General features: G+C 43.8%; 2 protein-coding genes and 1 long non-coding RNA gene across 24 annotated transcripts; 1 reads left to right on the forward strand and 2 right to left on the reverse strand.

The window, feature by feature from the left end:
- The first annotated feature begins 1,128 nt into the window (after positions 1 to 1,128).
- On the forward strand, positions 1,129 to 47,353 carry SIMC1 (SUMO interacting motifs containing 1). 4 transcript variants are annotated; one of them, XM_074313912.1, is made up of 11 exons: positions 1,248 to 1,384; positions 4,430 to 8,576; positions 16,764 to 18,287; positions 21,041 to 21,273; positions 22,048 to 22,117; positions 29,195 to 29,349; positions 32,338 to 32,490; positions 34,196 to 34,324; positions 39,009 to 39,165; positions 39,298 to 39,382; positions 46,509 to 47,353. In XM_074313912.1, the coding sequence occupies exons 2-11, from the start codon at positions 8,499 to 8,501 to the stop codon at positions 46,808 to 46,810; spliced, it is 2,886 nt and encodes a 961-aa protein (XP_074170013.1). In that variant the 5' UTR covers positions 1,248 to 1,384; positions 4,430 to 8,498; the 3' UTR covers positions 46,811 to 47,353. The 4 variants fall into 4 exon arrangements, with proteins under 4 accessions (XP_019572034.2, XP_074170014.1, XP_074170015.1 ...); XM_019716475.2 differs by lacking the exon at positions 4,430 to 8,576 and having other exon boundaries at positions 1,129 to 1,384; XM_074313913.1 differs by lacking the exons at positions 4,430 to 8,576; positions 46,509 to 47,353 and adding an exon at positions 40,434 to 40,926 and having other exon boundaries at positions 1,129 to 1,384.
- Positions 1,391 to 34,199, reverse strand: LOC141567314 (uncharacterized). Of its 2 annotated transcripts, XR_012489891.1 has the most exons (4): positions 33,658 to 34,199; positions 19,777 to 19,965; positions 18,555 to 18,740; positions 1,391 to 4,141 (listed from the first exon to the last, which is right to left on the reverse strand). It is a non-coding gene; the product is annotated as an uncharacterized LOC141567314 (long non-coding RNA). The 2 variants fall into 2 exon arrangements; XR_012489890.1 differs by having other exon boundaries at positions 18,555 to 19,965.
- Positions 47,354 to 47,440: 87 nt separating the features above from the next.
- Positions 47,441 to 60,296, reverse strand: KIAA1191 (KIAA1191 ortholog). Of its 18 annotated transcripts, none has more exons than XM_074313916.1 (9): positions 60,085 to 60,296; positions 58,878 to 58,987; positions 58,530 to 58,616; positions 56,075 to 56,253; positions 53,246 to 53,372; positions 51,185 to 51,309; positions 49,226 to 49,332; positions 48,893 to 48,984; positions 47,441 to 48,785 (listed from the first exon to the last, which is right to left on the reverse strand). In XM_074313916.1, exons 3-9 carry the CDS (start codon positions 58,555 to 58,557, stop codon positions 48,577 to 48,579), a joined length of 867 nt encoding a protein of 288 aa, XP_074170017.1. In that variant the 5' UTR covers positions 58,558 to 58,616; positions 58,878 to 58,987; positions 60,085 to 60,296; the 3' UTR covers positions 47,441 to 48,576. The 18 variants fall into 18 exon arrangements, with proteins under 18 accessions (XP_074170017.1, XP_074170021.1, XP_019572036.1 ...); XM_074313920.1 differs by having other exon boundaries at positions 58,511 to 58,616; positions 58,873 to 58,987; XM_019716477.2 differs by having other exon boundaries at positions 48,893 to 49,035; positions 60,085 to 60,294.
- Between the last annotated feature and the right edge of the window lie 548 nt (positions 60,297 to 60,844).

A 60,844-nucleotide genomic window follows, 5' to 3' on the forward strand; every position in this document is an offset into this window, starting at 1 on the left:
TGTTTATGGAGTGGTAAACACGTTCACCAAACCACTTCTGGTTATCACATAAAAAGTAAACAAGTCCAAGGAAAAGAGGATAAAGGCAGAACTCCAGAGCAATGCTGTGAGCAGTCTGACTGGGCACTCTGGCTCAGACCCTCTGGGAGGTGGAAGCCACGATATCGGGACTCTCCGAAGCTCTTCCTTGCAAGACCAGCTCGCCTCAGACCCGTCATGGGCCCAGTCGCCTCTCCCAGACCAGTAACCTTCTCCACCTCAATTGACTCTGGGACTTGGTTTGTCATTCAATTCTATTTTATCTTGTATAACCTTCCGTGCTGACCAGAGCACTGGCCTCCGGAGGGGCACTGGTCTCCAAGTAAAGCTGTGTTACTCACTCTATCTGAACCTGTGTGTCAGGACTTTGTTCCCCACTCGCGTCACGAGTACCACACAGCGACGTAGGACTCTGCCAAGGGGTTAATGTCCCCTTGACTTTCAGTAAGAGACTGAAATGTGGCAACTGCACTTCCAGGCGCTTGTAACACCGAGTGACATGGATTGTTGCTGAAACTGCAAGTTGGTACAATTTAGGAGAGTAATTTGGCATAATTTATCGAAACAACAGAAACATCTCATTTCACCCAGTAATTCCACTTGGAGGAATTTATCCTAGAGATGTACTTTCACACGTGCACAAAGAGAAGTGGGGCCTCTCTCCCCAGGCGCAGGCCGAAGCTCGCCCCCCCCCCCTCAGCCCCAGGCCAGGGCTCCACCCGCCAGCCCCTCCGGATCAGTCAGCGAAGCCCTCTCCGTGTGGCTTGTTCACACCGCTTCACATTTGAGTCAATCGAAAGCAGGTGGGGAAGCCCTCGCAGCTGCAGCGTCTCGCACGCCTGCCCCTAACAGCGGCCCAAACCAGCTGCAACTTGGTTTTCTCCTTTTTTCGTTTCTTCAGAAAGGGAGGACGAGTGCCACCGCCAAGCTCAGTGACCACGGCCTTGAACTGCCGTGCGCAGCCCGCGGCCCGCGGCCTTGGGGGCGGGACTCGGGGTGGGGACGGGGCGGGGCTGGGGCGGGAGGGCGGGGCTGGGGCGGGAGGGGCGGGGCTGGGGCGGGAGGGGCGGGGCGGGGGCGGGAGGGGCGGGGCCTGCGGGGTGATGGCCAGGTTTGTCGCCACCGCCGCCGCCTCGGCAACAGGAACCGAGTCGCCGCTGCCACCGCCGCCTGGGTCGCCGGCCACCCGCGCGCTGGCTGCGCGGGGTCCGCAGCCATGGATGATTTCATCGTGATCTCGGACGACAGCGGCTCCGAGAGCTCCGAGGGGACCCGCTCGGGCCGGGCGCGGCGGCTCCGCCGGGCCCTGTCCCGGACCTCCGGCGCGCTGTCCCGCCGGACCGTGGTGAGTGAGCGAGCGGCTGCAGCCGCAGCGCCGCCTCCGCTCGGGCCGCGCAGCTTTGCGACCCTCGGCCCGGGCCGCTGTCCCCGGCGCCCCCTCCGCCTGCCCGGGGGCGCCTCACAGCAGCAGCCGCTTCCCGCCTTGCCGCCTTTCGGGCCACTCGGGCGGGGAAGAGCGCGGCGGGCCCCGGCGGGGGCGGCCAGGCCTCTGGCTGCGCGCTCAAGCCCGAGTGGGCCGAGGCTGGAGAGCCGCGGCGGAGCACATGGGCGAAGTCCGGGCGCGCCGGGGGTGGGGACCTCTAGAGCCCACAGCAGGCGGCGGGATCAGGCCGGGCCGCGGGCTTCCCCGGGCCTAGGGGTGCAGGGGCACGGAGGGGCTTGGGGGGAGCCCCCGACCTCGAGGCCGGGACGCGGGAGCGTGTAATTGTTTGGCTTGTGGTGGGTACAGATGTGTGCAGGGAGGTAACAGGAGCCTGGGCTGGGAGGAAGGGAGGGAATTGCGGGCCTGGGCCAGATGGTGGCCCTGCTCCAGGGCCTGGCGGCCGAGCGAGGGGCCCGATTTTGGAGTTCAGGAGGGTGAATTAGATCGCTTAGCAAACATTTACCAAGCTCTAAAGGAAGGGAAACATCTTGCACTAGTTCTTTTTCCCTTGGGCTCCAGGTCTTTGTCCTTGCTAAGATGGTAAATAAAACATCTATGGTCTCTGCCTTTCTAGAATCCTCCACAGATATTTATTGGGCCACTACACTGGGCCAGATGTTTCAGAGGCTGGGGGTACAGTGGAGAACACAACATGCGTGGTCCCGCTCATAGAAGGTGATACAGTCAACAAGTGGCTATTGAGTTCTCAAGGGGTGGGAGATGTACAGGCTTTCTATCAGAAGACTCTCCATCTCAGACTTCCGGTAGCCTTCCCAGCTTCCCAAAGCCATACCCCAGAAACAGAAGAATGGTCGTGCTTCCTTTATAGATCTGTAACATACCGTTAAAGGAAAACGCCTTTCTTCATATGCAAATATTCCTTCAAGACAAATCTAACTTCTGCTCCTCCAATCCCCTTCCCAGACAGTTTGGTCCCTAAGCCCCCACAGTGAGCCCCTTCTGTGCCCCAGGTATAGATCTAGTGGCCACTACAGAATGAATGGCGTGCAAAAGCAACTAACATATAGTGCTTTGTTGCCATGGCTCAAGCTAGAGAGGTTGTCAATAAACCTCAGTAAAGAATTTAGATGAGAGAAAAGATTTTCAAGGTAGAAGTGATTCAGCTTGGTAAGTGAATGGATGTACCTAGTGCTGTGACAGTGTTGTAAGACATAGTAGGTCCACAACAAATATTTGTTGGGCAAAAGAATGATTGTAGGAATGAATGGGGGAGAGTTCCGGTGGATGTTTGATGAGTGAAAGCGGGCACAAGAGTAGTCACAGACTTGGAGTGAAGGAGACGCTGAATTCAGTCTGGACCTACTGGATTTAAAGTGCTGATGGGAAATGTACATACGTGGGTGTGGCCAGTCCAGAGACATTGATCTCCAGAGAAAAGTCAGGACTGGGAGAGATTTGCTAATCACCGAAGTACAAAGCATCAAAGTCCTAATAGTGACAGTTCATCAAAGAGTACAGAGAGGGAAAAGGTGGAAGGAAAAAAGACTGCAGAAGAACTCACAGCTGCCTTTGCTCCTGGTTCCTCCTGTTTCCTACTGCCCCTTCTTTCAGTGCCCCTTGAACGTGGTCCTCCCTGCCTGCTTCCTTTGGTGCCAGCTGTTGTCCCTTTCCCCATATCCTACCTAGTCCAGCTTCCTTCTTCAAGAGCACAGATGTCATCCTTACCCCAGTCTGTGTGTCTGTGGTGGCCCTTCACCGTAAGTGGGTGCACTCTCAAACTGCTCCCCTCCTCATGACCACCCAACCAAAGCATTTTGATCTTGAGCCTTCTGAGTTGAAGAGAAATGAAGGCAAGTTGCAGAGAGTAGTACCCAATTTAAATCTTGCTTCCCCAGATATTTTTACTCTTTTCTAAGAAAAATCCAAGCTTTTCTCCTTTTATCTTTCTTACAAATTAGATAGGGTGATAGGATAACCATGTAAAAGTTCAGGGGCATTGAGAGACGTGGCTATATTGAGATATAATTTCATACCGTACATAAAATTCACCCATAAAATTCTGAGTTGTACAGCCATCACCACTATCTAATTTTAGAACATTTTCTTCACTCCAGAAAGAAACCCTGTATCCTCCAATAGGCTCTCTGGGTGTTTTTTTAGGTATACAATCATATCATTTGAAAAATAAAAATACTCCATTTTAAATTATAAAAAATATTTTTAAATTATAAACAGAGGAAATAGGGGCCGGCCCAGTGGCTCAGGCAGTTGGAGCTCCGTGCTCCTAACGCCGAAGGCTGCCGGTTCGATTCCCATATGGGCCAGTGGGCTCTCAACCACAGGTTGCCGGTTCGATTCCTCGACTCCTGCAAGGGATGGTGGGCTGCGCCCCCTGCAACTAACAATGGCAACTGGACCTGGAGCTGAGCTGCGCCCTCCACAACTAAGATTGAAAGGACAATTTGACTTGGAAAAAAGTCCTGGAAGTACACACTCTTCCCCAATAAAGTCCTGTTCCCCTTCCCCAATAAAATCTTGAATAAATAAATAAATAAACAAACAAACAAAGGAAATAATTCAGGCAATCAGTAAGAACTCACCCATGTCCATTCCCACTCTCCAGCGATACCTGTTTTTGTGTATTGTTCCAGAAGTTTTCTGTGTGTATACACAAAAATACATTAATGTCTAATTTTTTTCCCAGTTGAGTCTTACTTTTTTAACCACTTCATATATTTTCAACATTTAAAAAACTATTAGTATCCCATTCAAACTATTGTCCATTTGACTCACAATCATATTTCCAGCACATAACATGGTTCCTGGCACATGGTGAGTATTCCATAAATAAATGTTTTATCAGCTGCATCTTATCCAATATTTTTTAAAAATCACAATTTATTTAACAAGTCTCTTACTGAATTTAATTTTTCTTTTGTATTTCAGACTATGATGTGATGAACTCTCTTTCATGGTCATAAAAATATGTTTGTATGACAAGTTTCTTACGGTGGAATTTTGGAGTTAAAGAATAATATCTGTTTATAATTTTAATATCTACCGCTGTTGAGGATATAATGTCATTCTTTATGGGATCAATTGGAATTTTGTTTGGAATTTGTTCGATTTATAGATTAATTAGGGAAGAACCAATATTTTTTAAATTTTAAATGTTTTGTTATAAAAGTTCTATGAATAGACAATCTGAATAGATCTATATCTATTAAATAAATTTAATCAATAATTAATAACCTTCAAAATCAGAAAGCACAGGCCCAGATGGGTTCATTGGTGTGTTCTACTAAACATTTAAGGAAGAAATTATACCAATTCTCTACAGAAGATAGAAGCAGACTGAATACTTCCTAACTCATTCTGTGAAGCCATCGTTACCCCAATACCCTAAAATGAACCAAAGACATTACAAGATAACTACAGACCAATAACTCTCATTGAACATAGACGCAAAAATCCTCAACAGAATATTAGCAAATTGAATCCAACAATACATAAAAAGGATTATACACCACAACCAAGAGGAATTTATCCCAGGTATGCAAGGCTGGTTCAACATTTGAAAATCAATTAATGTGATCCATGACATCAACAGACTAAAAAAGAAAAATTACATGATCATATCAATGCAGAAAAAGCATTTGATAAAATCCAATCTCCATTCGTGGTTCAAACAATGAAAACAGCTCTCAGCAAACTAGGAATAGAGGGGGAACTTACTCAACTTGATAAAGATCAGCTAAGAAACTTGAAACTTTCCCACTAAGGTCAGGAATAAGTCAAGGATGTCCCATATCACCGTTTTTTCAACATTGTACTGGAAATCCTAGCTAATGAATGCTATGTAGAAAAAAAAAATCCAAAAGAATTGATAAAATAAACTCATGGAACTAATAAATGATAATAGCAAGATTGTAGGATGCAAGGAAAATTTATAAAAAGCAGTTACTTTCCTATATACCAGCAGTGAACAACTGGAATTTGAAATTAAAAACAGATTACCATTTATATTAGAACCTTAAAAAAATGAAATACTTAGGTGTAAAGTCTTACAAAATAGGTACAAGATCTGTATGAGGAAAACTACAAATCATGAGATCAAATAAGTAAATTAATGGAGAGATATTCCATGTTCATGGATAGGAAGACTCGATGTTGTCAAGGTGTCAGTTCTTATTAACTTGATCTATAGATTTAATGCAATGTCAATCAAAATCCTAGCATGTTATTTTGCAGATAGCAATAAACTGATTAAAGTTTATATGGAGAGGCAAAAGACCGAGAAATAGCCAACTCAATACTAAAGAAAAAGAACAAAGTTAGAGGACCGCCACTACCTGACTTCAATACTTACTACAGATTACAGTAATCGACTGTGGTATTGGTGAAAGAATAGACAAATAAATCAGTGCAACAAAATAGAAAGCCCAGAAATAGACCCGCATTAATATAGTCAACTGATCTTTGACAAAGAAGCAAAAGTAATACAAAAGAGCAAAGATAGTCTTTTCAACAAATGGTGCTGGAACAACAGAACATTCACATGCAAAGAAATGAATCTAGACACAGACCTTACACCCTTAACAAAAATTAACTCAAAAAGGATCATAGATTTAAATGTAGAATGTGAAACTATAAAACCCCAAGGAGATAACATAGGAGAATACCTAGATGACCTTAGCTATGGTGATGACTTTTTAGATACAAGACCAAAGACATGATCTATGAAAGAAAGAACTGATAAACTGGATTCCATTAAAATTAAAAACTTTTGCTCTGCCAAAGACAAAGTCAAGAGAATGAGAAGACAAGCCACAGACTGGGAGAAAATATTTGCAAAAGATACATCTGATAAAGGACAATTATTAAAAATATGCAAAGAACTCTTAAAACTCAACAATAAGAAAATGAACAACCCAATTAAAAAATGGACAAAAGACCTAAACAGACACCTCACCAAACAGGGTACACAGATGGCAAGTAATCATATGAAAAGATGTTCAACATCATATGTCATTATATAATTGCAAATTTAAACAATAATGAGATACTACTACTTTTGGATTTTAGAATAGCCAAAATCCAAAATACTGACAACACCAAATGCTGGGGAGGATGTGGAGCAACGGGAACTCTTAGTCATTGCTGGTGGGAATACAAAATGGTGCAGCCGCTCTGGAAGACAGTTTGGCACTTTCTTACAAAACTAAACATATTCTTACCATACAATCCAGCAATCATGCTCCTTAGTATTGACTCAGATGAACTGGAGCACCTGCACACAGATGTTTATGGCAGCTCTATCCATAATCGCCCAAACTTGGAAGCAACTAAGACATCCTTCAATAGGTGATGGACAAGGAAACTGTGGGACATGCAGACAGTGGAATATTCAGAGCTCAAAGGAAATGAACTATCGAGCCATAAAGACATGGAGGAAAGTTAAATGAATATTACAAAGTGAAATAAGCCAATCTGAAAAGGCTACACACGGTACAATTCCAACTATATGACATTCTGGAAAAGTAAAATCTATGGAGACAGTAAAAATGTCACTGGTTGCCAGAGCTTAGCGTGGAGGGAGAGCATAAAAGATGAAGCACAGGGGATGTTCCAGGCAGTGAAACTCTCTGTATGATGCTATAATGGGAGGTACAAGTCATCATACCTTTGTCCAAACCATAGACTGTCCACCACTGCAAACTTTGGACTTCGGGTAATGATGTGTCAGTCTAGGGCCATCCCATCAATGATAACAAATACACCACAGTGGTGTTGGGTGCTGATCTGAGGGACAGGGAGTATATGAAAACACTCTGTGGTTTCTGTTCAGTTTTACTGCGAACCTAAAACTGCTCTAAATGAAGTTTATTAATTAAAAAAAATTACATGTACCAGTCTGAAAAATTCAAATATTAGAGATTGGCATACAATGAAAATTAGGATAGCATTACTCCCCATCTCATTATTTTCCAGTTTTTCTGGTTTTTGTCACATTTTTTAAGTTAGTTATTTTTAATTTCAGCTTTATTGAGGTATAATTGACAAAATTATAAGATATCTAAACTGTACATGTACATTGTGGTGATTTGATATATATACATTGATATATATACATTGTGAAAAGATTCCTTCTATCTAGCTCACTAACAAAGTTTTTAGTTTTTAATCAAAGTTTCAAACAAACGAACTTTAGTGTCATTTTGTCACATTTTCTAAAAATCATCAACATTCTAAATGAAGAGATTAACGTAGGAAGAGTTGACCATGCTACAATACCGCTTTTAAAATTTTCTTCATGTAGGTCATGAAATTTTCCAGTAAGTTTGTTCCAGAGACTTTTTCTTTTATTAAAAGATATTTATTGAGAGCTATGACACATATGTGCGTGCGCATACACACACAGAGGAAAATGTATAAAGCATACATATAGTAGAGTGAATTAAGTTAAAGCCCATGTAACTGATGAGACAAGTAAAGTTGACCAGAGTGGGCTTGTGAGCTGGCAGGATGGGACCGGCAAGGAGTTAACAGGAGTGAGCTTGTGGGCTAACTGGAACGAGCTAAACCTTAACCGCTTGGCTCTGACTCCCCGGGCCAGCACTGCACCTGCAGGCTGCAAGTACCTTACATCATAGGCAGGAATAGAACAGTTCCCAATCCCAGCAGCAAACACCTGCAAGCTGACATCCATCATAGATGGGAACAGGACAGTTCCCAGGAGAAGACAATTATAATGGCAGCCCCTTTGCAAGCTGACAAGCACCCTACATCCTGGATGGAAAAATATAAAATCCCAACACTCCTCATCAGGGCAGCTGTCTCCATCAGACTCTGCTGTGGCAAAAGGAGTTTTGCCTATTCCAAACAGAACTCTCTCTTTTTGACTTTCAATAAATCTTTTCTTACTCTTGTAGAGTCTCGTGAATGCTTTCACGTTCTGCAAACGACCAGAAGTTAATTCTATGCCAATACAGTAACCATATTGCCAGTCTTCAATATGTTTCTTGGTTCAATATATATTCTACTGGCATACCCTGCTACCCTCCCATCTTCCAACTGCTTCCTGATTTCCACGGTAATCACTTGCTTCTCTCTGTAGTTTTACTGTGTGTGTGTGTGTGTGTGTGTGTGTGTGTGTGTGTGTGTGTCTAAATAACATAGTTTACTTTTGCCTACTTTGGAACTGTATATGAATGGAAGTTAAAAGAAAACACTGTTTCTCTACTCACACTCCTGACACCACCAAATGTGTAGGGAATTTTACCCACACCAACTAATTCTCCAACTCTCTGGACACCAACTGGGTGTACGACAATTTAATTCCATTCTGACACTACCTGGAGTTAGCACAGAACCCACAGGTAAAGGGCTCAATTCTACAAGATGCACGCCCCCACTTCAGATGCCAATCTCAAGTCATGGGTCCCCAAGTTACCCACACTTCTGTCCAACTTGGCTACAAATCAGGGGTTCCCACAACCCCCTTCCTGCAGTTCAATAATTTGCTATCATGGTTACAGAACTCAGGGAAGCACTTTAGTATTGCCAGTTTATTACAAAGGATGCAAATGAACCACCGGATGAAGAGGCACACAGAGCAAGGTCCAGAGGGTCCTGATAGCAGGAGCTTCTGTTCCCGTGGGATTTGGTGTACACCACCCTCCTGGCACACGGATGCATTCCCCAACACGGAAGCTCTCCAAACCCCATTGTTTAGGATTTTGATGACGGCTCCATGACACAGGTGTAATCGATTAAATCAGCAGCCTTTGATGATTAACCCGATTTCCAGCTCTGCTACCCTCCCCAGAGGCTGAGGGAATGGGGCTGAAAATTTTAACTCTGTACCATGGTTGGTTCCCCTGGCAACTGGCCTCAATTCTGAAGCTATCGAGGGACTTTCAGCCATCAGTCTTGTCAGTAACAAACTCATGTGGTTGAAAGGGGCTTATTATGAATAACAAAATATGTGCCTCTTACCCTATCAGGAAAGTACATGGGTTTTAGGAATTCTGTGCCAGGAAGCCGGGACAAAGACCAAATATATATTTATTATATTGCAATATTACAGAATCATGTTGTCTGTTATTCTCTATTATCTTTCTTTTTACCCCAATATTTATAAAATTAACCAGTTTTATTTTTTCTAACCTTTATGCTTTTTATATCTTTTTCTTATTTTTCCTGCTCTGCATGTACAATGCTGGTACGACTCTGGCTGGATACAATAAGCAATAGCAGACATCTTTGCTGTGCTCCTGACTTTAAAGGGAATGTTTTCAGCATTTCCCTGTAACATTTGTTACATGTAATTTGTAGATAACTTTTATGGATTAAGGAAGTTATCTTCCATTTCTACTTTGAGATTTTTTTTTTAAGAATGGATAATGAATGTTATCAACTGCTTTTTATGACCTCTTCAGAGGAGCATATGATTTTCTCCTTTATATGGTGAATTACATTAATTGATTTTTTAAAACTGTTAAAAAACAGTCTTGATTCCTAGAATAAACTCATCTTGATGATGCTGGATTTAGTTTAATAGTACTATTTTTAAGCACTTTTACATGTTCCTAAATGACATTGACTTATGTTATTTCTTTCTTGTTCTTTTAGATTTTGGATTAAGTTTATGCTAGCTCATAATATGAGTTGGAGGTATCCTCTTATTTTTTATACTTGTAAATAGCTTGTATAAAATTAGAATCATTTATTTCCTTGAATTTTTAGCAGAACTTTTAAAATCACCTGGGTCTGGCATTTTTGTGAAGGAAAAAAATTAACTACTGATTTCATTTCTTTATTGGTTAAAGGACTATTTTGATTTTCTCTTTCTTCGTGAGTCAACTTAAAAATACCTTTTTATTATGGAAAATTTCAAACACGAAAAAATAGAGCAAATCATATAATGATTCCCCATATACCTAGCACCCAGTTTCTTAAGTCAATTTTGCCAAGCTTTATGTTTTCAGGAATTTATTTCATCTAAGTTCCCAAGTTTTTTGACATAAAGTTATTCATAATATATCTTTTTTACTTTGAAAACATCTGTAATTTTGTCCCTTTTTGTTCTTGATATTAGTTATTTGTGCCTTCTCTTTGTTTTCTTAATTTTCTTGTCAAATGTTTGACAATATTAATAGTCTTTTGAAAGAACAAAACTTTGGCATTGCTGCTCATCTCTGCTGTTTTCTGTTTCATTCATTTCTGTTATTATTTCCTCCCTTCTGTTTTCTTTGTGCTTGTTTTTTTCCCCCTGTTGTCTAAAGATGCATGCTTAGTACATTAATTTCCTTTCATTCTTTTGTAATTAAGTGTCTAAGTCTCTAAATTTTCTAATAAATTGCTGCATGTCACATGTTTTAATGCCTAGTATTTTTGTTATTGTTCAGATCTAAAATTTTTATAATTTCTATGATTTCTTCTTTGATCTGTAAGTTATTTGGTCATACTTCTTCATTTGTGGTTGTGTGAAGTTTTCCCTAATTATTTTTTTGTATTGATTTCTAACCTATTAGTTACTATGTTGGTTTGACTAATGTTAACCTTTTCACGTTGACTAAGATGTACTTTGACTCCTAGTATGTGGTTAATTTTTGTAAATGTTTCATGTAATTGTGAATAATAATTCTGAGTCCTTTAGGTGAAGCTTGTTAAAAGTGTTCAAGTCTTTTGTATCCTTAATAATTTTTGTTTTCATAATCTACCAACCAAGACAGACTTATAAAAATTTCTCATAATGACTGTATTTATTTCTTTTCCTCCTTTTACTTTTATCTATTTTTGCTGTATGGAGACTATTTATTAGACATACAGTTCTTAAATTATTATATCTTGATTAAATACATCTTCTGTTGTGCAGTGGCCCCTCTTTATCGCTAGTAACACTATTTTCATTGAAGTCTATTTTGTCTCAGATTAGCATAGCGACACTGGCTGTATTTTAGTGGGTTTTTCCTTGTTATATCTTCTCCCATGTTTTTGCATTTATGTATCACTTCTAGCTTTTATTAGGTTGGTTGATCAGAGTATCCAGTTAGTCCTTATGATCAAAAATGGAACTCATTTTTTTAAAAGAATACTGGAATTGATTTGCTAATATTTTATAGATGACAGTGGTATTCACATTCATGAGTGATACTGGTTAATAATTAGGATGACATTATTTATTATACACACTGAACAATTTTCACAGTGAAAGGGAGTGCTGATAATAATTACACTAGGACAAGAGGCATAAACCAGAACCATCCAGGGCAAACAAGGATTACCCTATCAATTTTTCTTTTCTTTCAATCACATTTTATGTATTATGTGAGGTTTGCAAAACGAAACAGGAAGCTTATGTGCATTTTTACAATTATCTTGAATAGGATAAATAATATTATATGTTTCTCTTAAGTTTTGTAGAATTTGTTTTGAAGAAACCCTCTGTACACAAGAAGTAGATAACAGTCATTGTTTCCTGGGGAGGGTGACTGGGGTCAGAGGGAAATTGTTTACCTTCTACCTTTTGCTCTTTCTAATTTTTTAAACCCTATATTAGTTTTTATTAAAAATAATAAATGAATATAAATTTAGAATATTTAGGCTTAGTGGGATTTTTTTGTTTTGTTTTGTTTCTTTGAGGTAGATCTTTGATTTGAGTTTTAATTTCTTCTGGGATTATTGGTCTACCAGCCTTTCTGTTATTTCTATTATTTCTTGAATAAGTTTGGTAGTTTGTTATTCTCCATAATTACTTATTTATTCTAGATTTTTAAATATTTCATATAAAAATTACTATTTGTTTATTTTTATTGAGATAATTAGAGATTCATATGCAGTTGTAAGAAATAATACAGAGCAACCCCTTGTCCACTTTGCCTAGTTTCCTCCAATGGTAACATTTTGCAAAACTGTAGTGTAACATCCATCATGGATATTGACATTGATACAATCTGCTTATATTACTCAGATTTCCCAGTTTTACTTGCATTCATTGGAGCATTTGTGTGTATTAAGTTCTATAGTTGTATCACTGTGTAAGTTTATCTACTACCACAATCAAAATACTGAACAGATCCAATACCATAAGGATTCGTCATCTTGCTTTTTATAATCACACCCACTTCCTCCCACTGCCACCATCATCCCACCTGCATCCCTAACTCCTGGCAACCACTAATCTGGCCTTCATTAAATGGTATAATGTAGTATGTTACCTTTAGGGATTGGCTTTTTTATTCAGTGTGTTTCCTGAACGATTCATCCAAGTTGTGTGTATCAGTAGTTTGTTCCTTTTTTGTTGACTAGTATTATATGGATGTACCACAGTCTGTTTAACCATTCACCCTTGGAAGGACATCTGGGATGATTCCAGCTTTTGGCTGTTACAAATAAAGCTGCTGTGAACATTCGTGTACACTTTTTTTGGTGAATATTTTTCTAGCATAAATACCCAGGACTGTGATTGCTAGGGCCTATGGTGGTTGTACATTTAGTTTTTAAGAAACTGCGGAACTTTTGTAGAGTGGCTGTACCATTTTACAGTCCCACTGGCAATATGTGAGTGATCCAGTTTCTCTGCATCCTCACCAGCATTTGGTATTAATAGTATTTTTATTTTATTTTAGTTATTTTGATACGTTTAGTGATATTTTGGTTTTAATTTGCATTTCCCTAATGGCTAATAATGTTGAACATCTTTCCATGTATTTATTTGTCATCTATCTATCTTCTTCAGTGAAAGATCTGTTCATATCTTTTACCCATTTTCTAACTAAACTTTTTTTGTTTGTTTGTTTTTATGAGAGTTTTTTTATATATTCTACTTACTAGTCCTTTGTTGGATATGTGGCTTGCAAATATTTTCTCCCAGTCTATAGTATGTCTTTTCATCCTCTTTACATAGGCTTTCACAAAGTAAAAGTTGTTAATTTTGATTAGGTCTTACTTATTCATTTTTTTTCTTTTATAGATAGTGCTTTGGGTGTTATCTAAAAACTCTTTGCCTGGCCCTAGAGCCCAAAGATTTTTCTCCTATTTTTTTCTACAAGTTTCATAGTTTTACATTTTATATTAAGTCTATAATCTGTTTTGAGTTAATTTTGGCATGAGGTATGAAATTTATGTCAAGGGTCATATTTTTTGCCTGTGGATGTCCAATTGCTCCAGTACCCTTTGAATTACTATTCATTTTGTGTTCAAATTGCCTCAGTTTTGGCCAGTGGAAGCCCCTTTTTGCTGGCTTCTGCTCTAGGGTAATTGTGAATAGGCACTATGTCTGTCTTATTGGCTCACTTTGGAAACAAATCCCCAAGTAAGAGGCACCTATACCGTACTTACTATCTTAATATCGTGAGTGAGTTAAGCTTGACTTGCGTGAGATTTCTGTAACTGCAGTGATGAAGGGGAAGTCTCCTGCTCTAGAATCCGTTGGACTCTGATTTCTAATGCAATTTTTAAATTTCCAAAGTTCCAAAGATTGGTCCTATTTATTTAGAAACAAGATCAGTTTCTCTTAGCCTGGGGGTTAGGGGGTATCACTGTTCTCCTTCTTCTTAGTACATCATTAAGCCAAGAACTACCTTAAAACTTTGAAAAGACAGTTGGCACTCCACCCAACAACTGCAGAGTTTCAAAATACATGAAGAAAAATCTAAGTGAACCACAGGGGGAAATAGTCAAAGCCACAGTCATAGGTGGACACTTTAATATGCTTTTCTCAGTAATTGATAGCACAACTGGATTCCCCCCAAAGTATAAGAAGTCAAAGATCTGAAAGGTACTATCAACGAACAAGACCTAATTGTCACGTACAGAGCTGTATCCAACAACGGCAGAATACACATTGTTTTTCAAGTGCTCAAGAAACATTCAGCAAAGGTAGCTCATGTGTTAGGATACAAGACAAGTCTCAATGTATGTTAAAAGACTGAACTCTTACAGTTTGTTTTCTGACCATAATGAAAGTAAATATGAGCTACATGGTAATAACATGATTACATATTAAACACTGTGGAATGAAGTAAAGCAGTACTTACAGAGAAATTTTTAGAATGTTAGAAAAGAAAGGGGTCAAAAATCAATTATCTAAGCTTTCCCAACAGGAAGCTGGCAAAAGAAGGCTCTAAACTACAGTATAGAGCGGGTGGGAATAGTACCCAAGTCATTTTATGAGGCCAGTTTTATTCTGATAGTAAAACCAGTAAAAGACATAAGAATAGAAAACTACAAACTAATATCCCTCATGAACATGCAAAAATTCTTAATAAAATATTGATACATTAACCCCAATAATACAGAAAAAGAATAATACGTCATAACCAAGTGGAGTTTCCCTCGGGATTAATTTAACATTAGAAAATGAGTATAATTTTTGATAGTAATAGGACAAAGAAAAAATCATATGATCATCTCTGTTGTGCAGAAGAAGCATTTGACAAAAGTAACAACCAGTCCCAATTAAAATTCAGAAAAGTAGAGACAGAAGGGAACTTCTTCAGCCTGATATGGGGCATCTATGAAAACCCCACAGCTAACATTATACTTAATGATGAAAGTCTGAGATTCTTTCCTCTAAGTTCAAGAACAAGGCAAGAATGTCTGCTTTCAGCGCTTCTGTTGAGAATTACCCTGGATGCCTCAGCCATTGCAAACGGGCAAGAAAAAGAAATAAAAGGCATACAGATTGGAAAAGAAGAAGTAAAACTTCTTTATTTGCAGACAACATGACTGTTTCCATGAAAAACCCTACGGGATCTACAAAAATAGTCACTGGTGCAATTAAGGGAACTTGGCAAGGTCGGAGGATACAAGGATGACATACATAAATCAATAGTATTTCTGCCTACTAGTAATCAACAATTGGAAAATGACACATTTCCGTTTTCAATATAATCAAAGCGCATTCAATGCTTTGGGATAAAGAACGAGGTTCGTACAGAGGCAGTGGGGATATGAGAGGAAATGATTAAATCTGTGACAAGAAGTGACCTGCAGGGATTTCACGCACTGTGACATCTGTGTTGAGTGTTGAAACACAAGAAACTTCCCAACACTCAAGGGGATAATCGTCATTCGGAGCAAAAGAAAGAACAAGCAAACGCAGATGAGGACACAGGTACTGGAGACAGTGTAGCCCCCTTGCCTTTCAGCAGCTGGGGATGAAAGAGGAGGTGAACTCAGACCCTCTGTGGCCTTGCAACTCTTCATGTTGAGCTCAGCGAGCGGTAGAGAGCCACCAAAGGCAGTGATGCCGTCTGGCTGCTTCACCAAGAAACGCCTGTTCCAGGATGAGGTGCATGCCGATTCTCACGAGCCACCCACAATCCTGCGCCCTGCTTTGGTGGTGTTGATGGTGGTGACCATCACATCTCTTAAGACTAATAGCATGGTAGCTGTGGTAGGGAGCCCCGCGACTGGTACCCCGCTTCCTAGTGGCCAGGCACCCAACTAGGTGAGGAGACACCGGGAAGGGAGAGCAAGATTGTGTTCCAGGCTCAAGGCACAGAGGTTGAGTGCAGTGCCTCTGGCTGGCATCATCTGGCTCTGTGAGCTGCCTAATCATTTGCCAAGGAATGGGCGGTGACGATAGGAGGTTTTCCAGTAATTCATCTACTTAGGGCTCAGACGTACATTGCTGATTTTATAATCCTTATTCTATTATTATCCTCCATATCTGACTACAGGCTATATTATTGAATGAAGTTGTACATTCCTGGGCTCTAACAGGGAAAGAAGGAACCAGACCTGGGTTTGCATGTTTGTCTCTGCTACTTAGCTGTATAATCCTTAGGTAAATAACTATGTCCTGAACTCCAGTTTCCCATCTATAGAGTGGAGATGACAATGTTTACCTGATAGGGTCATTCTGAAAACTACAGATATGTGAAAGCACTCAAAGTGCTCTTAGCACATAGTAGGTTCTCTTATATTAGCTTCCCTTCTGTAGCTCCCGTTGTAGGTTATTCTATGTATTTGTTTTGCCAAACAAAGGTTGCTTTTTACTTTATGACTTAAGGTTGAAATCTTCTCTACCACTCCCTGTCCACCTTGGATCTGAAAACATTTTCCACTATGCCCTCAGTGGTGTGCATGTGGCATCTGGATATTTTAAGAGGGTGTGGAAATTGACAATGTTTATGTTATACAAGATGTACAAATGGTCAGTGAAGTGAAAAAGTAAAATATGCCTGTCCTTAAAAGCTAAGATTTAAGTCTTCTTAGGTAAAGCTGAGATTCCCTATTAACGCTTTATCTTCTCCCAACCCTTCCACAGGACTTCATTGACTTAACGAGAGAAACCAGACCGAGAGCAAAGGATCGCAATGGACTTTGTGTAATTGACCTGACAAGGACTGAGGATGACAATAGACCTATTGCCACTCTTGACTTGACTCTAGAAGCTGTTGCTCCTTCCCAGAAGGAGCCAACCAGTCTTCAAACATGTGCCAGCCTCTCCAGCAAAGAGGTGATGGAAGGGCGGGTGGACAGAAGCTCCCGGCCCACAGCTCGGAGAATCATTCACAGTGATCCTGTGGATTTGGACCTTTTGGAAGAAACCATATTTGAAGCTCCCCAACCCCCTACATCCATCAGTGGGGACTCTGTTTATCCAAACTGTAGCTCACTCTGTGAGCCAAACTGTAGCTCAACCACATTCAAAGGTGACCTCGGCTTCTTGGCCAGCCTACAGCTATCTTCAGATGTTCACTGCCTCTCCCCAACAAGCAATAATGGTAGCAGCAGCAATCGAAGGGCACCCTTGCCATGCCCACAGCAAGACGTGCCTTGCCCACTGCGAGCCTTGCCATGCCCACCACGAGCCTCCTCATGCCCACCACGGGCCTCCTCGTGCCCACCACGGGCCTTGTCATGCCCATCACAAACCGTGCAGTGCCCGCTACAAGCTTTGCCTCACCTGCCTCAAGAAGTGCCATGCCCTCCTCCAGATGTGCCACGCCCTCAGCAAGACATGCCAAACCCACCTCAAGACTCATCATGGCGTCCTCAGTACTCGCCAAGGCCACCTCAAGACTCACTCTGCCCACCTCTGGGCCTACCTCAAGATGTACCAGGCCCACCTCAAAACGTGTCATATCCACAAGATGTGGCGCATTTGCAAGACATGTCACAGTCACAGGGAGACATGTCACAGTCAGCTGAAGACGTGTCACAAGCTCCAGGAAACATGTCACAGTCACCAGGAGACATGTCACGGTTACCAGGAGACGTGCCTCAGTCACCAAAAGACATGCCTCAGTCATCGGGAGATGTGCCTCAGCCACCAAGAGACATGCCACAACCACCAAGAAATGCGCCACAGTCACCAAGAGATGCACCACGGTCACCTAGAGAAGTCCCACACTTACCAAGAGAAACGCTGCGATCACCTGGAGACAGGCCTCACGTGCCGGAGGATATGCCACACTCACTTGGAAACTTGCTTCTCTTACCACAAGACAGGCCTGATTCTCTCCAAAATGATACTGAGACCCCTGACCCTCCTATGGATGTCTCAGTTCCACCCTCTCCACGCTGCGTGCCCAGCCCACCGTCTCCACAGTCGGAAACTTCCTTAGAGAAAGTTCCGTGGCTCTCTGCCACAGATACGCCAGCCAGAAAAGAGATATCCCTGTCAGAGCCTGCCATCCCCGGGTCTGGCCAGGTGCACGCCCGAGCCCCAGAAGGTCCCCATGGTCTGTACAACAAACCGTGCCTGCATAGACTGAAGTACTTCTTACGACCTCCGGTGCATCACCTCTTCTTCCAGACACTAGTTCCCGATAAAGACATAAGAGAGGTGAGCCAATCTGTCTTCTCCTGGGGATTAGAGGTCCTTTGTACAGGCCTAGCATAAGGTTAGTATGCTAGAAGGAGTCCGCACGTGAGAAAACAGGTCCAGTGTAAACTTGACCTTTTTATCTTTCCCCGACTTGTGGAACCATTCAGTGTTGAGTCAGATCGGGGTTCAAATTTCAGCCCCACACTGTGGTGCCGGCACTGTGGAAGGCACTTCACCTTTCTGCGCCATAGCTCTCCTGTCTGTAAAATGGAGGTAAGAACATACCTCACACGATCGTTCAATGAGACAACATGACGTGCAGTGCCTGTTAGAGCGTCTGGCTCATTGTGGGCCTTCAGCCAACACTTCACTCCTGTGTCTTTCCCTCCGTGATGCCCTTATTACAGCTCCCATCTAACGAAATAGTCATACTCTGGACACTTCAGTGCCTCCAAAATGATTCTTCTCTGACTGTGGGGGAGGAAATTCAATGTTAAGATTTTAGTGGCATTGCTACTTCCCATTGGTCTTCGTTGATCTATGAGAACGAAACCAGATGTGTAGAAAAGAAGTTGTGGCTAAGCCCACAACATGACGCTGTTCTCTACCCGTAACCACAGGCCGACGTGAAGACACTGGCTTGAAGTGGCTCAAGGAATGGCAAGGTGTATCCTCCTTGTTGGAGCCGTCGGTGACCCAGCTTAGCACGTCAGGCATTCCCCCTGCGTGGGCCTTGGAGAGTGAATCGTTCTCTCTCCTTTTAACTGTTGCTATATCTTCTAGTAGGTTATGTCCTCTTCTGAACGACTCTCCCCAACCACTAGCCCGTTCCCTTGTCCCCATGGGTTTGTCTCAGGTTGCTGATCTGTCTGTCCGTTCACTCTCAGGAGCGCTTGGGGGACATGAAAGAGTTTGTGTTGCCCTTGTCAAGGCTGTAGGCTTGTCGGTGCTTCGCGCCTAGAGGAGGCGTCAGGAGGTGCAGGTGGGGAGCCCGGGTCCCCTTCTCTGTACACATACTGTAAGGTGCAGTTAAGGCTACACAAAGTGGGTTTTTCTTCTTCACCTGTTTCTCACCGTCCTACTTCAGCTGTCTAGAATACACCTGGACATCTTTTCTGTCTCTCCCCCGATTTCTTCGGGGCCTTTACCAAGTACTTCTTCACTCGGTCACCTTCCCCCAGAACTTCTCAGCCAGTCCCCACACTGCCACTTACCAGCCATTGGCCTTAACTCCTCAGACTCTTTTTGTTTGGCTCTAAAATAAGTCATAATGCCCACATCACATAGTCGTTTCACTTAAAGGTAAACATAAGGCACACAGCCACCTTCAGGGCTCATAAAAGTACTCTATAAATATTTGTTCCCTTTAAGGTTACAGGCATCAAAACATAAACTTTATCTGTTTGTAGATGTCCCCATTTGTAGGCAGGAAACGAATAGTACAGATTCAAGCCTGTGAAATGCATCACATATGAAACAGTCACCAAAGCAAGGTTTTTGTTCTTACCTTCTCTCACTCTTCACCACCCGCCACTTTGCAGCACTGGTCTCATCAGCAAGGTCAGGGGTCTCCCTCAGGTGATTTGAGACGTAAGGAGAGCTGACGGGGCGTCTGTGCTCCAGGAGACTTCCGGAAAGGGCAAATCCAGCCGTCGCTGTTTTATTGTTACATATAAGCTGTCAAGTCTTCGTTTGGCTGGTATTGTAAAATTAATACTTATTCTCAGACTTCAAAAATAATGCTTGCTTAATATAAAACATTTTAAAATATAAAAAATAGTTACCCATGATGCTATCAGTCAGCATTTATTATTAATAATAATTTGGTGTATTTCCTTCCCGGTTGCCTTTTCATACATACACATTTAAAATTTTTTCATTGAGATTTGTAACAAAAATGTATGTATTATTGTTGGTGTTTCTAGAGAGTACGCGTTTACAGGATAGCTCTGGAGGGATGCCACTGACATATGTGAGCTTCTGACATTTGCTGCATGACAAATGCTTCCTTTCTAAATCTCAGTGTCCTCATCTATAAGTCAGGCACGGTAATAGTATGTATTTCTTAGGATTTGTCATGAGACTTGAGGGTAAGTTAAACGTTCAAAAATTATTGTTTTATAATTGTTATACTCCTACATCAAACCAACTTTTTAATGTTTGTTTTTCTTCTGATTATGAAAGTAATACATGTATATTATAGAAAAACTGAAAAATACAAAAAAACATATGGAGGAAAAATATAAATCATCATTCTACCACCCAGGTAACAGAAAGCCACTTGTCACATATTTTGTCCCAGACTTCATATACATACTTTTGTGGAGGACAAAAATCAACTTAATATTTACTGTTGATTCAAAAAGAAAACCACATCAACCAAATGGGATTCTTCTCCTAACGATAAAACATATTTAAAACATTTTTATTTCAGTATCTGATGTACTCTTATGAATACCCCTAAATATCTTATCAGCCTCACTCCAAAATCTAAAGGCTAGCTCTTGCCTCTTGAATTTTTCTTTCTGTGCTATATTTTAACACAGATGAAATCATGTTATATGTAGAACTTTGAATGCTTCTTTTTTTAATTTAATATAAGTATTTCCCCATGTCACTAAAAGTTTTTTAGATAAGCCTTTCCAGTCTCTTTTTAAAAAAAATGTGTATTTCAAATGCGTGGAAAACTATGCTGTCTTCAACCTGTTCCAGAACCTCTTGTTTTTGTCTGTAGAAACCCATCCTGATTTCTTTCTTTTTTATCTCTACAGAGCAAGGGTCAAAAATTAGAACCCATCCCTCATCGAAGACTAAGAATGGTAACAAACACTATCGAAGAAAATTTTCCCCTGGGGACTGTACAGTTTTTGATGGACTTTGTGTCACCCGAGCATTACCCACCCAGAGAAATTGTATCTCACATCATCCAGAAAATCCTGCTCAGTGACTCTGAGGCCGTGGACGTCCTAAAGGAGGCCTACATGCTTCTCATGAAAATTCAACAGTATGAGCCTTACCTGTCGGCACACCTAGGGCACCTGGTTTGGGCACAGCTTTCTCTTCCCTAAGCTTCATTCAGCTAACCGTTAGAGAGGGTGACTTAGTGCACCAGTGTTATGTGGGTTGCAAGGGACAGGAAATCCAATCCAAACTGCCTCTAAAAGCTAGTAAAAGAGAACTTAATGACCCATGTTCCGAGGAACCCAGGAATAAGACGTGACTTAATTCAGTTTAAAAACAGTGGCAAGGATCCATTTTTCAGCTCTGCTTTGCTTCGATTTTCAGGTTCCACATGGTAGCCTTCTCAGCCTGTAGCTTTTGTGATACTCTCAGGGGAGAGACAGTCCGCTTCCCTTCTAATCACATAAGAGCTCTGAAATTGAGTCTTGCAGGCTTTCACTGGCATAATGTAAGCGATGAGCCCATCTTTGAGCCAGTCACTGTGAACTGAGGGGCAGAACAGCATGACTGACTGGCTCAACGTGCTTCCCAGGCTTCATGCCACAGTACTGGTAGGGAGGCTTGTAGGCTGACTAATAAAAACTTGATTTCTTCAAGGTGAAATTGGGGCACAAATGCCTCCCAAAAGAGAAGTGGATACTGGGTAGCAAAAGAAATATGAAGTTCCACTACTCTCAGATGATGTGGTATTGTATGTCTCAAAAGGTGGGCAAGAGCTGAGGGTAAGGGGAGGCTTCTTGCATCTGTCCTGTCCTAGATCCCATCCCCTCTTCCACTAAAGTCTCCAGAATGCTAACCGATGTCACTTGACTTTCAGGTTACATCCAGCCAATGCCAAGACAGTGGAGTGGGACTGGAAGCTGCTCACTTACGTCATGGAAGAGGAGGTAATATAACAATTGTGAGGGTGTATCTTTTGCAGAGGAAGTTTTAACTAGAAACAAAAGTAATAGCAAATCTGGTAGTAAAGTCTTTGCCATTATTCCCTTCTTATACTCTCATTCTCACCAAAAAATTCCTATGGACATGGTATGTGCTGTCTTCCAAGTCAAGACTGAATATATTCACTTATTTCTCTCGAGATCTCATTAAAAATCATAGTAAATGAGTAGAGAAAGTTATAAATCCATGGCAATGAAAATAACAGGAAGGACAATAGATCTCAATAAAGGTTGGAAGATCAAAGGCAATGTAACTGATGACTGATGACGTGAGGCAGAGAAAGTCAGAGGCTAGAATACATCTGGGAGGGGCTGTAGCCAGGAGAGAGGAAATCTTCCCATTACAGCACAGAGCTTTTGGACTCAGAAATACAATATATAAGAGCATTGGAGTTGGATATGGGCTGTAAATTTGTTGAAAGTTTGTAGATGGAACCAACCACCTCTCCTTTCTTGAGTACAGAAAGTTCAGTTGCTAGGTTACCTACCCTTCAGGCCAAAAGCCAAAGGATTCACTGTCTAAAGAAATCAAATGAACCGTCTGTCATAAATGAAGGCAGCTAGTGTGGAGTTGGTACTCCAGAAAAAAATTCTTCTGCATTCTGACCTTTAGGGATCCCTAAACTTTCCAGCTTTCTGTCAGCTCACCCCAAAGCACTTGGATGGAAGAAATTATTTTCAACTTAGAATTCTATACTCAGCTAAACTATTAGCCAAGTGTGAGGGGAGAATAAAGACATTTCCAGACATGTAGGAACTTGAAAAATATCCCCACACCCTATTTCTTAGGAGATTATTTAAAGATATGCATCAAAAGAATCGGAGAAAAATGAAAAAAGAAGGAGTCACAGGATCCAGGAAACACTAGATCTATTCCAGAAAAGTAAGATTACAGTGACTAGTAGACCTGGAGAGCAACCAGTCCAGACTGGAGTGAAATAACATAGGGCTTTAAGAAAGAATGATCTGGGAAACATCACCAAGATGGTAGACAAGGAAGCTCCAGGCCTTTGTTCCCCCAGGGAGACACCATGTTAACAATAATATATGGACCAGAACATCTTTGTGAAAACTATAGAGACCAGATGAGAAGCTACAGTACCCAGGCCAATGCATAACCAAGAAGGGACTCCATTGAAAGCTTGTGGTATTTTGTGTCCGTACCCCTCCCCCCACCTGGCATAGCACAGCACAACTCGGAAGGAATCTCCCATGCCCCAGGGCCTTCCTCAGGATGGAAACAAAAGAATGGACTTCGAGTCCAGTGTTCTGGCTTATTAGGGGGCTGCCCGAGGGATAGTTTCTGTCTCACTTGACTCAGCACTGATGGGAACAGTGGCATAGTTGGAAGCTGCTGAAAAGAGAGGTTAGCACTATAGCATGTCAGATATCAGAGAATATGCAGTTCCATAGGCAGGTACCAAGGGAGTAAGAGACTGCAGGCTCCTGAGAAGAAATAGAGGAAAACCGTTCAGGAAATTAGATAAAAGCAAACAGAAAAGCCGTAAGAACACACATCCCTACAAAAGGTCTGAGCGGTCCCAGAACCTCTGTCCAGGCTGATTGGTGAAAGTCTTGCCCTCCATGAACTCAACGGACAAAGACTGGCAAAGGTGGTTGTTTTTTCAAATGCTTAAAACTACAAGGCATACAAAGAAACAGGGAAATGTGGCTCAATCAAAGGAACAAACTAAAGCTCCAGAAACTGACCCTAAAGAAACACAGATCCCTCAACTTCCTCACACAGAATTTTATAAAATTACCTTAAAGAGGTAAAAGAGAATACAGACCGGCAATTAAATGAAGCAGGAAAATGATGCATGAACGAAATGTGAATATTAAACAAAAAACTATAAGAAAGTATCAAACATATTCTAGAGCTGAAAAATACAATAACTGAATTAAAAAATTCACCAGAGGGGTTCAGCAGACTTTATCAAAGGGAAGAAAAAAAAATCAGTGAACTTGAAGAAAGGTCATTTGAAATCAATGAGATAGGAGCAAAAAGAAAACAGAATGAAGAAAACTGAAAAGAGCCTAAGGGACTATGGGACCCATAAGTAACCCATATATGCATGTATGGGAGGCCTAGAAGGAGAAGAGAAAAAGTAGCAGAGAGCTTATTTGAAGAAATAATGACCCCAAGCGTCCCAAGTCTGAGGGAAGAAATGGATACACAAATTCAAGAAGCTCAGCTCCAACAAGGATAAACCAAGAGACCCACACCAATACACATTATAATCAAATTGTCAAAAGTCAAAGACTGAATCTTGAAAGCAGCAAGGAAAAAGTGACTCATCAAATACAAGGGAGCCCGTATAAGATTCTCAGTGAAACCTTACAGGTCAGAAGGTAATGGGATGATGTATTCAATGTGCTGAAAGAAAACACCTGTCAATCAAGAATGAATGTCTGGCAAAACTGTCCTTCAAACATTAGGGAGAGCGGCGACAGAGAAGTGGCACACCACATACAAGATTCCCCAATAAGATTATCAGCAGATTTCTCATCACAAAGTTTGGAGGCCAGAAGGCAGTGAGCCAATTTATTCAAAGTGCTAAAGAATAAAACTCAACCAAGATTTCTATATCCAGAAAACTGTCCTTCAAAATTGAGGGAGAAATAAAGACATTCCCAGATAAACAAAAGCTGATGGAGTTCGTTACCACTCGCACTGCCCAGCAAGAAATGCTAAAGGGAACTAAAGGGAATTCTGCAGGATAAAATTAAACACTAAACAGTAATTTGAAGCTATATGAAGGAATAAAGATGCCAAAGGTATATATATGGGCAATCATAAAAGTGACTATTATTGTAACAATGGTATGCAACTCCACATTTGGTTTTCTATATGATTTAGGTGACTAGTACATTTTTAAAAATTATTCTAAAAGCTAGTATTGTAACTTTGTAACTCCACATTTTGTTTTTTACATAATTTAAATAACTAATGCATTTAAAAGATTTATTAGTTTGTTTTGGGACACACAATATATGAAAATGTAGTTTTGTGATATCGACAACTAAAGGGGATGGTGGCAGAGCTATAAAGGAGCAGAGTTTTTTATGTTAGTATGTTGTTTGTTTTTGTATGTTATTGAAGTTAACCTGGTATAAATTCAAATTAGAGTATTATAACTTTAGAATATTAAACGTAGTCCCCATGGTAACCACCAAAACAATAGCTATAGAATATACCCAAAAGGAAATGAGAAAGGAATTTAAACATTTCACTACAAATAAAATTAACTAAAGAAAAAAGCCAGTAATGCTGGAAGTAGGGAACAAAAAATATATAAGGCATTCAGAAAACAGCATTAAAACAGAAGTAAGTCCTTCCTTATCAGTAAGTGCTTTAAATGTAAATGGATTAAACTCTCTAATCAAAAGACAGAGATTAGCAGAATGTATAAAAACACATGATCCAACGACATGCTGTCTACAAGAAACTCACTTTAGATCCAAAGACACAAGGAGATTTAAAGTAAAAGGATGAGAAAAGTATTCCATGCAAATAGTAACCAAAAGAGCATAGGTGACTATAATAATATGAGATAAAATAGACTCTAAATCAGAAAATGTTACAAGAGACAAAGGAGGACATTATGTATTAATAAAAGTTTCAGTACAGCTAGAACATATAACAGTTATAAACTTATGCACCTAATGACAGACCATCAAAATATGAAGCAAAAACTGACAGAATTGAAGGGAGACTTCAGTAATGGATAGAACAACCAGACAGCAGATAAATAAGAAAAGAGAACACAATAAACCAACCAGATCTAACAGTTATATATAGAATATTCTACCCAACAACAACAGTATACACATTCTTCTTAGTGCATATGGGACATATTCTAGAATAGACCATATGTTAAATCATGAATTAAGTCTCAGTAGATTTTAAAAGGTGGATATCATACAAAGGATCTTTGTTCTATGAAGCCAGCATCACCCTGATATCAAAACCAAAGACACTACAAGAAAACTACAGACCAATATCCCTCATGAGCATTGGTGCAAAAATCCTCAGCAAAATACTCAGCAGCATATCATAAGGATTATATACCATGACCAAGTGGAATTTATCCGGGAATACAACGATGGTTCAACATACAATAATCAGTCAATACAATACACCACACGAACAGAATAAAGGACAAAAACCACATGATCATTTTAATTAATGCAGAAAATACATTTGACAAGATTCAACATCCTTTCATGATAAAATCTCTTAACAAACTAGGAACATAAGGATAAGAGCCCTATATGAAAAACCCACAGCAAACATCATACTCAATGGTGAAATACTAAAAGCTTTTCCTCTAAGGATTCCACACAGAGAAACTATTAGAGCTAATAAACAAATTCATCAAAATTACAGGACACAAAATGAACATGCAAAAATCAGTTGTATTTCTATATACAAACAATGAACGATCTGAAAAGGAAATTAAGAAAATAATTCCATTAACAATAACATTAAGAATAATAAAATAACATTAAGAGTAAACCTAACCAAGGAGATGAACAACTTGTACACTGAAAACTACAAAACATTGAGGAAAGAAAATAAAGAAGACATAAATAAATGGTAAGACACCTTAATGTTCATGGATTGGAAGAGTAAATATTGTTAAGATGTCAAAAGTACCCAAAGCAGTCCACAAATTCAACACAATCCCTATCAAAATCCTAACCGCATTTTTTGCAGAAATAGAAAAACCCATCCTAAAATTCATGTGTAATCTCAAAAGACCATGAATAACCAAAACAATCTTGAAAAAGAACAAAGTTGGAGTACTCATACTTCTTAATTTTAAAACATATTACAAAGCTACAGTAATCAAAACAGTGTGGTACTCTCATAGAGACAGACATATAGGATAGAATAGAGAACCCAGAAATAAAACTTTGTAAATGTGGTCAAATGCTGTTCATCAAGGGTGCCAAGACCATCCAATGGGGAAAGGATAATCTCTTCAACAAATGCTATGGGAAAACTGTATATACACATGCAGAAGAATGAAGTTGGACCTTTATGTAAGACTAATTGCAAAAATTAACTCAAAATCGATCGAAGATCTAAACATAAGACCCAAAATTATAAAACTCTTAGGAGAAAACAGGGAAAGCTTCATGACATTGGATTTGGCATCGATTTCTCTGAGAATGATACTAAAGGCACAGGCAAAAATAGACAAAAAAGCAAAAACAGACAAATAGGACTATGTCAAAGTTAAAAACTTCTGTGCATCAAAGGACACAATCAGGAGTGCAAAGGCAACCTACAGAATGAGAGAATATTTTAAAATCATGTATCTGATAACGGGTTAATATCCAGAATATATAAAGAACTACAACTTAACAACAACAAAAGCCAGATAACTTGATTTTAAAAAGGGCAGAGGACTTAAATAGACATTTCTCCAAAGATGATAGACAAATGGCCAACAAGCATATGAAAAGATATTCAACATCACTGACCATTAGAGAAATGCAAATCAAAACCACAATGAAATATTACCTCACACCCCTCAGGTGGCTACTTTAAAAAAATTTTTTTAACAGAAAATAAGTAGTGGCAAGGATGTTGAGAAATTAGAACCCTCATCCACTGTGGCTAACACTGAAAAATGGTGCAACCGCCATGGAAAACTGTATGGTGGTTCCTCAAAAAATGAAACGTAGAATTACCATATGATCCATCCCAATCCCCCTTCTGGGTATAAATGCAGAAGAATTGAAAGCAGGACTTTGGAGAGGTATTTGCATGCCTTGTTCATTAGCAGCATTATTTACAACAGCCAAGAGGTGGAAGCAAGCCAAGTGTCCATTGACATATCACAGCAGAGACAAATCTGATATATACGTACAGGGGTATATTATTTCTGCTCTAAATAGGAAGGAAATCCGCTGACACTGCAACATGGATGGCAGCAGGATGAGGACATTACCCCACGTGAAATAAGCCAATCACAAAAGACAAATACTGTATAGTTTGACTTACGTGGGGTATCTACAGTAGTCATGGAAACAGCAGCTAGAATGTGGACAAAGGGTTGTGGAGAGTGGTGTCCCTGGAAGACTTTCTTTCATCATAAATCAAGCACAAGTACTTGAATTTTAAAAACTCCTATCAATTAATAAAGGTTAGAGGGAAAAAGACATATTTGGAAGGCAACACATCCCATCCCCACCTCCTCCAAAAAAAGGGAAGGAAATGGTAGGGCCTTAGAATGGTCATTCTTTTTCCTGCCAACCAAACCGTACTCTGCTCCATGAGTTTGTTCCCAGAAAACATGCCTACCCGATGGTGTTCGAAAAGTTCCCAACAGAGCCCAGACACAGATTGGTGCTTTCTCATTCCTTGAGGTTTCAAAGCCTGAGCTCCTGGGCCTGGATCCCGGCACTTGTCTCCCAGTAAAGGGAAACCACCAAACTGCGCAGGCCTGCCTGCTAAGTGACAGGTACTTAAACAAACAAACAAAAACAAAGAAATAAGGTCTGTGTGCCGCCAGAGCTCATGCTCTGCCTGTGTGAGTTGGGCTTTTTATCAGTTAGGATCATTTCACCTGTAACAGAAAACCCAACGCAGCCCTGCTTACGCAGTAAAGGTATGCATCAGCTCACATTCCTAGTTCACCAGCGAGGCAGGCATCTTGGCTGCTTGATCTAGCAGCTCAGCAGGGTCACTTAGGAACCAGTTCCTGTCCCTATTCTGATAGCCACAGTTTGGGCTTTATTCTGACACTGATAGCCAGGGTTAGTGAGAGAGTGCGACTGGCCTCTGGCTGCCTCTTCAAATCAGTAAGTCTGCAGTCCGGAGCCTCCGGGCTCTACGATTGCCATCCGCCCTCATTTGTAATGACCTAGGCTGCCTGCACTGTCCGTTTTAGGCCCAGACGCGCGTGTTGGCTTATGGCCTTCCTTTGGACTTAGTATTTATGGGGGCTCACTTCTCAGTCATCCAGGAGACGGACAGGAAATAGCCACTTCTCATTTCTTCTCCCACAGGGACAAAATCTGCCTGGGCGACTCCTGTTTCTGCGTTATGTCGTCCAGACCCTGGAAGATGACTTCCAGCAGGTACTGAGGAAGCAGCGACAGCACCTGCAGCAATCCATTGCAAGCACCATGCTGTCCTGCGACAGGCAGCCCCACAACGTCAGGTAACCAGCCACCTGTGCCCTGAGCGGACAGGAGGCAGGGGCTGGAAGGGGGCCCGAGAACATCCGGTGGATGACAGAGTCTCGTCACGAGATAGTGTGACAGGATCGGCACTGACACTAGACGGTCCTGAAATGCCAAGCATATGGCTGGCCCCAGAGCTTGTGTGCTTTTCCCTCAAGGCCATCGACTTCCTTGGGTCTCTTTCACTGTTGTCTGAACATCATGAGATTCAAGGAGAAACCTTAACTCGTAAAACTTTCCACGGCCTTTATAAACTTAGATTGATCTCCATCCTCCTGGAACTATAACCCTTGCTTGTGTTGGAAATGGTCCTCACCAGGCTGGTACACCAGCATCCCTTTTTTTCAGAGCATTATTGAAATTCTCCCACTTGTTTTTATATGTTCCCATATGTTCTTGTGTATTTGTTAAGAATCAATGATACAGGCCAACGTGGGATATTGACTATTCTAACACCTTTGATAAAAATAGATTTCATTGTGTTTGGAGCGTTGCTCAGCTTCTTCCCCTTAGTTGGCGTGCCCATATCCATTTGCCAAGATGTGCCATTTTATGTAAAGTTTACATGTTAATTAGTATAGAGGTAGAGATTCAGCAGAGAATCTCTAAGACCACAGGGTAGCGTAATTGGGTTTTAAGTTTTAAAATAACTCGTTTGAATAATGAGAGTAACTGCTGTGTGAGTATCGGCCCTGGATTGGGTGGCGATGGGGGACAGGATCCCACTCAAGCCGATCTCATCAGCTGCTCTCATTTCTACATGTCCTGCTATGCGCCTCTCACTGTGCAGTGTGATTCTTGGGTTTCAAGACAGTCACATGAAATGCAAGCCAAGTCCTCCAGTTTGTGCTTTACCAGTGGAAAAAAAGTCACCTGGTCTAGATGGAGCAAAAACCAGCTGTCTTTGCTTCAGTACAGGATGGTTATGCGACTAAGGTTGCGGTGACATGGATTATGCACGTATTTATCAAAACTCACACAACCGTGTGCAATGTGTGGTGTATGAACTGCACCTCACTGATAAGGTTTTAAAAAGAGAACAAGATGTGGAAAGTGAAATCTTTGAGATCTTGTATATCTGAAAACATCTTTCTTTATCTCCCCACACATTGGTAACTGAGTATAGGTATTTAGCTTAGAAATAACTTTTCTACAGAATATTGGAGGAAATTTTCCATTGTCTTCTAGCTTCCAGAATCACTGTTAAGAGGTCGTCAGCTTTGATTACTGATTCTTTTTATGTATCCTGATTTTTATCTCTGGAAGTTTATAGAATCCTCTTCTTGCTCAGTATGCTTATTGAAGGTCTATATTCATCTACTATGCTGGGCATTCAATGGGCCATTTCAGTCTAGAAACACGTCCCTCATTCCTGGAAAATCGAGTTTTCATTTCTGCCATCATGTTTTTAATTTCCAAGAGGTCTTTTACTTATTTCTCTAAATATTCCTTTTTAAAATTAACAGTATTCTGTTCTTGTTTTCTTCTTTCACGGATCTGTATCTTCTCATATCTTTGATGAGACTAATGGTAGCTTTTATTTTTGTTTACTCTCTGCATAATGTCTGTTTTCTCCAAGTTGCTTATTTGGGGGTGTGGGGGTGGGTTAGTTTGGGCTCTTTTGGACTTTCTCTCATGTTAGAGCCTTTCCATAGGTGTCTGGTAAACCCTGGTTGTCTCTCCACGTTTGAGGGTGACAGGCTCAAGAGCTGACGGAAGGTCTGAGCACAGGGGAGGACGTGTCATTTCTGAACTTCCCTGTAGGGGGAACTGGCTGCCCATTTCTTAGACAAGACCTTGCCCATGTCTCCAGGTCTTTCCTCTTGGGCTGGATGGTTTCTCCACAGAAGCCTTCTTATCTCCCTGTGAAGGACAGGGACCGGGAGCCAGGTTTGGGAGGACAGCTGGGGGAAGCCGGCAAAGCGTCTCTGCCTTCGGCGTGCGTGTGCTCCCTCAGTGCCGGGTTTGCGGCAGAGCCTTTGCCTCCTTCCAGCCATGCCTGCTGCCCCAGCCCACAGCCCTGTGTTACTGCTCCACAAGTTAGCCTGCAGTCTGCAGCGCTGGGGAAGATGACCCAGGGGTCGAATATTTTCTCCAACAGCGTACAAGCCGTCATACTTATTCTAACGTACCCCTTCTCCTCGTACGTCAGAGAAACCTTGTGCTACGGTTTGCAGAGCTCGTTGAAGATTCTCCTCTCTTTGTTGATAAACAGACTTACATAAGATTGCTCTTCTCTACTGTGGGCTTAGGACCCAGCTTTCTCATTCTGCTAAGTCCGTTAAAATACATCCCTTTGCCAAAGTCATAGACTTAGATTAAACATTATCCTTAAAACATGACTCACTTGCCTTATTTACTTAGTTAATTGGTTACTTTTGGTTTTGTAATCAGCATCTCTTAACTTACCCCGCAAATCAAAGGCTGGGACCTTGACAATTACCAACATCTAACCACACATCCATCCCCCATTGCCCACTTTCGTGCCCTCCTGCACCCAAAGTAACCAGCATCCTGAATGTGTATCATTTCCTTTCCTTCTCATGTAGTTTTATTGCGTCTGCGTATGTTCCTACTGTACATACTCTAAACCTTGGTTATTAGCATTAATCGATGACACCTAATCATAGAAAGCTAGCAAGGACTTCTGTGGTCATGCAGTCCAACTTACAACCTTGTCAAGGAATGTTCCGGGTCAGGAAGCCACAGATAATACTATTTGACCTTGGAGGTACCTTTCAATAATTATAACTGAAAGAAAAATGCTGATATTTTTATTAGCTTTTGTAACCCTACTGCAATTAAATGTATGGTTTCCATTAGACTTATTTCAATGTTGAAAACAGCCTATGGGCCCTCCGAGTGCCACTGGGGAAACCTAGGGGTCTAGGAACCCAGGTTAAGGCTGCAGTTCTGAGCACCACACAATCAAACAGACGTTTAACCTTCTCTTTTTTCCATTGCAGGGATGTGATCAAGTGGTTGGTCAAAGTGGTAACTGAGGACGGATTAACTCAGCCCCCAAATGGGAGCCAGACCTCTTCACGAACAGGAATCCTGAAGGCCAGCAGTAGCCACCCTTGTCCCCAGCCTAACCTGGCAAAGAACACCACTCAGCTGTAAGGGGCAGGCGGAAGCTGTCTTTCCTGGGGCTGTTGGGACTTACCGTTGTAGAGAACAACCACTCCCTAAGAGCAGTTGCCCCCAAATTAACAAGCCCTTGTAACAGAATGATTAGGCTCAATTTCTAATTCCAAAGGTAGGACAAGAGCAGACGTTTTCCCCCTAGATGGCTAGGACTTCACTAAGGGCACACAAATTTACAAAGCTAAAGTGGAACCAAAAGAGGGACACGACCCTCCCTCTCCGGGTTCCAAGAGTCAACAGAGGGTTACAGCCCCTCACCCCTTCAGCTAGCCACTGACAGAAGACAAGGAGCCATGGGTAGTGGGTGTTCCTGCAGCGTCTGGTCTGCAAGGACCTGTGTCTGTCTCCTCCAGTCTGGGATTAGAATGGCAGTTCAACCTGCACGTTCCAACACGTTATGACAGCAATGGCTCAGACCAGGCAGGTCCCGTGACCTCAGACTGCACTGGAAAGAAATTCCTGGCATTTCTTTTATGGGGTTGAGGGTTGTCCTGGCATTTTTTGAGAGATGCCAGGATTTTAGGGGCTGGAGCTACCTTTGCATGAGTCACCCCTTACTCCACGTCAGTCATACTGCTAAAAGCCACATATTTGACATTTATCCCTAAGTTCGCAATGCTATAGTGTAATCTAGGTGCACCAAGCTGATTTTCATATAAGACCTATGGGTTTTAACTAATTTAGTAGACAATCTTGTATCTATAAGGAGAATGTTTTAGGACAATGAAGCATTTACTTGGGCAGATTGGGAGATCCAAGAGAGGCAGACACTGTTCCTTCAATGGAAGCTGATCTCATATAAAAAACAATAACAGTAAATTTACTATAAATAAATAGTAGTAATAAAAATAGGGCCCTCTAACAGTTGATTTATTATTGTCTTAACAACGACAGGCGCTACCAGTCACCATGAGTGCCCGTCTGCCATGTATCTTACAGAACACTCACAACTTTATGAAATAGGTAGTGTCAGTAATTTGCCAGAAGTTGAACAGCTTGTCATTGCAGACCCAGAATGGATGCCAAAACCCCTGGTCTACCTATTGTGTCACCGGCTGCACATTTTCTGAAAACAGAGCCCTTTCTTCCCTCACAAATAATACTGCGTGTTATAAAAGGCAGCTTCAGGCCAGGCTCACCTTTCTGAGGGGTTGCCCGGATTCCTTCTGCCACGTCAGCCTCGTGTGGTCTGATGGGCGAGAGGGTCACGTTCCACCAGCTGACGTTCTGAGACGAGTCTTAGTAAACGATTAGTGCAAAGGAACCAGTAACAGGAGAAAACTCTATGGTAAATATCTCTTTTCCCCGGATCAAAGAAATTCAAGTAATTGTTAGTCATTCTGGACCTGTTTCTTCATCTGTAAAATTGAGAAGTTGTAGGTTAGCTGATCCTTACAGTTCTCTAGATCCTTAAGGTTGTATGTTTCTATTTTTGAATTTAAAAGCAGCTTGCTTTTGCAGCTCACCCCAGGTTCTGAGAGGTTCAGATAGTATGATCTGGCAAAGGGATTCAGGTAGGTGACATTGCTAACTCCAAGCATGCTGATGGCTTGAGTAGTTCTCCCTGACCTAGTGTGTGCTTCACAAGACCCTGTAGTCTGTGGGGGCCTCCTCCGGCCAGCAGGGTGGCTCCTGGCTGGGCCTCCTGCTCACTTGGGCTCTGTGTTCTGGACTCAGGATTGTCTGCCAGCTGCAGAGAATGCTGTCCATCGCCGTGGAGGTAGACCGGACCCCCACCTGCAGCTCCAATAAAATCGCTGAGATGATGTTTGGGTTTGTGCTGGACATTCCTGAGAGGAGTCAGAGGTGAGTCTTAGTTGTGTTTACGCTTTATATTCTGGGTACATAACTTCAAAAGAAAATTCCACGTAATAAATTGAGGTGGAAAAGAGGTGGAGGGATAGCTCTTGGATAGTGGGTGGAAGAAAGCCGTTCTCAACTTATTATTATTTGCAACTAAGGCATAACTTTTTGGGAAGAGGTAGGATACCTTAAATGGAGCCTGACGTTTCCTACTTTGTCCCTCTGGCTTACAACTTCACTCATCCTTCAAGATTCAGCTGTTTAGCGTGACCCTCTTCCCTGACCCTCAGCCATAGAGCCTGGCGTAACTGTTCACTGAAGGCTTGAGGGATGAATGAAACAGGCATTTCTGATATTAGGGGGAGAAGAGGTGACCCAAGAATGAATAGGGTTGGACCTATAGTAAGTGTGTGGACCTGGACCCGATAGTAAGAATAAGAAATTCAGTTCTTTTAAGGGTGAATTTGTAAAGCATTCCATTAGAAGATAGAGAAATAGAGTTCTTGGCTAGAACTAATGATTCCTTCTTTGAACCAGTAACTGTAGAATCCAAAGGAAGAAAAATAAACTGGAATGAATATGAATTCATGAACACTTGCTGGTACAGGAAGTAACTATGAGAGAGCCATTGTACAGGGGTGACCCCTGGGAAAATTATCTGTTGGCTCCTTGCCTCTCATCCTCATCCCCGAAGCTCCCAGTTGGCAGCCAAGACTATTCTGGTACAGCTCTCGTTCCTCTATTTAAAGAAAATGTCATACCAAATCGTACTGTAATGAAGAAATAATTAAAATGCCCCGCTACGATTAAGGCAAGCACTTACTGGGTCCCTATGATATCTCAGAGTTCCGTGAAACTTTATAACATTATTCCTATTTAATGAACGAGAAAAATACTCAAAGTAGTGAACTAACTAGCCCAGGGTTACAGAGCTAATCAGATTCAGAATCCAAATTTAAACCCAGGACTGCTTACTCTCACGTTCACGGTTCAAAGGAGGCTGAAGGGTACAGTGGTCAGTCAGAGGAAGTGTGCACAGATGCCACGCTTGTGCTGCCACTGTTTCAGGACTGCTTCATCTGAGTCCAACTCTCCTACCTAAGTCATTCATTGAAGCCCAGATTCTGCTGAGATGAGAAATCTAAGGAATGGGTAAATATAAACAAATTCAGACTCAACAGAGACAAAAACAATTTAAATAAAACCTGGCCCTACTTTAAAACTCTCTCAGAAGGGGCAAATTGGCAACCACCCAAATTATACTAGGAGATACTTAATATGGCCTTTACCTTGGTTTATCTTAATTTTTTAAAGTTTAGGTATAATTGACACACAATTAAATCATATAAACTAATTTACATAAGTATCATTCCATGAGTTTTGACAAACGCACACACCCGTGTGACCTGTCATTTTCTAGTAGCTCATGGATAGTATATAGACATCCTGCAACCTCGTTAAGTTCATTCTAATAGGAATGTTTTTGTGGTTTCCTTAGGATTTTCTACACACACAGTCATATTGTCTGCAAATAAAATAGTTTAACATCTTCCTTTCCAATCTGTATGCTTTTGCTGCTTCGTCTTGCCTTATTACATGAGGCTGTACCTCCAGTAAAATGTTGGAGAAGGGATGAGAGACAGCCTTGCCTTGTTCCAGATCTTAGCGGGGAAACATTCAGTCTTTGACCATTAAGTGAATTTTGTATAAATGGAATCATACAGTATGTAACCTTTTTGGATTGGCTTTTTTCACCGGAGTCATTCAGGTTGTTCTGTCAGTAGTTCATTCCTTTTTATTGCTGAATAGTATTCCATGGTACGGGTGTACTGTGGATTTCTTTTAACCATTTACCCACTGAAGGAGATCTGTATTGTTCCCAGTTTGGGGCTGTTGTGAATAAAGCTGCTATAAACATTCACATACAAATCTTCATGTGAACATTAGTCGTCATTTCTCTGGAATAAATGCCAAAGGGTGTGAGTTTGTGTCATATGATAGTTACCTGTTTAGCTTTTGCAGAAACTTCCGAACTCTTTCCCCAACTGTCTGTACCATTTTACATTCCCACCAGCAATACATGAGTGATGAGGTCCCTCTGCATTCTGGCCTGCATTTGGTGTTGCAGTTTTTATAGTTGCCATTTCTCTTTGCTGACAGTCCCCATCTAGTCACTCATTATGTACATCTTGGTTGGTTGGTTGGTTGGTTAACCTTGAACCTATTTATAATAGCTGTTCTAAAGTCCTGTGTCACCTGTTAGTCTGTTTTCCTGGACATTTTGCTCCTGGGTATGGATCACATTTTCCTGCGTTTTCCTTGTCTAATCATTTTTTATTGTGTGCTGGACACTGTGAATGCCTGCATCGTTGAGTCTGAAATTTGCTGTCTTCTTTTAAAGGGTATTGAGCTTTATTCTCACAGGCATTCGATTTGCTGGCAGAGTAACTTTCTCTTATTGAGGCTTGTTTCTAGGATTTGTAAGGGTGGTTCTAAAGCAGCCCTCATTAAAGGGCTCAAGCCTTCAGGCTTAGTCCTTCTGGGGTCTCAGCTGACGGCCCAAGGTGTTCAGTGAGGCCTCTTCACTCTAGCTTATTGAAGCCCCAGGGTCTCTCAGTAGTGGGAAAGCTCCAGAATCCCCACTCAGCCACAGCCCCTCCCCCCAGTGGCTGTTCTCTTAGACTTTTGGAGTTTCTCCCTGCACCTGTGCCAAGGGGGCCCCTTACACACATTTCTTGAGCTCCCTCTTCTCTGATGCAAATAGCACCCACCTCAGACGTCCTGAACTCCAATTTCTCCTTCCTCTGCCCCACAAGCCCACTGCTTTCTGTTTGGGACCCACACTTTCCTCTGTCTTAGAAAGTATCCCCAGCAAGAGATCTGGGGTAAATGTAGGGTTGAGCACCTTTGTTTCCCTTCTCTCGAGAACAACAGTCCTTTATAGCAGCTAGTCCAATACCTGGAAAGTTATTCCATGTATTTTGTCATTTTAGAATTGTCTGACAGGAGGGTAAATCCAATACCTGCTACTCTGTTAAGATTGAATCTGGATATTAGCCTTCCTCTGTCTTGTTTTTAAAATTTAAATTTAAATTGCTATAGACAATTGTACCTCCATTTCCTACTATGTCCAATACATTAAAATGACCATCTTGTCCTCTGTATAGCTCTGAGTTTGCCATCTGTAGAGTATAAAACAAGGACACATACAGGCCCTGGAATAAAAATTGGAAGAGAAAATACAGTTTGAAATAAAAGGCTATTGAATAGGAAAACTGTCTTGTGAGAGTAATCAGGGCAGAAATTAGACTTTAAAAGAATTTAGGGACTATCTTTCAACTATAATCATTTGGAGTTCTTTGTGTTAAAAAAGAAAATTTTTCAGAGAGGATATTGAGAATGATTTTTTAAACATTAAAGAGGTAAAACGGATTTTTCACAAATATTGTAGACTTTTTAAAAAATTTGAATAGTAAAAAGCAGTTTTAAAAAATACTCATTCTGCTTTTTAAATTTCGCTTTTACACAAATAACGTATGTGCCTAGTAGAAAAACACAGGGAAAGGAAAAAAAAAAAGAATACTTTGTTACTTATCATTTTTATAAATGGCAGTGGTGCAAGAGCCCCCTTTTTCCAGATGTTGCAGAATTGCAAAGGGGCAGGACGAGTAGGAGGAAGGGCCCTTGGACGTGGGGCAGCTCTGCTGCCGGCTGACGGGCAGCCCGGCTGCTCCTCGTGCTGCCGCTCCTGCGCTCTGGAGCGTGTGCTTCCCAGCACTGCTCTGGCGAGCAGACCTGGCCAGGACCACTCCAAACCTGCAGCCAAATCCTTCAGGCAGCCCAGGGAAGCACACTGTGCATCGGAGAGTCATAATTTTTTTTCTTTTGGAAGCTGACATCCCTTTTAGAACAACGCGCTCCATTCGCCCTCCTGAAGCGCCGCTCCCGTTGTGTAGCCCTCCTGCTCTAGGCCTCTGAACAGGCTCCAACCCGTCCCTGCTGGTCGAGCACTGCCCGGGGCAGGGCGCCACAGCCAAGGGCAAGCGTCCCTTTGGGACTCTCAAGTCCTAGACTTGAAATGTAAGAAGCTGCAGGGCCACAGCTGTGTAGTTCTTACTGCTTTGGTTTTGCCCCCCGTTCTTCCCTCTGTTGAGATGCGTCCTGCCTGGAGCCGTCTCTGATGCTCCTCGCTGAGAAGGCTGCTCCCGGTTGCCTGCAGTCTTCCTGTGTCTCTGGGACCACAGCACCTCACGCACCTGTGCACCAGGCCTGCCCTGTGCTGACCCTGGTTGTGTCCCTCTCGCCCTGTTCAGCTGCCAGCTGTTCGAGACCAGTGCTGTTATTCATCCTCCTAGTCTTTGCTGTGCCACACAGTAGCTGGCACAGCGTGGGTGTGCGGACATATTTATTCTCGGCATTAATTCCTAATCACGGTACGAAGTCATTCTTTTTAATGTGTCCTAAACATGTCTCGTCCAAATGTCAGACACTGTCCCCGCTCCTGGCACTTGTAAATTTGTGAACAAACTCATTTCGGCCCTGTCCACAAGCGCTGTGGTTTTGGGGGCGTGCACCATACCCTTTCTTAGCCGTCGCTGTCCTGGGGCACAGGCGGGCGCCTTCAGGGGGAATGGTGGCACGCGTCCCTGCAATGCTGGCTGTGACGGGCAGCGCCTTCTCCCCACAGAGAGATGTTCTTCACCACCATGGAGAGCCACCTGCTGCGCTGCAAAGTGCTGGAGATCATCTTCCTGCACAGCTGCGAGACGCCCACCCGCCTGCCCTTGTCTCTGGCCCAGACCCTCTATTTTCTGAACAATTCCACGTCACTGCTCAAGTGTCAGGTACGTGTTTCCCTGCCTCGAACCTTTCCCCTAATGCTTGAGGGTAATGTAAACGTACAAAACTACATGCAAACTACAAAACCTGTCGCCGAGGAGGCCATTGATTACTGAGTGCTCTCACTGTCTCCGCAGTCAGATAAAAGCCAGTGGCAGACGTGGGACGAGCTGGTTGAGCACCTGCAGTTTCTGTTATCCAGTTATCAGCATGTTTTAAGAGGTAAGGAGCATCTGTTCACAAAGATGGTGCGGGAGTCTGCTGGTGGACATTACTATGCATGAACGGTGCACAGGGGATTCCAACTTGTCAGCTCACGAAAAGCTTGTTCCTTGGTTGTACCGATAAGGAACAAGCAGTGGCACAGCTAGAAACAAGAAGTCCCACATTTCCGTTATGGCAGATGACACACTGGTCCTCACGGCGGTAGGCTGTGTAGATAAGCACGAGTCACCATAACTGGGAAGTGTTCAGTGACAACCTGATGAGTCCTGCCTGGCATCTTATCCGGGCCATCACTGCAGTGTCTTTGGTGGGTCGATTGCTGCTGACGACACTGCCAACACCTGTCAGGATGACGCCAACACAGAGCAGACCAGTGGCAAGGGGGACGTGCACATCTTACAGGTGTGCGACGCCCTACAGTCTGTCAGCACGGCTCTGCCGAGACCACAGCGAAGCCAGTGGGCAATAGGGGCTGGAAGAGCGAGGCTGATTCACACTCGGGAGAGGAATACCGACCAGGGTAGTGGTGCGACAGCCGCTCCAAGTGAGGAGGATTTATTGGTCCAGGATTAATGAGGCTCTTGGGAAGCTGATGCAATTGTTAATTACAAAAGGAGAAACTAACTTTAGAGGGAAGAAAACTGGCATTCCTCTTGAGTGACGCCCTGAGAAGGGCACCTCATCGCTTCTGTAGTGTTTTTACCAGAAATCCATGACCTAAATCTAATCACAGGAAGATCAGACAAACTCATCTGGAGGGACCTTTCACAGATAACTGGCCTGTACTCTTCGAAAGTACCAATTTCTTAAAAACAAAGGAGGACAGAGGAACTGTTCCCCATTAAAAAAAGACAAAAACAAAAGCACACGAATACTAAATGAAAAACATGACCCTATATGGGATCCCGAATGGGAAAAAAACTACAAAGTACATTATTGGGATAACTGGTGAAATTTACATCGATTAGATAATAAAATTGTATTACTATTAAATTTCCTATTTTTGATAATTGTCCTGGCTTATGAAAGTAAATGTTATTGATCTTAGGAAACCCACACGGAAGTACTGAGGGATAGCGGGCCACAGTGTCTGCAACTTCTTCTCAAACAAAGGGAGAAAGTACGGACACAGCATTTACCTGGCGTGATCACGCTGGGATGGATTTTAGCTCCGTAATGGCACTTGGGAAGGTCACACAGCCCTTACACCCTCTCAGGCCTACAACTGGGGGAGCTGCTGTGGGGAACTTTCAAAAAAACACTGGATTTAAGACAGAATGTCACGGCTTAAATTCCAACCTCAGCACTTAGCTCTGCGTTGGGCAGCTAACTCTATGTCCCTAGACCTTAGTTTCTTCCTTCTGTTGAAGGGGGATGGTCATATTTACCCTGCCAAGGCTGGCTGCAAAGGGCGTGAGAAAAAAGTAGTCAGCGCTCATTCAATGCGAGTGAATCTCAGCGGGCCTGTCTGCCGAGCCAGGAGCAGGCCATGAGGGTCTTCCCCTTTCAGGTTCTTATAACTAAAACTGAACAGAGTGCATCGTCAAGGCCACAATTATGTGGTTGTACTGTTTGTGCATTTTTAGCACGCTCACAGAACGGTACATACACGTCTTAGGACAAAGCCCCAAAGGCAAATTCCTCGTGTCCTTAGCTTCACTGAGGCTTATGTAATTGTTCCTTTTGGATCTCTAGCACAAAGTTGAATATTAAAGCAGCTTGTTTTTAAAGTTCACCTTTAACACTTCTTGCTCATTTCTGTTTTGCTTCCCAAGGAATACACCTGGGTCATGGGCAGTAGTGACCTAACACGGACATGGGGTCTGGTTTTGTTACAGAATATTCTTATGCTTCGAACAAGGGTGAGGAAGGCCTCAGACCAGTACATTGAACACATGGGCTGTGTTCCAACACTGTTTTATCCTTGGCATCCTCTCCAGTCGCTTTGGAGACCAAGAGTTAAAAGGAGAAAAAAATATTTAGAACCAGCAGTTTGAAAAGTGTCCTACAGAGAACACAGCGGAATGGTACCCTGAAATGGTCAGTGGGCATGTCACTGTGAGGGCTCCTTAGTCATCTGCCTTTTCAAGTGGTCTGAGGACGCGGTTTGGGGCATTCTGAGGTCAGCCTGAGTTGTCCAGCTCCATGGGTGGGAGAAGAAGGGAAGAGGTTGGGGAGAAGGGAAGAGAGGGAGAGAGGAAGGAAGACTACGTAAATTCACATACACTGGCTTATAGCATCCGATGCCCTTGTGAATGTGAGTGCCATCTCCTTTTACGGATGGGAAAACAAAGGTTGAAAAAAAAGTAAATGCAGAGCTAGGATTCAAACTTATGTCTGTTGCCAAAGTCTGTGTGCAATTAAAACACACTAGAAGGAATTACTTTTCTAGGAAATCACTGGTTGAGATCAGAAGGTGAGATTCTAAGGAATTTCCATTTTCCAAACTCTCTATACGTGGTTAAATTACTTTTGTACAGACTCTTGACCTCGGGGAGAAGTCGATCCTGAGCCTCCACCTTTCCCCAGAGGGCAGAGCAGCCCCACCGAGACGCTGAGCTCACGTCCTCTGGCTAACAGCCACCTGCACACTGTTTCATGGCCGTGAGGCTCAAGTTGGAGCCTCAGCAAAATTACATGTTTGCCATGTGCCATGAGTTTTCCTGATGCTTGTGAATAGCTACAGCCTCACACTTTCAAACTATGAATTCTAGGAATTTAAACATACACTTTTTAAAGGAACAAACGGCATGCCTTACCTGAACCCCACCGTGCATACAGCTCCGACGGGGGAGCCCACAGAAGTCCTACACTAGTTTATTCCGAGGAGTCACACACAGCCTTCCTGCAAAGAGCCCTGTCCACAAAGAGGAGAAAAGCAGGCGCTCGCAAGATCAGCTCACTTTGTACATTTATCCAGGCAACAAATATTTACCGAATGCCTTCCCTGGGCCTGGCTCATTGAGGAAACGTCAGTGAGACCAACGTGGCCCCTGCCCTCACAGCGCTTCTCGTCTAGTGGAGATTAACCCTAAACAAATAATCCACAAGTCACATAATCACTGTTAAAATAAACGCTGTGAAGGACAGTACAAGTGCACAGAATAGGAGGCCCTACTCCTCGACTGCTGGAGGGACCGGGAAGGGTCTGAAAAAGTGGCACTTCAGCTGAGATATGAAGTACTGGGGTTAGCCAGGCAAATAGGGAGGGCAGCGTTTTCCAGAAAGAAAAGAACAGCAGGTCCAAGGGCCTCGAGGCAGGAAGTTGCTCAGCAAGTCCAAGGAGCACAGAACAAGCCAGTAGGATCGGGACGTACTGAGCAAGAGAACAGATGGGGACGAGATGGAAGAGTGCCAAGGCTGGGACGCGAGGCCTCTGGGCCGGGTTAAGGAATTTCAACTTGATTCCAAGAGTGAAGAGAAACCATCCAAGTGGTTTAGAGTCAGGCTGCTCTCTCTGATATGTGGTGAATGGTTTGAGGGGGGACCAGAGAGGTCGGGGAAGGGGAATGGCGCCATGGGGGTGGGTTGTGCAGTGGGGACAGCGCACTGTCAAGGTCAGTCTGAGGACATGGGTGATGGAGGCCGAAGGATGACGCCCAGGGTTCTGCCATAACTGAGATGCAGATAAATGGAGGAAAAGGTCTGCAGGGAAGATAAAGGGCTCGGTGTGACTTAGGGTGGAGATTCCTACAGTGACGATGATGATGATACAGTGCTAACAGCTAACCGTGGTATTGATCCAGGAACTACAGCCAAAATATCTTGAGCCAGGCATTGTGCTAAACCCTTTTGATCAATCACCTCAGTTACCACAACCACCTCTGCTGTAACAATTCTTGTCCCTACTGAAGCATCAAGTTCAAGGCCTTGCCTGCCAGCTGGACCAGGTATCTCAAGTTCACTGGCCAAGACTTCCTCCCCCTTGGACAGTGCTTTGATGGGCACTGCCGACATTTGTTTCTTTGAATTTCCTGTATTCTTTTATTTTTTTAAGGAGGGTGCAGCTCAAAGTGGCCCATGCAGGGATGGAACCGGCAACCTTGGTGTTAGTAGCAACGTGCTCTGACCAACTGAGCTAACCAGCCGCCCTCCTGTGTTTTTTTAACAAACTGCAAGTTCTTCTTGCCCCTGCCCCGTCTTCCCTACCCCACTATTCAGCCAATTCCGTTTTTTCAAAATCATTTTTCTATCTTTCAGAGTAGCACATGCCTTGTTTAAGAAAATCAAATTCTACTAAAAGGCTTTTGTCCCTGTGACCATTCTCCACTGGTGGCAGTGAAATAGAACCCCTTCCCAGAAACTCCGGATCGCCTCCCCTCTGATCTGGGGCCTAGCCTCCCCTCCCCTCACTTGCTGTTCTCCCTGCCTGACTGCTTCTCCCCAAACCTTTGCATGGCTGCCCTTCTAATCCTGCCCGACTCAGCCACAAGGCCCCTCCTGATGGATAACATTGGGGAGATGAGGCTGCTTCCCTCATCTCCCCAATGTTACTGTTATCACAGCATCTAACTTTTTTGATTGCACTCACCAAATCTATAATGGTTTTGTTGCCTTGTTTCCTGTCCGGCTTCCTGTGATGAGAATGTCAGTTCATGAGGGCTGGGCCCGTCTCTGATTCCACTGTATGCCAAGTCTAGTCAGTGCCAGGTACATAGTAGGTGCTCACTGTAAAAGTTTGTTGATTGAATGTTGAAAGGGCCCTGTAATGGCATCTCAAGGCAGCTTTGCTTCCTGTTTCCAGACTTTTTGGACACTGTAGTGTATTTATTGTACTTTTTTTCAGATTAGCGTTAGATCGATTGCTATGAATTTTGAGGGAGTTTACCTGAAAAGATATCTAAAGGTTGAGGAAAAACACATTGAGCATATTATTTGAAAATGTAACCAAATACACTGCTTAAAAATAAGTTTATTCTGTTTCGCAAATTTTGGACACTGTATAGTTCAGTCGTAATGACCCACTGACGAAGCGCCATTAAATGAGGACACTGAGAAATGGTCTCTGTGCAGTCCCTTGGGAGCCATCCCATCCTCTTTCCACTTATTTCTTGTATGTGACCTCATGCTCCTTGGCCTCAACTCCACACACTTCCAGACCCTTACGAGGGCTGGTCTCTAGATTTGGAATGACAGACCCTTATAACTTTTTACTTCCCCCCAATATTTACAGTTTGGACCTACAGAAAAGTTGAACGAGGAGTACAATGAACAGCCATATGCCCTTTGTGTTGACTTCCCAGCTGTTAACATTGTGCCCCATTTGGTCTATCTCTGATCCGTCTGGATACTTTTCTTACCACCCCCCTTTATTTTCTGAACCAGCTGAGAGCACACTGTGCTATCCCAGTCTTTCATGCTTAAATACTTCAGCCTGAGAACAAGGGTCTTCTACTACATACCATTGTTCATTATCACACTCAAAACATTTTCCTTGATCATCTCATACGGCCCAATATCCTTTCTACCTGGCTGGTTTTGTTTTGAACCAGGATTCAGTCAATTATCATGCATTGTACTTGGTTGTTAACTCTTTGGTCTCCTTTGATCTAACACAGCTCCCAGCCTTTACTTCTCATTCATAACACAGACATTTTTGAAGAGTCCAGGCCAGTTATGTCACAAAATGTCCATAATTAGGGTTGTCTAATTATTTCCTTGTGATCAGGTTCATGTTAAATCCTATCAGCAAGGCCACCGAGTAGGTGAAGATGTACCCTCCTTCCACAGTGTATGATGTCCCATTATTGGTGATGTTAAGTTTGACCACTTGACTAAGGTCGTGTCTATCAGATTTCTCCATTGTGCTTTGTTATTATACTATGTTTACCCAAAAATAAGCCCTAGCATGATTTTACAGGATGACATCCCCTGAACATAAGCCCTAATGCATCTTTTGGAGCAAAAATTAATGTAAGACCCGGTCTTATTTTCGGGGAAACACACTAAGTAATCCGGAGGGGAGAACTTTTGAGACTGAGTATCTTGTTCAAGGAGTATCTTGTTTCACTCAATGGTTTTAACCTCTAGTAAGAGTTCTTACCTGAATTGATCATTGTAGACTGAAAAGGGGTTACTTTCTACTTATACATTCCTTCTACATTTAACGGGCCTTCTTCTGGAAAAAAGGACCTTTCCCTTCTTCCTCCTTTTTTCAACTATGAACTTGAGACTTTTTAAAATTCAGTGTGTTATAATTCATTTTTGTCATTTTTATGATCACAATGTCCAAAATGTAGCCAACAGGAGCCCCTTTCAAACTGGATTCTTTGTCCTTTTGACACGTCCCCATCCGTTTTTAAGCATTCCCTTACTTCCCTGTAAAGACGTCCTTGGTTCACCTTGTAATTTCCTTGCAATGGTCCTAGAATCAGCCTTTACTCCAAAACAGATTCTGCTTTCTTAGCGGGGAGTGGGGAACAGTATTAGAAACCCAGGTCTGGGGGCTAAGTATGCTGGTTGCTACTGGAATGTCTGCTTCTAGGCCCCTTCTGACAACAGAGCTAATAACATCTAATTAAAAACAAAATACAAGTTCATACTGATGTCTCAGTTTCCACTCCCACAGGATTCTCCCTCTCTTCCTAGTCCATAACTGAATCTCTCCCATAATGAGATCCCTTGTTCTGAACAACAAATATATTTACTCATTTGGACTCTCTGACAATATATACAAAATGGTTCCTTATAAACAGAATTATTACTCCAAAACCAACGAACTTAGTAAGTAAAAGTTCAATATTTCTTTGTAATTCTTTCACACTTAGGAAATCTCCCTGAAGATATTCAAAATTCACCTGAATATTTTTCAAGTAGTTATATTAATTTTAAATAGTTTCATTGTTTAATATAGATTCACTATTTAACTCAACAAAGGGAAAAAACAAATGGAATATGATTTTTTTTTTTTAACATGAAGAATTTGAGGACCAGAGAGAACCAAGAACAAAAGGACCTTTTGGAAATGGAGTTACCACAGGCCTCGCGTGGCCTTTCACTTGTATCCCAGTAACTAGTCAACAAGCCTTTGCCCAGACCCTACCTCCTAAAGCAGGGCTTCATCGTAAGTCCTAAAGGAATAACGCCGTTCAGGGCAGCCCCACTGACCCTCTCCCTCTTGCAGAGCACTTACGGAGCTCGGTGATCGATCGCAAAGACTTGATCATCAAAAGGATTAAGCCCAAGCCGCAGCAAGGCGACGACATCACCGTCGTGGATGTGGAGAAGCAGATCGAGGCCTTCCGCAGCCGCCTGGTCCAGATGCTGGGGGAGCCGCTCGTCCCCCAGCTCCAAGACAAAGTACACTTGCTGAAGCTCCTGCTCTTCTATGCCGCGGGCTTGAACCCCGACGCAGAGCCGCCCCCCGGAGAACTGGAGCAGCCCCTGAGGTCCTTCTACGCACTGAACACCAAGAATGCCTCCTGAACTAGCTGCAACTCCCTGGAAGTCCTACAAGCATAAAAAGGAGTTAGAGCTCGTCGAGGACCAAACCTAGCTTCTGTATCTGTAGGTTCCCACTTTCTCTTTAGTAAACGTCTTTCTTTTTATAATCCTATCCTAGCCCATTCTCAAACATGGCTTAAGGACACAAGGTGTATAGATTTTTTAAATAAATTATTTATACTTTTTTTGAAACAGGTACTACTGTATGCGCTTATGTTTAACATTTCCATTCAAGATGTGAAAAAAGAATCCCCCTGCGGAACAAATTCTAGACGTCAATGTTGTTACTCAAGGTATTGATGACCTGTTTCAAAAGAGAAAGATGTATTCATTTCTCCCTAATGGAACATAAACATCAATATTAGACCTGTTAATATTGCCTATGAACTTGGACTTTGTGGCCAGTGTATTAAGATTTAATGTAATGGGGGTGGGGTGGGGGGCGGGTTAGCAACAAAAGGATGAGTACGTTACAAAAAATATGATGTTAAAAGGAGATAATAAAAAGGCAATGGTTTCTCAAAATATCAAGTTTCCCATGCTTAGGCTCCGTGACTGAGTAGCAGAATGGAGTAACTACTCTTAACAGGACAAAGAAAACAGCCACCCACATTTGAGAAAGTGGTATGGATTTTTATTGTCAAAATAAGTAAGAGATACCAGCATCACAGAAGACAAATAAATTAATTGTTCTGATCCTTGGAGGCTGCAGGCCTCCCTATGGAAAGGCCAGCTCCACTATGCAGACACGATCCTGTCCAAAGCACAAACAGGGGACTTGAGACTATTCGTGACAATGACTGAGCACGTCCACAGGGAGGAGAGGACAGGTGCGTCCCCCGGTGCCTTTCCTCCGGAAGCGATGTGTGTATACAGGTGTGAGGCTCATTTGGGGGCAAAGATTGCATATAGAAGTTTTCTCCTCCTCCCACCTCTCAGGCCCGAACAAGGAAATCAGATCGAGAAACACAGGCTTCACTCACACGAACCTCAAGACGATCACTAGCATCGTTCCCACCTTCTGTGTAAAAGAGCTTAACATCCATTTGTGGAGATCAAACCAGCAGGCTGAATTTTCTGCCTTAGAAAGTTTTCAACCAAACTGGAGTTAAATAAACCTCACTTTAAAAGTGCAACAGAGGATACCAGGGCTTGTTTGCTCTGACCCGTGACTGCTCCCGCAGCAGGCCTGGAGGCAGTGCCAGGAGGCAAGGAAGCGGCTCCCTGCCAAGTCTGGCTTTGAACCGTGCCCAGATGGCAAACAGGTCGCAGGTCCCCATAACTGACAAGGCTGGCGCGCAAGCACAGCCCTGTTGAGAGGGCCAAGGATGGCCAGGCCAGTGAGCACCTCTGTCTGCGACCTGTGCATGCTCACGCTGACGTGGTCAAGGAATCAAGTGGCCTCGGCTGGGAACAACACAAACACTAGTTACCTAGTAAGCAGTGATCACAGACCTGGTCTAGGCTAAATGACACCGAAATAGTATTGAGGCCCCTAGGTCACTGCTGCGATTATTGAGTCTAACTTTGAACTAAAGCAATACACAATGGCTTCTTCCACAAGGACAAGTTTTGCACTAATGTTTCTCAAAAACCAATTATGTCTCCATCTCTAGCCTCGGATTAAGAGGTTTTGAAAAAAACAAAACAACAAAAAGAAAACCAAAACCTTTCCTATGTCAGAGCCAAGGTGAAAGGGAAGCGGGTGCAAGACAGCCACTGATCCAGAGTCCCTGGAAGAGAAAGCTCTAGAAGCCGGTGGGTGTGAGCACATTCAAGTCACGGGGTTTGAGATTATGGGTCCGTGGCGGTTGTTTCTTCCCTTCAATCACTGGGAGGTCCATCTTGGGTGGCTGGAAGGTTGATGGACCTTCGGCCATTCGGGTGGCCTGTGCACGGATCAGTTCCATTGGAGAAGGCTTCTGGGCTCCTTTGTAGGCCTGGGTGGCAAAGCCTCCTACAGAAGCAAACCAGAGCAAACGATTTCAAAATCAGTAGGCAGCTCCCGAGACACACGGTCAGACGCCTGCCACACCGTGTTCTCTTCTGAAGGAGCTGCCTTACCTGAATCAGACTTCTGCAGGGTCCTTGGTCCAAAGAGGCTCCACCTATCTGCCGAGTTTCTGTCTTTATCTCCGCTTCCAGAATCCATGGTGCTAAAATGAGGGCCAGGTAAGGCTGTGGACGAGCCAGAAGAGAACCAGCCTCTGGCAGAGAAACAATAAAACAAATCCTAATATAGCCTCTTCCTACACCTCTGGAAGTGTCTCACGCCGAAAGATGAGAAACTGTCACCTCCCCCTTCTTGCTCTGCAACCACAGGCTAAGTCCCAATTTCATACGCAGCACTAGCCTTCTGTCAGCACACTGCGCGGAAGGGGCACAGCGAGGGCTCACCTGGGCTTCTGCTTAGGGGAAGAGTGGGGGCTGCTGCTCGGCGTGGACTGGGCTGAGGCCGACAGCTTCTCCTCTCTCGTTATCTCTCCAGTCTGTAGTTTCAGTGTCTGTTCAGATGGGTAAGAGAGACTTTTTAAAACTCCAAGGCCATGCACAACAGCTAGGTTTGGGTATCAACAACCTGCTTCACACCAACTTTGGGCAAAAGGAAAACATTAACAGGTGGAATAATTTTGGACTAGAGAACAGATATTCCTTTGATTCTGCCATACTAGATAGAATTCCATCTTTCAAAAAAAAGTATTCATTCTACAACATTCCTCAAACATCTCTATACTAAAACACCACACTAGAGATTTTAATTTTCCTGTATTTGCTCGTCCAGGAAGTGGAAGAGCCAGAACTCAAGCTGCAGCCCTTCTGGGTCTTTTAAGTCGGGCCTGGAACTCTTCCCTCACTGCGTCTCCTGCCACTGCCAATCTCTCGAAGCCAAGACACCAGCTACCAGCATCTTCTGCGGAGCCTGCCCATTCGCTCCCTTTTCTGGCCCGTAACCCGTCACCTTGGGTTCCCTCCGCAATGTAAACCCACCTCTAATGTACAGACTAGCAGGCTGCTGGGGGAGAGACAAATCTACCTCCCAGTTCTCGATCGAGGCTCCCCCGCTGCCTCCATGCTCCATGTCTAGTCTGCCAACGCTCAGCTCAAGCCACGCTCCAAACAAATGACCATGACTGAATTTTCTCAAACACTCAACATGTCAATTTGTGTAAGCCGGCATTTCTGCCATCTACCTGTGCTACTCGTGTGGCCAAGACGCAGGACCGGGGCCAAAGTTAGTTCTACCATTATACAGGGTGAACTGCTCGACCGGAATTCTGACTGACACCTAGCCTGGAAAGTTCTCAGTGTCAGAGAGCGACAGTGGCCCTCTCTGGGAGCATTTGTCTTGTTTGAGAACTTAAATGCCACCAACCCAACTCTGATGCCCCACAGCAGTGGTTTTTAAACTCAGCTTCCAGCGAAAATCATCTGTGACGCTCATTACGAAACGCAACAGTCCACAAGGTCGTATGTCCCTACCCACAGACCACCAGACCCTCCTTATTCCTCCTTCTAGGTATCGTGTATCGTGATCCTTTGAACCCTTTCAGGAGCCACGTTCTCAGACAACTTTGGAATACAGAAGGGCAAAAACAACAAGAAAAGGCACCAGGAGACTTGAGTTCAGGCGCTATGACTGGTTCAATACATGACCTTGGTCCTCAGTCTTCATTTATGAAACGTGGAAAATAGTTTCTACCTTAAAGGATTAATACAAAGACGAAGTGAATGTGAGTGATTCCTAAATCAAAAAGCACTATTAAGTATAAAGTGGTCGTCCCTGAAATGAAGTCATTTGGAATTATTTTATTCATATAGCTGTCTGGTCACCATTAAACTTAACAAAAATTATTCTTCATTTACTCCAATTTTAGAAGTAAAAGAGCTAAAAACATTCCAATTCTACATTTGCTTTTAATTTTTAAAAAATTAAACGTAGAGCATGACACTCCTTTCCAGCTAAAGTGTCACCTCTGTTGAGATGCCCAATTCTCCTCTCCCCCCTGCCCGTCGATCCCTCTGGTACATGAAGTGATCGATTGGCACCGGCTTTACTGTGCGTGATGTGCTCACGTCATGTGCACAAGTGCAGGGGCGCATCTCACCCTCCTGACCAGACACCCCCACTGCATAGACGGAGAAGCAGAACCTGCAGGCCTGAGCGCTCCAGGGCTTCGAGCCAGGAAGGACCCCCACAGGTGGGGCTGAAGCGGCTCTAAGCCGCTTCCCAGATCTCGTCCATCACTCTGCACAACCCCAACGAGCTGAGCTGGCAACTTCTAAACCACAGCCACGTCTCAGCCTATGACTAACGAGGGCTTTGTGTTTGGAAAGCTCCTGAAGAAACAAGCTTACGTGGAATGCTTCTGCTACTCGAAGGTACTTGGTCTCCTCGGTGGTGAGGCCCCTGTGGGGTGTGTAGCCGGAACCTCTCAGCCCTGCCTGCTGCTCAAAACGTTGAATGCTCTCCTGGGTCTGTCCTGGGAACAGAGCAGATGACGGTCATGCCCACCCCACTCTCATCACAAACATGAACGACGCAAATATCCGCTCTTCTCCCTGGAAGCCAGAGACCACACTGACCATCAAGGAGGAGCGTTCCCCCAGACCATCAGTAATCCTGAACCTGTAACCAGAAGGAAGCCTTCCCTCATACCAAGCTGAAGAACGGTCACTCTGAAGGCACACAGATGACCTCCAGGGACACTCCTTACCTGCCTCTAATTTGTACACTGTGACATTCTCTTTGTATTTGGAAATGCAACATGGAGAAGCCAGCTGACATTTAGAAACAGTCAAAATTCTACAAATACAGTTTCCTAAGAGACTCACCACCTTCATGACCCACCCAAAGACCATCACCAAAGAGAAACAGGCCACATTTGGGTTGGATGGCACCAAGGTACCAATCAGATGCAAACCACAGAGAACATGCCTTGAACTAGCCAAGGTCTCCTGCACCAGTGTTTGTCGCGTGTGCAAATGGCGCTCAGGGTGCCTGGCACAGCAGACAGACACGTCAAGGTCAGGGCAGTCTGACCCACTCATCTCATAATCAAATACTGTGGAATGACTGACAGCTGAATGTTTTGCTTAATCTGTACATACTACACACTACACCTCTATGTGGAGGACTGTGGCAGCTGTGGAGCAAAAGTCTAGATACCAGATGTCCTTTATGACATTCCTGCTAAAGGGACTATTTAATTTCCATCAGAAATAGAAGCACAGGGGGAAAAAAACGTAAACGTATAAAGGTGTTTTCCTCTCTTACCAAGAAGTCACCTGAAAATTTAAAAGGCAGGAAAGGACTTAATGCATTACAGCACACCAACACCAGGATTTTAAATGCAGCTATTTTTAAAATAATATCAGACTACAGCAACATCAAAAGTTCATGGCAGTGTGAACCGAAAACAATGGCATGTCTACCGTATCTGCTATTACACATGCTCAACATGAGTGAAAGTGAAAAAGCCACGCATCTGAGTGACAGTGGTACAGACAGTGGTACCATGGTCCTGGGCCATGGGACGTACTGTATTTGCAATACCGAAGCTGTACCGAGCTAAAAGAACAGTGAGAAAGCTTGCTTTCTAACACTGTCAGAACACATTCTCAAGCTTGCAAAATACAAGCAGTAGTCGCTGACTCAAATGGTGCATTTACATGTGAATAAGAGAAAGTCCAAGAAGAGTTTGGACTTCTGGTTCTTGGGTGAATGCTCCAGGAATTGCCCCTGACAAACATGCCCTCCCAGAGCAGATAAACAAGGGCTTCTAACTTTAAAACTGAGCCACCAAGAAGCTCTGTGTGCCTGTTGTGGGCAGAGGCTGCTGCTGACACGAGGAGCTGCGTATCTAATAACCGTTAACTTCCCACAGCAACCAGAGGGGACTTTCAGAGAAAAGGTTTTAAAAAAAAAAAGCTCTTTTTTATCCGATCTCATTTGGACCACAAATTACACAAATCTGTAAGACTAAAGGCGCTTCAGGCACAGAACTTTCGAAAGATCCAAGAGGGGGAACAACTCTGAGCCATTTAAATGAAAACATAATAATAATAATACAGGGCCGGTGGGGGATGCCTCGGAGTGTCGCTCCAGCCACTGAGCACAGAGCCATCGAACCCTCCCTCCAGCTGCCAGCCAGGCTCCCCATTTCACGAGGGGGAAGCAGTCTGAGTAACGTGCCCCGGGCCACACTGATGGGTGCCGGGAATAGACCCCATCAGCAGACACCTGGGTGCACCTCAGTCCCCTGAGACGCCCAATGTTTGGCTTCAACACGTGACTGGCAGCCATGCTGCCATCTGCCAGGCATTATCAGGACAGGCTATCAGGCAGGGGTGTTCGCAGAACCCCTAACCTCTTCCCGTCCCTACTCCATTCTGATTCTGAGGGTGCAGGGTGCTTACTTGTGACCAGAGAATTCATGATGACATGGGTAGCTTTAGCCTTCACCACAGGGACCTTGTCCGCACTGCCAATGGCCGATGACAGGGTCATGGCCGGGGAGGAGACACTGGCCTCTCCTTCCTCCACCTGTTCAAGAGAGGCAAGGAGGCACTTGAGCAGAGTGCGGAATCGCACACCCAACCTTACTCCTTTGGGGAAGAAGTCACTGAATTTTTTTTTTTTTTTTTTTAAAGAGGGCACAACTCACAGTAGCTCATATGGGGATGGAACCGGGAAACTTGTTAAGAGCACCGCGACCTAACCAACCGAGCTAACTGGCCACCCCCCACTGAAATACTTTTGATCTGATATGTAAGGAGCTATTTGAAAGGAGGGCTTTGTTGTCTCCACCCTATCAGATATGTTATCATCACAACAACGACATAAAGACATTACACGCACAGCGTGAATGTACAAAAGTGGGGAAAAGCCAGTTGTGAAGCTTTCAGGTCTCCCACCTCCCCAGCCCTGCTTTTCCGACAGACTATATGACGACCTATTCCTAAGCTCTGACCACGTCACAGGCAGGACACTGGCTTTCACTTAACTGGCCACGGCATTTGCTAAGCAGCTCTCGGACACCAACACCCTGTAGGGCCTGCTAAACGGGTTACTAGGCCCAGCCCAGAGTTGATTCAGGAGGCCTGGGTGGGCTCAAGAATTTACGTTTCTAACAAATTCCCAGGTGATGCTGAAGCTGCTGGTCCCCAAGACCACACTTTGAGGACCACGGCTCTAAAGGTTCCAGAATGGTCATTTAAAACGAATCAAAAGTCTATGTAGCTCCTAACCTGTAATGCGAGGGCTGAGAGCTCGCCACCTCCTATCACCCAAACCTCAGGACTAGCGGGACGAGAGAACTGGCTTTATTCTTTGTTCTCTGCTTCTCCAAAGGAATTGAGAGGAAAGATCGGTCAGAAAGGAGGGGGGCAGAAGTATTGAAATGTTGTATCCATGTGACAAAACAGGATTTATACTTGTCAACTGTGACCTCACTCAAGTAAAACTTCAGTCTCTGCTGCCTTACTCGGGCGATGGCAGGCAGGGCAAATGAAAGAACACGTGACGAGTCAGGTTGAGCTGTCCTTTGAGAGCAGTTGTTCCAAACTGCAGCTGTCCCAACTGAGCACACCGCAAATGGGAAACCCACTCTGACGTGTGAAGGAAGCAGCGGCCTTTATGAATGGGACACGTGTGCCACCCTTCGAAGCACTGTCACAAGCCTCACTTCTGCTCTGGTCCCCAAGTCCGCTGCTTTCGCACAGCAGGCAGGCTGCCAGCAGGGTCCTTTTCTCCCAGTATTGCCAATCCTATCCTTATACAAAATGTTTTCTACTCAGCAATGGATTGGGTCAGATTTCGGCAGATAATGGACACAGGGAATTTTCCCCCGAGCCCTAGGGGATACTTTTGTAGAAAGGAGCTTCCTGTTCTGAGAGCTTAAGGGAAGGGGTGTGGGAGGGCCCATTAGAAAGGAAGGATGAAATACAGCTCTACAAGTGAAACTTGGGTTGGGAGCCAGGAGTCACTGTATCAGGCATATTCCCACTGCATGTCAAACCTTTCCATCCTCTTCCATTTAACCCCCCCAACACCGCCATGACAAAAGTATTCTCACCTCTCAGATGGAGACTGTGGCCCAGGGGTGACGCTGTGCGCCCAAGGTTACTGCTAATACACAGAGCACTAGGGGATTCACAGCCAGCTTTAATTGTTCACTGTGTACTCCGTCCTGCCCTGTCCTGTCACATAGCTCCTAGTTCAGGGAAACTGTAGCTGCAGGTTAAACGGCCTCATCTGAACTTGGCAGGCCTAGTTTATTCAGGCAGCTACCACCTTTCTTGCATTCTTGCTGTTTGGAGAGTCAGGGGGGACAGAGACACAGTCCCTGCAGGCAGGAAGCACAAGCTTCAATAACACACCTGCTACGAGCATGTGAGAACCTATGAAGCCAAACTGCACAGAAGAGCAGGTGGAGGCCTAACGAGGGGTGTGGGTGTCTGTGAGTGGGACGGGCCAGAGGAAGGGGGCTGCTCTTACAGAGAACACCCACAGGAAAGGCCTCTGTGGCAGGAGGAAGAGCATGACGAAAAGCACAACGTGTTCAGGAAAGAGCCAACCTTCCCCCAGCCACAAGGAACATTATTTTGGAACCAGCTTTATGCTGGGTCCTCTGCCCAATATTGCTGACAAGTACAAAACTGGCAATGGCTCGTCCCCTCAAGAAGATAACGGAAGGTGAGAAAGTAACACAGGGCTCCTGACAGGGGCCTGCGGTACAGGGAGAGCTCACAGGGAGAAGTGATCATCTTACGGGGCAGATGGAGGAAAAGCCTCCCAGGAGAGAAGTTTGCTAAGACTCAAAGGATACCATTTGTCAGGCAGGTGTGGGGGAGGACAGGATGGGGACTGTAAACATTCCAGGCAATCGAGCAACTGAAGCAAAGACTTCGAGGCATCAAACACCCTATTATGTCAAGAAATCTGAGCTCACTTGCAGGGCTGGGTCAGTGGGGAAGCGACAGACTACAGCTTGCATTTAATGCTGTGGGAAAGGGGGCTGGGGGGCAGCAGGCGGTAGACAGAAGGATCTGGGATAGAAGACATGGTCATTCTAGTTTGAATTAAAAAGAAAAACAAAGACCCCCCAACTCCAGCTGAGGCACAGAAAACACATACAGGGATCCGTGGCAGCCGAGTGTACAGGTGGCAGGAGCCACTGAGCTTCCGGAGCTACGGGGGCACACGAGGGGCTGGGTTTGCCCGACACGGTCGGCAGGGTCAAGTACCTTGGCGAGGTGCTGATACTTGCGCTCTGGGATCACTGGCCTCCAGGGGACGTTGCCCACGTCCGACGGAGGAGGGGTCATGGGCGTAGGGTCCTCCAGGGCGTCATCATAGCTGAAAGCCCGACGGTACATCCCGATGGGCAGGGACATCGTGCCTAGAGGCCCACTGGGCTCAAGAGCTAAGAACAGAGACACCTGTCAGGGTGGGTCAGCAACTGAGCGAACTAACAGAATAGCTTGTTCTGGAACCGCGAATCCATTTAAGGAAAGGTAATCCGACGCACTAATGCCTTCCTGGATGCCTGACACTTGCGTTTTCCTCTTACCCCACTCGCAGCTCTAATCCACTTGTGTGGACTAGGACACCGAAGTTCAACTACAATTTACCTCAACAAGGTCACACAACGTCAAAGTGCAGTAAGGAATCAAAATCCAGTCCTGTCTGATTTGAAAGCAGGTGTTCCTTATGTGACAGACTCTGCCCCCACGGCGACGTCAATGCTCTCAACTCATGCAAGACAGAGGTTGTGAAGTTCTTGCTCCCATCGTGTCTAGAGGTGAAGTGATCTGCTCAAGTTCACACAGAAAGCAGCCAGCTGGGGCTCAACTGCAAACCCTCTGCCTCCCTGACTCACCAAAGAAAACAAGAGCACGATTACAAGGAAGAGTTAAAACGATAGACCGTCCGCACCATCGCTTGTTTTGAGTGTTCTGCATGACTTAAAAAGCAGAGCCAATTACCAGCACAGAAATTGTTGACGGACCCTCCATAAATCACTGTCAGCTGATCCTGCCATTCCTGTCCCTTGGGCCTGACTGGTGGAATGCCCGCCGTGAGGCAAGCACCCTCCTTCAAGGGCACTCTCAGTGCGGCCAGACCAGGAAGCAAAGCTCATGTTGTTTGTTTGCTAATCCTTTCACAGCAGAAGCAAACGTCCAGATCCTGCCTTTGGTGTGACATTTGCCTGTTGCTAAAATTATACAGTCACTCTCCAAAACATCAACTTGTGTGGCAATAAGTCCAAAACCAGCCAAGGAACTTCATTTAAACAGCAAGGGGACCAAGCAGCTACCATTATTACTATTAAAAACATTAACAATTAACATAAAAACAGAAAGGGGATTAAGTGGTTGCCCAGGGCTGGGGGCAGAGATGGGGGGAATGGGGAGTGACTCCTGACAGGTATGAGCTTTTCTTTTCAGGGTGAGGAAGATGTTACGGAATTAGACAGTGGTCATGGTTGCACAACTTTGTGAATATACCAAAAACCACTAAATTATTCCTTTTAAATGGGTGAATTTGGTGGTATGTGCATTATCTCAAACCAAACACACAAGCAAATGATTACCAAGTACCCTTCCTTGCCAGGCACTTACACCCCTCATCTTACCAAGACCTCACTAAGCAGATATTCTTCCCATTTTCCAGCTTAGGAAATGGAGGCATAGATCTTAGGCAACACCCAGCTAGCAAGCCTGGGTGGGGCGTGAACACAGATCTAAGCCAGCGCTCACACTGCATGCAACAAGCCATGCTCCCCACACTACAAAGCATCAACATCACGAGTGCAACCCTGGGATGGGGATGGTTACAGCAAGTTTATGGTCATCACAAGAACAATGAAAGACAAACTGAAACGCAAGCTGATGAAGTTAGAGACTAGAGCGGAATCTATATTGGGAGACATGGGGGGACGCCTTATCACTGCATTTAATTTGGGAGCAATTTCAAAAACATCTTGAAAACTCCTCCCAATAGTCTTCCTAAAAATAAAATCAGCTAATATTTACTAGGAAATATATTCCTGCAAATAGAGATTCTAAAATTTTCTGGATAGTAAATGTATACTTATACTTATTCATCACTAGCTTTTAACTCACATTTTCACATATTTTATGTTTAATCTTCACAGCAGTCCTGAGAGACAAGCAGGTCTCTCTTCACTGGTTATCTAAAATTGAGTGATTCAGATTTGATTAAAAATCACTCTCTTTCCTACTAAAACAGTCCAAGGGGGTATCAATAACTTCCATAACCCAGAAATTATGGCCCTATACAGAACCAGGACTCATTAAATGTTGCTGTGAGCATTTTCATGATTAAGTTTTTGCCCAGGTCCCTACCCCCATCCCCCAAAAAGGGGGTGAGTATAATCATTGTGGCACATAGTATAAGAACTACCCAAGTTATTCTGAATTCTTATTTGATGCCTTAGGAAAGTAACAAATCTGCCACACGCGAGTGGAATGACTGCTCTCCTTCCAGTTAGATTTTGAGTTCCTAACCTGGCTGGGTGGTTAATAACATAATATTTAACTGATGCCAATCCATTAAATCTAAGTACTTCCCTGGTGGCAGAGAGTAACCATCAATATATGGTTCAGAAAAAGTGGTTTCTGTCTAGCTTAAAACATTAAGCCCAAACATGACTTTACCAAAAAGAATTAAGTTTACCAGGCACTTCTGATTGTCTCGAAGCCATTGAAAGACTGGGATCCAGGTGCTTTTTCTATATAGATTTCAGAGCTGAGTCCCTGCCACCTAATAAAAATAACAAAAAGCATTTTCTTACAGTGAACACCAAAGAATAGCTCCAACACTGTTCTTTTGACAGGCACACAAAGTTTTATGGCTTATTTACAAGGTTGAACCACATGTAACAGCCAATGAGTGAGAAACATGCCAAGGGAGATTAAAAAAAAAAAAAGGATAAAGTCCAAGGTGTCACCCCACCTGTGGCTGATCTTAACACCTATGATATGACAAAGATGCTACCCCTGGTGAAAAGACCACCCACCTTACCGGAGTGAAATGATGTGATTAGGCGGACAGGTGGGTATTAATGAGGAACATTGAGCAGCTGCTGCAAATTAGCGGAAGTTGTTCGGAAAGAGTCCATCCATCCAGAGGTTCTAAGAACAACAAACAACCAGCATTGAACGCTACAGCCCGTCAGAGTCTGCTGAACACCTTCCTGTACGTTCATGCATTCCCTTCACAGTCTTGCAAGAGGGATTCTAAGTTTTTTATTTTTATTCTTTTTTTCGTTTTTAAGTAAGTTAGGGATAGGGTCCAAATAACCTGACCCACAGCAAGGGGCAAGTGGGTAAATTCATTCTTTGTTGCTAACACTGACTAATATTGATGAGGGTTTTATACAATACTTATCTTGTGTTTTAACCCTTGCAGCAACCCTGCAAAATAGGCATTATTTATCCCCAATTTAAGGAGAAGGCAGCTAAAAATCAGGAGACAAAAGTGATTTGTCCAGGGTCACAGATCAGGGGGCCAACTGCAAGACATAGTTCACCCCCATTTTACAGGGAAGTTCAAATAAAGCCCTGAGAAAGCCGAGCTACATGCTTTTCAGCTTGCTCCACTGCCCCTCTCAGAGGGCAAACGAGTTTGTTCTTCATTAAAGAGCATCTCAGAAACCAAAGCTCAGCCATCCTCCAGGAGCGGGGAGCATTCGGACCCAGCTACCTCCCCTTCCACCTCCACTTCCCCTCCCCCGCAGAGCTCAAGCATCTCCTACCAGATGGAAAAGGCCAAATCTGACTCAACCCCCTCTCCCACCGCAGGAGGCAGGTAAAGACAAGATTAGGGCCGGGGCCTGACAAAGGCAGCGGGCGAGGCAAGTAGGAGGCTTAAGAGGGGAGGGATTAGGCAAGAAGTGGGGCGGGGTGGGCCGGTCGGATGAAGCAGAGGCGAGGCCCCGTGCCGGGGCTGCGGGGACGACAGGACAGATGTGGCCCACTGGGGGACCCCACAAGGCGGGGATGCGCCAGAAGGGCCAAGAGGCGGAGCCGAGATACGCGCCTGGGAAAGGGGAGGAGGACCGCGGAGGGAGGAGAAAGGGAGGGGAGAGGGGTAAAAAGGGGGGAGGGGGGCGAGAGGGGCGAGAGGGGCGAGGCCTCCTGCCGCAACTACGGTGCAGGGGCCAGCTGCGCGCCCCTCAGGCTGAGCGGAGGACGCAGCACCAGCGGCCAGGCCCCGACCACCTCGTTACCTGTTTCGCCGCCGCGGAGCTGCCTGCAGCCCGAGCTCCGGCACTAAAGAGGCTCCGAGGGCCCACCTATCCCGAGAGGCTGTGGAGCAGTCGGGCCCCGAGCCATGGTGTGAGCGACGCTGTACCCGTAGCGACACCGAAGGCCTCGGGCACCGACAAGGAAGCGCAAGCTGCGGGGTTGACCCGCAGCTTTCGTGATGACGCCTCCCAATACCGCGTTACGTCCCGCGATACTTGGCCCGGAAGGCACTCAGAGCATGATGGGAGTTGTAGTCCATGATCCGAAGGGCCCCACGACTTTATGGACACGTCAACTAGTCAGAGGTGAAATGAGCAGGGATCCTTTTACACGAAGGGCTGGGTCGGGCAGGGTTCATACAAGTAGCAGAACCGAGAAAAGGAGCAAACCTCATCTGCTTCCCCTAAGCAAGGTGGTACGAATGTCATTTCCCATTTACACTATGGAAAGTAATGCTTGAAGAGGTGACAGCTCAAAAGTCACATCCTGAAGGAAGACTTATTTTTTCCCTGTAGCATTACAAATATGATAAAGCAACAAAGTTGAGAAAGTAAAAGAAGTTCTTAAAAAATCTACCAACGTTTCTACCCCTCCTCTCAAGCTTGCCATCAACGTTCATCTCAGGAGAGCTATGGGCTTGGGGGGAATCTCACATTTAGATTTCAGCATTTCACACTTTCCAGGTCTACTGGCAGCGCTGAGAAGCTTTCTTCAGGCAACTTTAAACTTGAGTGACATTAC

This window comes from Rhinolophus sinicus, linkage group LG10 (assembly GCF_036562045.2).
Source record: "Rhinolophus sinicus isolate RSC01 linkage group LG10, ASM3656204v1, whole genome shotgun sequence".
NCBI lineage: Eukaryota > Metazoa > Chordata > Mammalia > Chiroptera > Rhinolophidae > Rhinolophus > Rhinolophus sinicus.

What these genes read in the sequence shown, in the direction of transcription:
- SIMC1 (XM_019716475.2), top strand. Translation starts at nt 1,256, where the DNA reads ATGGATGATTTCATCGTGATCTCGGACGACAGCGGCTCCGAGAGCTCC. An exon ending in CCGATAAAGACATAAGAGAG is followed by an intron (nt 18,288 to 21,040) that starts GTGAGCCAATCT and finishes TTATCTCTACAG; the next exon opens with AGCAAGGGTCAAAAATTAGA. An exon ending in CGTCACTGCTCAAGTGTCAG is followed by an intron (nt 39,166 to 39,297) that starts GTACGTGTTTCC and finishes CTGTCTCCGCAG; the next exon opens with TCAGATAAAAGCCAGTGGCA.
- KIAA1191 (XM_019716477.2), bottom strand. Translation starts at nt 58,557, where the DNA reads ATGGCTTCGAGACAATCAGAAGTGCCTG. An exon ending in GAGACAATCAGAAGTGCCTG is followed by an intron (nt 56,254 to 58,529) that starts GTAAACTTAATT and finishes CTCTGTTCTTAG; the next exon opens with CTCTTGAGCCCAGTGGGCCT. An exon ending in TCCCCTAAGCAGAAGCCCAG is followed by an intron (nt 49,036 to 49,225) that starts GTGAGCCCTCGC and finishes TTTCTCTGCCAG; the next exon opens with AGGCTGGTTCTCTTCTGGCT.